Raw genomic sequence first — 72,089 nt, 5'->3', positions numbered from 1 at the left:
CACATCATTCCTCCTGACTGCCTGATTTCCACTTCTCCAGCCTCCATCAGGCAAACTCCTCCAGGAAAGACCTTCGTCTCTCCACGCCAACGCCTCGGAATCCTCAAATGGGGTCACTCCTCCCATCTCGCAGGTCATGCAGGCATCAAGAAATCTGTGCAACTCATCTCTCGCTTCTATTGGTGGCCGACTCTGGAGACGGATGTCGTGGACTTTGTGCGAGCCTGCACTGTCTGTGCCCGGGATAAGACTCCTCGCCAGAAGCCCGCTGGTTTTCTTCATCCTCTGCCTGTCCCCGAACAGCCTTGGTCTCTGATTGGTATGGATTTTATTACTGACTTACCCCCATCCCGTGGCAACACTGTTATTTGGGTGGTCGTTGATCGATTCTCCAAAATGGCACATTTCATCCCTCTTCCTGGTCTTCCTTCAGCGCCTCAGTTGGCTAAACAATTTTTTGTACACATTTTTCGTCTTCACGGGTTGCCCACACAGATCGTCTCGGATAGAGGCGTCCAATTCGTGTCAAAATTCTGGAGGGCTCTCTGTAAACAACTCAAGATTAAATTAAACTTTTCTTCTGCATATCATCCTCAATCCAATGGACAAGTAGAAAGAATTAACCAGGTCTTGGGTGATTATTTACGACATTTTGTTTCCTCCCGCCAGGATGATTGGGCAGATCTTCTACCATGGGCCGAATTCTCGTATAACTTCAGAGTCTCTGAATCTTCCTCCAAATCCCCATTTTTCGTGGTGTACGGCCGTCACCCTCTTCCCCCCCTCCCTACCCCCTTGCCCTCTGGTCTGCCCGCTGTGGATGAAATTTCTCGTGATCTTTCCACCATATGGAGAGAGACCCAAAATTCTCTCTTACAGGCTTCATCACGCATGAAGAAGTTTGCGGATAAGAAAAGAAGAGCTCCTCCCATTTTTTCTCCTGGAGACAAGGTATGGCTCTCCGCTAAATATGTCCGCTTCCGTGTCCCTAGCTACAAGTTGGGACCACGCTATCTTGGTCCTTTCAAAATTTTGTGCCAGATTAATCCTGTCTCTTACAAACTTCTTCTTCCTCCTTCTCTTCGTATTCCTAATGCCTTTCACGTTTCTCTTCTTAAACCACTTATCATCAACCGTTTCTCTCCCAAACTTGTTTCCCCCACTCCTGTTTCCGGCTCCTCGGACATCTTCTCCGTCAAAGAGATTCTGGCATCCAAGAAGGTCAGAGGGAAAACTTTTTTTTTAGTTGATTGGGAGGGTTGTGGTCCAGAAGAGAGATCCTGGGAACCTGAGGACAATATTCTAGACAAAAGTCTGGTCCTCAGGTTCTCAGGCTCTAAGAAGAGGGGGAGACCCAAGGGGGGGGGGTACTGTTACGCCGAGCGCTCCGGGTCCCCGCTCCTCCCCGGAGCGCTCGCTACACTCTCCTCACTGCAGCGCTCCGGTCAGATCCACTGACCCGGGGCGCTGCGATACCGCCTCCAGCCGGGATGCGATTCGCGATGCGGGTGGCGCCCGCTCGCGATGCGCACCCCGGCTCCCGTACCTGACTCACTCTCCGTCGGTCCTGTCCCGGCGCGCGCGGCCCCGCTCCCTAGGGCGCGCGCGCGCCGGGTCTTTGCGATTTAAAGGGCCACTGCGCCGCTGATTGGCGCAGTGGTTCCAATTAGTATGTTCACCTGTGCACTCCTTATTTATACCTCACTCCCCCTGCACTCACTCGCCGGATCTTGTTGCCATTGTGCCAGTGAAAGTGTTTCCTTGTGTGTTCCTAGCCTGTGTTCCAGACCCCCTGCCGTTGCCCCTGACTACGATCCTTGCTGCCTGCCCCGACCTTCTGCTACGTCCGACCTTGCTTCTGTCTACTCCCTTGTACCGCGCCTATCTTCAGCAGTCAGAGAGGTTGAGCCGTTGCTAGTGGATACGACCTGGTCACTACCGCCGCAGCAAGACCATCCCGCTTTGCGGCGGGCTCTGGTGAAAACCAGTAGTGACTTAGAACCGATCCACTAGCACGGTCCACGCCAATCCCTCTCTGGCACAGAGGATCCACTACCTGCCAGCCGGCATCGTGACAATAACTTTGCAAATGAACATATAGACAAGTCTGATGCATTTTGGAAACAAGTTCTGTGGACTGATGAGGTTAAAATTGAACTTTTTGGCCCGAATGAGCAAAGGTACGTTTGGAGAAGAAGGGGAACAGAATTTAATGAAAAGAACCTCTGTCCAACTGTTAAGCATGGGGGTGGATCAATCATGCTTTGGGGTTGTATTGCAGCCAGTGGCACAGGGAACATCTCACGAGTAGAAGGAAAAATGGATTCAATAACATTTCAGCAAATTTTGGATGCCAACTTGATGCCATCTGTGAAAAAGCTGAAGATAAAGAGAGGATGTCTTCTACAAATGGATATTGATCCTAAACACACCTCGAAATCCACGGGGTATTACATCAAGAGGCGTAAACTGAAGGTTTTGCCATGGAATTCACAATCTCCTGACCTCAACATAATTGAAAATCTATGGATAGACCTTAAAAGAGCAGTGCGTGACAGACAGCCCAGAAATCTCAAAGAACTGGAAGACTTTTGTACAGAAGAATGGGCAAAGATACTTCAAACAAGAATTGAAAGACTCTTGGCTGGCTACAAAAAGCGTTTACAAGCTGTGATGCTTGCCAAAGGGGGCAGTAAAAGATATTAACTCTGCAGGGTGCCTAAACTTTTGCTGATGCCATTTTTTTGTTTTCTGTTATTTTGAAAGTGTAAATGATGGAAATAAAATCTAACTTTTGTTGACATATTATAAGAATGTCTGATCTGCAATTTGATGCCTTTTGGAGATTTTTCCATCTTTCCTTGGCTTCTTTATGAACATTAATGCAAATTTTACCTGGGGTGCCCAAACTTTTGATCCCCGCTGTATATATTTCTTAATTTTTTTTACCATTTCATTCCCCTAAATGTACTATCCCTTTTTTGTATGTTTTTTTTATTTATTTTTTTATTTCAGTTCAGTGTATGCAAAAAACTACTTCGGACTACGGTGACCAACATTTTTTTTGTTTAATATTAAAACAATGGTTAATGAGGGCTTGTGGAGGAGTGTTTTTTGGAATAAAATATATAGTGTGGCATTTTTTTTTTTTTTTTAAGTTTTCTTTACATGTTAGTAGTGGAAGCTGTCTAATAGAGGGATCAATTACTAAGTCGGGCTTAGCGATAGCCCCAAAAACAGCTAGCGCTAACCCCCAATTAATACCCCAGTACCCACCGCCAGGCCGGGTGCGTAAAAAATGGCACTCCTGGGCCTAGGTGGTAAAAGGCTGGCATTATTTAGGCTGGGTAGGGCCAGTAACAATGGTTCTAGCCCACCCTGGTAACGTCAGGCTGTTGCTGCTTGATATGAAAATACAGGGAACCACACACATTTTTTGCATAAATAATAATAAAAAAAGAATGCATAAGGTTCCCCATATACACGGATCTGAAATCAGAAGAAAAGAACACAATAAATATGTTAATACATTTATGGTGCCTCCAGCAGTTGCTAAACTACAACCCCCATCCCATGACGGGAGTTGTAATTTAGCAACAGCGAACCTCCTGTTTAACACCTTAAGGACCATGGACGTGTATACACATCCAGGCTGAATGCATGTTCAGCCATTAGGACGTGTATACTCGTCCATGGCTCTCGTGGGTGCTGCCCAGTGCACCCATGAGATCGCGGCGGGGACTCGGCTGTAACCGGGACCCTGCCGCAATGCCGGGACTGAAGTAAACAGTCCCGGCATTTTAACCCTTACAGCCGCAGTCGGAAGTGACCGCGGGCTGTAAGTGTTATGACAGAGGGAGGGAGCTCCCTCTGTCACACCTGCAGCACCCCGGAGCGCGATCGCGGAGTGCTGTGTGTAATCCCCGGCGGGCGGGGACCTGTGTTACTGCCGGGACAGAAGAAAACTTCAGTTCCGGCAGTTTAACCCTTACAGCCGTGGTCGGAAGGGACCGCGAGCTGTAAGGAGATTTGACAGAGGGAGGGGGCTCGCTCTGTCTCTCTCCTGTGGCACCCCACAACTATCGCAGGGGTGCTGTTGCTTACCTGGGCAGCTGGGGGTCTTTACTAGGACCCCCAGGTTTGCCCCGGTTATTGCCTGACAGGACGTGCCTGAGGCACGTCCTCATATGCTGCCTGCTAGTGTAACACTGGCAGACAGCATATAACTGCAATGCTTTGGAATACTAAGTATTCCAAAGCATTAAAAAAAAGTGTAAAAAAATATAAAATAAATAAAAGTGAAAAAAAGAAAGTGTTAAGACAATAAATGTAAAAAAAAATTGTAAAAAAAAGTGTAAAAAAATATTAAAATACATTTATTAAATAAATATAATGAAAAATAAAAATGCGTAATGTGTAGGATCACACGGCGCACATCCGCAGCATATTACATGCTGCGGATGCCCGCCAGCAGTCATGATAATGAGCTCCCTGCTCATTATCATTTGTGTGTCCACTCATAGCACCAGATTTCCCGCCGGCAGTCGTGAGCGGACACACTGAGCTACCCAGCCGCAGCAGTGATCTCGCCCCTTCTGACTGCTGCCGGGGGCATCCGCAGTGTGAAATAAGCCACTGATTTTGTATCCATTCCAGCCACACAAAAAGGACTCAAAGTACTCCCTTTTGGTCTAGATGAATACTTTAGGGGGTGTAGTTTCCAAAATTGGGTCACTTGAGGGGGTTTTATATGGTTCTGGCAGCTAAAACCCTTTGCAGGCATTGAAGTGCAGCCTACAATCCATTCGGCCTAAAATTATGCCCTGAAAGCCAAATGGCGCTCCTCTCCTTCTGGGTCCTACCACGCGGCCAAGGAACCAAATATGGCCTAAGTGGGGATATTTCCAAACACGGGCCGAGCAGCTTAATAAAATATAGGGTGCATTTCTTGCAATATCAGAAGTGATGTACAAAAAATATGTCCTACAAATGATGCATTTGTGAAAAAATGCAAATTTCGAATTTTTAACACTGACTTTGTAATAATTCCTGCCAAAAAACTATGGTGTTAAAATACTCACTGTACCCCCTAGGGAATACCTTGAAGGGTCTAGTTTTAAAAATGGGATCATTTGGGGGGTGTTCCTATGTTCTACCACCTTCACATTTCTGCAAACCTTGCATAGCACATAAAAAAGATGTACTTTTCAAATTTTCTAAATTTTCTAAATTTCAAGTTAAATTGTTAGGCTTCTAATTAATTAAAAATGTGAATTAAAAACAAAAAAATGCTGTCAAAATAAAGTAAACATCTGAAAGTATAAGTTTCATAAACTATTTGGTCAGTAAGTATAAATATATGCAACCTATTAGTGTTAAAATAGCAAAAAATCAATTTTTTTTTTTAAAATTTCATGATTTTTTGCATTGTAAAAAAAAACTACAAATGATATCGGCTTACTTTTACTATATACATGAAGGACAACTTATGACAAAAAAACAATGTCAGAATTATCATGATTGCAAAACGTTACCAGAGTTATTCTCTAATAAAGACAGACATCCCGATTTGAAAAAACAGGCCTGGTCTTTCAGGGGCGTACAGGATTACTTGTGTTGGTCCTTAAGGGGTTAACAACAGCTGGAGGCACCCTGTTACTAAACTACAACTACCATCATGGGAGTTGTAGTTTAGCAACAGCTGGAGGCACCCTGTTCCTAAGCTACAACTCCCATCATGGGAGTTGTAGTTTAGCAACAGCCAGGGAAGTCCTCTTATCTACCACCCGCCTGCATCACATGACTACAGCTTCAATCATGACCTCACTGTAAAGACATGCTGGGAGTTGTAGTTGTAAAGTTTGGGCCGGTGTGAAATGAGCATGCGGATGACAGGGAAGCTTGTCACCCACTCATACTCGCCTGTGCCGCATGACTACAACTTCCGGAATGCACTTACAGCAATGACATGCTGGAAATTGTAGTTGTGTGGTGCGGGTGCTGGTGGTATACTGCAGGTGGTGGGTGTATGCAGGGGGCAGCGGGTGATAGATAGTGGGTGGGGGGTGGGTAGCGGAGCCGGCTGGGAACCTTGAATATAATACTACAGCATTGCCATTTCATATTACCCGCCTGAAACTGTAATTGGCCGAAGGGTCTTGGCCAATAACAGCTTCAGGAGGAAAAAAAGAAACTACAGTGCTGTAGTTTCATATTCATGGTAGCTGGCCGGGGAGCGGAGCGCTTGTCACCTGAGCTGCATGACTACAAATCCCAGAATGCCCTTACAGTAAGAACATGATGGGAGTTGCAGTTGTGAGCTGCGGGCAGGTGACAAGCGCTCCACTCCCCAGCCGGGAACCATGAATATAATACTACGGCACTGTAATTTCATATTCCCCGCCCGGAGCTGTGATTGGCCGAGGGGTCTCGGCCAAGCACAGCTACAGGAGGGAAATGTAAAACTACAGTGCCGTAGTTTCATATTCCTGTGAGCCAGCCGGGTAGTGGAGCGCTTGTCACTTGCCCGCACCTCACAATTACAACTCCCAGCATGTCCTGTCCTTATTGTAAGGACATGCTGGGAGTTGTAGTCATGCGGCGCATGAAAAGCGATCCGCTCCCCGGATGGTGTAGTGAAGAAAACTGTTCACTGTAGAGAAATCTGTCCAAGCAGCTGATGAATTAAGCTGATTTAAGAAGTTGGAGGAGAAATAAATGCCTTCAGATACTGTGTAGAAAAAGAGATTCGAGACTTGAAACCCCAGAAAAAGCAATCAAATAATCTAACAAAGAAAGAGATTCTAGCAATAAAAGAACTACAAGAGAATAATAACATCATCATAAGACCAGCAGATAAGGGGGGAGTAATTATCATTTTGGATACCGAGAAGTATCTCATGGGATCAGTGGCGGATCCAGGGGGGGGGGAGCAACGGGGCAATTGCCCCCCCTCCCCCCGAGATTGCTGCCCCCCGCCCCCTAGAATGGTGGAGCCGAAGCTGTAAGCTCCCACTCCACCATTCACTAACCTTGGCTGTCACACGCTGTGAGTACACAGCGTGTGAGCTGCGGGGTCGCGATCCACTGTAGGCCGGCGCGATGACGTCACATCATCGCGCCGGCGCCCGGAAATCCCGTCCTCACGGCCAGCATACTGTAAGTACTAAGAATATGCTCAGGGCCCAGGGGATTTGGGGGACAGAATATGTGCCACTGTTAAGGGCACTATATCGTACAGGAGGAGGGGGAGGGGGATTTAAAAACTTGGGGGGGGGGGAGAGAAAGGGGAATTTTTAATGTGAGGGGCTGCAGGGCAAAGCACTGGGGGCACTATATGTGAAGAGCACATGACAGGGGGGCCCCCTGTGCTGTGCCCCTCACATATAATACCCCCTGTGCTGTGCCCCACACATATAATACCCCCTGTGCTGGGCCCCTCACATATAATGCCCCCTGCGCTGTGCCCACACATATAAATTATATGTGTGGGGGGCACAGCACAGGGGGTATTATATGTGAGGGGCACAGCACAGGGGGTATTATATGTGTGGGGCACAGCACAGGGGGCATTATATGTATGGGGCACAGCAAAGGGGGTATTATATGATATAATGCCCCCTGTGCTGTGCCACACACATATAATTCCCCCTGTGCTGTGCCCCACACATATAATGCCCCCTGTGCTGTGCCTCACACATATAATGCCCCCTGTGCTGTGCCCCACTCATAATGCCCCCTGTGCTGTTCCCCTCACAAATAATGCCCCTTGTTCTGTGCCCATCACATATAATGCCCCCTGTGCTGTGCCCCACACATATTGCCCCCTGTGCTGTTCCCCTCACATATAATGCCCCTTGTTCTGTGCCCATCACATATAATGCCCCTGTGCTGTGCCCCACACATATAATGTCCCCTGTGCTGTGCCCCTCACATATAATGTCCCCATCATGCGCCCCTCACATATAATGCCCCCTGTGCTGTGCCCCTCACATATAATGATCCTGTCATGTGCCCCAAACATATAATGCCCCCTGTGCTGTGCCCCTCACATATAATGCCCCCTGAGGGGACAGGACAGGGGGCATTATATGTGAGGGGCACATGATGGGGGCATTATATGTCAGGGGCAAAGAACGGGGACATTATATGTGAAGGGCACAGCACGGGGCATTATATGTTAGGGGCCCAGCACAAGGGGTATTATATGTGTGGGGCAAAGCACTGGGGGCACTATATGTGAAGAGCACATGACAGGGGGCCCCCTGTGCTGTGCCCCTCACATATAATACCCCCTGTGCTGTGTCCTACACATATAATACCCCCTGTGCTGGGCCCCTCACATATAATTCCCCCTGTGCTGTGCCCACACATATAAATTATATGTGTGGGGGGCACAGCACAGGCGGTATTATATGTGAGGGGCACAGCACAGGGGGTATTATATGTGTGGGGCACAGCACAGGGGGCCCCCCTGCCATGTGCTCTTCACATATAGTGCCCCCAGTGCTTTGCACCACACATATAATACCCCCTGTGCTGGGCCCCTCACATATAATGCCCCGTGCTGTGCCCTTCACATCTTTCTTTTTATATGCAGAGCGCAACAGCACAAGTTGCAATTGTATCCAACTTATAGTAGTTTGTATCAACTTTCAAGGTAAGTGTAAAGTGAGCTTTCATTCGTGCAAAAATCGATCTTGGCTCCTAGGCAGAGGGCCTGCTGCAGGAGACTCAGCCGTCTCACAGTGTAGCAGCGGTAAGTGTAATAGACAGTAGTCACGGATCGATGTGCAAATGTTTAAGATAGAATTTGTACCTTGATTAGATGTGTGCTGGTCTTGGTGCGATCCAATCTCTAGCACAGAGTGCCCACTCCTGGAGACTCGGCCGTCTCCGATTTGGCAGTGATGGTAGTGGGCTCATTTTGTGTGGACTGCAGCTGTTCTGTAGGTAATGACCAAATTGTGTCCTCGTGATAGGTGCTACGTGCCTGTCCAATGAAGGAAACAGGAGTAGTGATGATCGGTGGTATTTTGTCTATGAGAGGTAAAATTGGGTATTGTGGCACTTGTAGTGGTAGTTAAGGCTGGACGCGTTTCAGGTCCTCCTTAGGACCTTTCTTCAGCAGCTAAAATGTTTCTAAAAAAACAAGTAAAATAACTTCTATGAATTATATGACATGGTAAGATATAATACATTATAAACTAAATTATATTGTATAGTTCATGCTATGCAAAGATATTGTACTCTACATATGCATGATAAAGTAAACAGGCACTATAGCAGCATATAAAAGTTGTAAACAAATGTTATAGCAGCATGCTACAGCAGCATATATAAATAATATGGGGTGCAGGAATATTGCACTCTATGTATATATAATAGGGTAAACACATACTATAGCAGCATATATGTATTGCAAACAAATATTGTAAACAAACATCTATAGCAGCATATTATAGTAGCATAGGCAAATAGACATCATAGCAGCATAGATAAGAGTCTCAGCATTCATGAAATAAGCCTTACCAGACATATAACAACCCCAACATATGTTTCACTACCATAAACTTCCGCAGGAGCATGGCTAATCCGGTCCCTTCCTGGTTTATATACAAATTACTGGCCAATCATATGTGCTCACACAAATATTCCACCTTTCATACACCAACCATCACCTCTCTTGTCTGGGAGTACTCCTCCCCTCTTATTAACGCGATTCGGCGCAGCTGATAATTGCCTCTATGTGTAGTGTCATACCTCTTCTGCTTCCGGCCCCAGCATCTCGCTTCTCGCGAGGTTGTGGGATGTAAATATGTCCATGTGTGTGCACTGTCTTCACGCGATCAATTCTGGTCACGTGACACGGATCGCACCCGAATGCCGAGATCTCGGCATTCGCAACATATTATACCGACACATCAAGAGGTGCAGTTATCAGGCGCATGCGCCCCCATCTCCTCACCCTTGTATTTAGGTATTGGTGATTCCAAGAAGATTGAGGATACAGATCTTCCCCTCATATGGCGAAGAATATGATGAAATGTGTAACCGCTCGGAGGAGGTATGTAATAAATCCTCTACTACTTTCATCCAATTTATAATGGAACAAAATATGAAAATGCTGGAGAAATAAAAGTGTATAAAATTGAAGCTCAATTGAAAGAAAAACTTACAGAAGCCGAGATAGAGACATTCCTCAAAGAGGTGGAGGACCTTTATATTAAATGGTAGAAGGATATACAAGCACAGAAGGTGAAAAAAATTCCAATGCGACCTACAGGATATGCAAAATAATAGGATATATAAACAACTTCCGAGGAGTAGATCACCTTCAGTATCAACGGTAGCCTCAGGGGGTATGGAATCGGATACCTCCTCAGTCACCTCAGAATATATGAGAGGAAGACCAAATAGAAAAAGGAGGGGAAATCCAGGTCCAACTCCGCACTCGTGGCGCAGACAATTTGAACATCAGACACACAGTACCAGAAGTACAAACAATAAGGTAATCAACTTATCTGATAAGGAATTGACGAAAACACAATTGGAAGTTCTTAATCTAGGCCTCACTTTCTCTCCCACTTCTAACATTGATCATTTCGATACAATTAAGGACCTGCACCTCTTTGCTAGGAAACTGATTTTTAAAAAGATTTTTCACAATAAATCATCTGGAACATTCTGCACAACTAGGGAAGAAATGAAAGCATTACAGGCACTGGAAAGCCTACCTGATGAACAACGGAACCAAGATGGAGAATGGTTTCCAGAAAATCTTCAGATGAAATCTAGTAAGTTTCCGCCTATTTCTCTCTATTCTAACATTGACATGTTTGTACAGTTGTGTATTAGGGGGATTAAAAAGATTTTAAAATAAGAATTTTGATAATTGCTCTCATGCCCAACGTAAGGCCAGTGAAGATCTCAAGAATATGACTGATATAGTCATCAAACCATCAGATACAGGTGGTAACATGGTAATCTAGCCAATGAAGGCATATGACAGGGAGGCATTTCGTCAGTTAAGGGATGAAACATGCTTTAAGCGATTACTTTTAACCCCCTATCTAAATTTTAGGGTGAACTGAATGCCATCTTATCATGAGCAGATACCTAGGGAATCATCACAGCAGATCAACTACAATGCCTTACAGTACAGAACCCAACGATTGCTACTTTCTGTCTCCTGCCTAAGGTACATAAACAGTTACACAATCCTCCAGGTCGACCAATTATTTCAGGGTGTAACAATTTGAGTGAACCCATCTGTAAATTATCTAATCTACCATATCCTTTGGAAGAGTGTTGAAACTCTGCACTCTTTCTAACAGGATACAAATGATGTCCTCAGATGCCTGGAACATGTTCATTTGGATGAAAATACCTGGATCGTCACCTGCGACGTAGAGGCATTTTACACTTCAATCAGGCATGAGGATGGATTGAGAGCAGTCAAGTACTTTCTATGACAGAATACAGCTCAGACTTTTTTCATGTTCTGTCAAATGTTCTACGTACAATTGCAAGGTACCTCGATGGGCGCGCCTTGTGTGCCCGCCTACGCTTATTTGTTTTTGGGATTTTGGGAGAGGAACATCTTCCTCATCAACCCACACCCATTGATAGATTATGTACAATGTTGGGCCCGCTACATAGATGACATCATATTTGTGTGGCAGGGCCCAACTGATGAACTCCAACAATTTATGACCATACTCAATGAGAATGATATGAACATAAAGCTAACATACAAATATGGTCGCAAAGATATGGATTTCTTAGATGTGACTTTTATGTGGATGAGAGGGGAAGTATACAATCTGATCTATTCAGAAAAGCAACAGCAGTCAACTCATTTTTACAGACTTACTCTTCTCATCCTAGAAAACCCATCCAGAGAGTACCAGTGGGACAATTCCTAAGAATAAGACGCATCTGCTCAACTGACCAGAAGTTTGAAGAACAAGCCCTGAAATTATTTACACGTTTCCGAGAACGAGGATATAGTGAAAGATCCATTAGACGGGCTTATCATCGAGCTAAATATTCAAGAAGAGATTCCCTGTTACAATCCAGAAGGAACAAGGATAATAACACCCAGGTGAGGTTTATTACTAAATTTCACGCACAAGCCAATGATGTTTGTCAGGTATTAGCCAAACATTGGGACCTATTACTAATGGACCCAATGTTGAAGCTATATATTCAAGAATTCCCATCCATTACCTATAAGAGATCAACAAATTTCTGTAATGCCTTAGTGCGGAGTCATACAGGCATCCAACCTGAAAAGATGTGCAACACTAAGAGCCAAAGATGGGGATGTAGATAATGCGGGAAATGTATTGCCTGTTCTAATATTGAGACAACTAAGGAATTCACAGATTCAAATGGCAAAAAATACATGATTACCCATAGCATTACCTGCAACACCATTGGTGTGGTTTACAATGCTACCTGCCCGTGTAATTTCATCTCTTTAGGTCTTAACTCAAGGGAACTGCGACAACATGTTCGGGAACATGTGCTGGGGATACTAGCTGCGGCAGAGGTGGAAGATACTTCCAATTTGACGACAATTCCGAAACACTTTAACCCCTTAAGGAATCAGGGTTTTTCAGTTTTTGCACTTTCGTTTTTTCCTCCTTACCTTTTAAAAATCATAACCCTTTCAATTTTCCACGTAAAAATCCATATTATGGCTTATTTTATGCGTCACCAATTCTACTTTGCAGTGACATTAGTCATTTTACCCAAAACTTCACGGCGAAACGGAAAATAATAATAATTGTGCGACAAAATCGAAGAAAAAACATCATTTTGTAACTTCTGGGGGCTTCCGTTTCTACGCAGTGCATATTTCGGTAAAAATTACACCTTATCATTATTCTGTAGGTCCATACGGTTAAAATGATACCCTAATTATATAGGTTTGATTTTGTCATACTTCTGGAAAAAATCATAACTACATGCAGGAAGATTTATACGTTTAAAAATGTCATATTCTGACCACTATAACTTTTTTATTTTTCCACGTACAGGGCGGTATGAGGACTCATTTTTTTCACCGTGATCTGAAGTTTTTATCGGTATGATTTTTGTTTTGATTGGAATTTTTGATCACTTTTTATTCATTTTTTTAATGGTATAAAAAGTGACCAAAAATACGCTTTTTTGGACTTTGGAATTTTTTTGCGCGTACGCCATTGACCGTGCTGTTTAATTAATGATATATTTTTATAGTTCGGACATTTACGCATGCAGCGATACCCCATATGTTTATTTTTTTTAATTTCCACTGTTTTATTTTTTTATGGGAAAAGGGGGGTGATTGAAACTTTTATTAGGGAAGGGGTTAAATGACCTTTATTAACACTTTTTTTTAACCTTTTTTTTGCAGTGTTATAGGTCCCATAGGGACCTATAACACTGCACACACTGATCTCCTATGCTGATCACTGGCGTGTATTAACACGCCTGTGATCATTGTTATCGGCGCTTGACTGCTCCTGTCTGGATCTCAGGCACGGAGCAGTCATTCGTCGATCGAACACCGAGGAGGCAGGCAAGGGCCCTCCCGGTGTCCTGTATGCTGTTCGGGATGCCGCGATTTCACCGCGGCGGTCCCGAACAGCCCGACTGACTAGCCGGGATAGCTTCACTTTCACTTTAGAAGCGGCGGTCAGCTTTGACCGCTGCTTCTAAATGGTTAATACCGCACATTGCCGCGATCAGCGATTTGTGGTATTAGCCGCGGGCCGCGGCCGCTGATGAGTGCCGGGACAGACGCGATGTGATGCAGGGTCGCAGCACGACCCCGCTTCATATCGCGGGAGCCGGCGCAGGATGTAAATATACGTCCTGTGTCGTTAAGGGGTTAAAAAGCCCATTGAAGCGACCCCTCAGGATTTCGGGTAAGGGGCGTCAACCGGATCCTGTTTAGCCCCAGAGGGGGAGACTGGAAAACTTCTAGCAAAACGAGAAGTAAAATGGATATTTAAACTGAACACCATAGCTCCAAATGGACTTAACGAAGTGATGAACTTTGCGCCATTTTGATAAAGCAACACTTTAGAAAGGATGGATCAGAATTTCCTTTGCGTGATCTCTGGTACTATACTTAGGTATAGCCTTTCATCTGGTTTTAATTATGTTTTTAGGTATGATTGGTTTATCATAATAGGTGTTTACTAAAATTATTTTCTTTCTTTTTCCGTATCGTCCTCTTTTTTCTTTTCTTTTTTTTCTCCTTTATTGTTTGATTATAGATTATCTACGATGGATTGGATCAGACTCCCCTCACCTACGGAAAAATGTCTCTTGTTGATTATTGTCATATGGGTCTCAGCATTCGTGACATAATAAGTTTTATGTGATACAAATTTGTCTATATATATATAAAACTCAACGTGTATGTGTGTATGTGTGTATGTTCCAGCATCACGTCCAAACGGCTAAAGATATTAACATGAAACTTGGCACACATGTCAACAACAAACATAGGATGGGCAATTTAACCCTTACCCACCCCATTTGCCAGGGTCGGGGTTTTTGTTTAAAGTCCCATGCAAGTCGATGGGAAATATATGTAACTGCATAACTTCCAAACGGCTGGAGATATTTCCATAATACTTGGTCACATTTTACTTATATGTCCACTTAAAATATAGGATAGTTCATTTAAACCTTAACTACCCCCATTTGTGAGGGTCGGGGTTTTTGTTTAAAGTCCCATGCAAATCAATGGGAAATGTATGTTCCCACATAACCAGTACGGCTGGATATATTTCAATACCTGGTACACATATTACGGGATAGGAGGTCGAGATAGGAGGTCGAGATAGGAGGACGGGAAAGGAGGACGGGATAGAGGACTGGATAAGAGGTCGGGATAGGAGGTCGAGATATGAGGACGGGATAGGAGGTCAGGATAGGAGGTCGGGATAGGAGGTCGGGATATGAGGTTGAGATAGAAGGACGGGATAGGAGGTCAGGATAGGAAGTCGAGATAGGAGGATGGCAAAGGAGGACGGGATAGGAGGATGGAATAGGAGGATGGGATAGGAAGATGGGATAGGAGGATGGGATAGGAGGTCGGGATATGGGGTTGGGATATGAAGCCCTGGGTAAAAAAAAAAACTAGATATACAACCCCTAAAAGGTAACTTTTAATAGTTTCATATAAAATGTGTCCCCAAAGGGATAATTAAAACTGACACTAGACCAGGGTTGTAACGGCTGGGAAAGGTGGATCCACTGACCTGTGGAGATGATGGCATGGGCCGTACCAGGGAGTGGAGTCTAAGGTGCTGCTGGTCTTCAGCAGAGCCCACGCAAAGCGGGATGGTCTTGCTGCGGCAGGCGGCACCCCAGGTTACCCAGGCTACCCCTAGTATGACTCGTCCCCACAAGCATCCGAGGAATAACGTGGCACAGGAAGGTAGAGGCACAGACGTAGTCAGGGCTGGCAGGAGGTCTGGTCATGTAGCAAGAGGTCAGAAGGCAGGCGGCACAGGAGCAAGGTCAGAGTACGAAGCAAGGGTCAGGTACATGGTGAGGTAAAACACAGGAATAATGCTTTCTATAAGGCAACAAGGTAACAAAGATCCAGCAGGGATCAAGGGAAAGTGAGAATTACTTATAGGGCCAGCACCCAATTATTGGTGCGCTGGCCCTTTAAATCGCAGAGAGCCGGCATGTCGGCGCGGCTGAGAGAGAACACAGAGGAGCGTGGAACACGGCCGGAGACAGCATAGGGCGGTGAGATAGAAGTGTGCCCGTGGCCACCATGTCTGGCCGCGGAGCCACAAGTAACAGTACCCCCCCTTAAGTCTCCCCCACTTTTTGGGCCGCAGGAACCGATGAATCAGACCTTGGTCCAGTTCCCCATGTTCTCCTCAGGTTCCCAAGATCTATCTTCAGGCCCGAACTCTTTCCAATCCACCAAGAAGAAGCGTTTTCCTTTGACAATCTTGGTGAACAATATCTCCTTGATTTCAAAGATGTCAGAGGAATCAGAGACAGGAGTGGCAGAGACATCTCCATTAGAAAAACGATTAAGAATAATGGGTTTGAGGAGAGAGAGATGTGAAATGAGTTCTAAATGCGTAGAGAAGGAGGCAGATGGAGTTTGTAAGATACAGGATTGATGCGTTGCTTGACCTTGAAAGGGACCAGAAAGCGGGGACCCAATTTATAGCTGGGGACCTTTAACCCCTTAAGGACACATGACGTTCTCATACGTCTCCATTTCCGAGTCCTTAAGGACACATGACGTATGAGAACGTCATGTGTTTTACCGGCCCCCCGCAACCATCTGGAGCGGAGCCGGTGCCCGATGCCTGCTGAAATCGTTCAGCAGGCATCGGGGCATATCGCCCAGGGGGGTCATGATGACCCCCCATGTCGGCGATGGCCGCAGATCGCTGGACAATTCAGTCCAGAGATCTGCGGCGGATTCCGGGTCAATCGGGTCTCCAGTGACCCGGTGACCCGGAATTATTGGCTGAGACGGCCCCGAACAGCCAGAGCCAGCAGGGGTGAGGTGGCACTGGTGCCACCTCACGATCGCCCTGATTCGTCGGCCGGATTACCGGCCAACCAATCAGGGCGCCTACTCTTCCGGAGGACGTGAGCGGGTGCGGGACGTGCACCCCGGGTGCTGGGGACCCCGATCCCCGGCGTCCCTGTTGGGATCGGGGCCCCAGGAGCAGCGGCGTCGGCGACGACGAGGGACTGACCTGTGCGGCGAGGATCGTTGGAGGTGAGTGACAGCCTTCTGCTGTTGCTTAGCAACAGCTCCCAGCATGCAAAAAGGGCATGCTGGGAGCTGTAGTTATGCAACAGCAGGAGGCAGACCACCACAACTTCCAGCATTCCCTTATGGGCATGCTGGGACTTGTAGTTTTGCAACAGCTGGAGGCACATTCTTTCTATGGAAAAGTGTACCTTCAGCTGTTGTATAACTACAACTCCCAGCTTGCACAATCAGCTAAAGTGCATGCTGGGAGTTGTAGTGGTGCATCTGGTGGTTGCATAACTACAACTCCCAGCATTCCCGTTGGCTGTCGGTGACTGCTGAGAGTTGTAGTTTTGCAACAGCTGAAGGCACACTGAGTTAAGTAGCAAACCAGTGTGTCTCCAGCTGTTGCATAACTACAATCCCCAGCATCCCCAGCCAAAGTAGTATGCCTCCAGCTGTTGCATAACTACAAGACCCAGCATGCCCTTCCGCTGTCCGTACATGCTGGGGGTTGTAGCTTTTGCAACAGCTGAAGGCACACTGGTTGCAAAACACTGAGTTTGTTACCAAACTCGGTGTTTCACAACCAGTGTGCCTCCAGCTGTTGCAAAACTACAACTCCCAGCATGCACTGATAGACCGTACATGCTGGGAGTTGTAGTTTTGCAACAGCTGGATGTCCCCCCCCCCCCAATGTGAATGTACAGGGTACACTCACATGGGCGGAGGATTACAGTAAGTATCCGGCTGCAAGTTTGAGGTGCGGCAAAATTTCTGCCGCAGCTCAAACTGCCAGCGAGAAACTACTGTGAACCCCCGCCCGTGCGACTGTACCCTAAAAACACTACACTACACTAACACACAATAAAAGAAAAAGTAAAAAAACACTACGTATACACATACCCCTACACAGCCCCCCTCCCCAATAAAAATGAAAAACGTCTGGTACGCCACTGTTTCCAAAACGGAGCTTCCAGCTGTTGCAAAACAACTACTCCCAGTATTGCCAGATAGCCGTTGACTGTCTAGGCATGCTGGGAGTTTTACAACAGCTGGAGGCACCCTGTTTGGGAATCACTGGCGTGGAATACCCCTATGTCCACCCCTATGCAAGTCCCTAATTTAGGCCTCAAATGCGCATGGCGCTCTCACTTTGGAGCCCTGTCGTATTTCAAGGCAACAGTTTAGGGCCACATATGGGGTATCGCCGTACTCGGGAGAAATTGCCTAACAAATTTTGGGGGGTATTATCTGCTATTACCCTTTTTAAAAATGTAAAATTTTTGGGAAAACAAGCATTTTAGGTAAAAAAATATATATATTTTTTTTACATATGCAAAAGTCGTGAAACACCTGTAGGGCATTAAGGGTCACGTTACCCCTTGTTATGTTCCCCGAGGGGTCTAGTTTCCAAAATGGTATGCCATGTGGTTTTTTTTTGCTGTTCTGGCACCATAGGGGCTTCCTAAATGCGGCATACCCCCAGAGCAAAATTTGCTTTCAAAAAGCCAAATGTGACTCCTTCTCTTCTGAGACCTGTAGTGCGCCAGCAGAGCACTTTTCACCCCCATGTGAGGTGTTTTCTGTATCGGGAGAAATTGGGCTTCAAATTTAGGGGGGTATTTTCTGCTATTACCCTTTTTAAAAATGTAAACTTTTTGGGAAACCAAGCATTTTAGGTAAAAAATATATATTTTCTTTTTTTACATATGAAAAAGTCGTGAATCACCTGTAGGGTATTAAGGTTCACTTTACCCCTTGTTACGTTCCCCGAGGGGTCTAGTTTCCAAAATGGTATGCCATGTGTTTTTTTTTTTGCTGTCCTGGCACCATAGGGGCTTCCTAAATGCGGCATGCCCCCCAAAAACCATTTGTCGCTCCTTCCCTTCTGAGCCCTCTACTGCGCCCGCTGAACAATTAACATAGACATATGAGGTATGTGCTCACTCGAGAGAAATTGCGTTTCAAATACAAGTAAAAATTTTCTCCTTTTTACCCCTTGCAAAAATTCAAAAATTGGGTCTACAAGAACATGCGAGTGTAAAAAATGAAGATTTTGAATTTTCTCCTTCACTTTGCTGCTATTCCTGTGAAACACCTAAAGGGTTAATACACATACTGAATGTCATTTTGAATACTTTGTGGGTGTAGTTTTTATAATGGGGTCTTTTATGGGGTATTTCTAATATGAAGACCCTTCAAATCCACTTCAAAACTGAACTGGTCCATGAAAAATAGTGAGTTTGAAAATTTTGTGAAAAATTTCAAAATTGCTGCTGAACTTTGAAGCCCTCTGGTGTCTTCCAAAAGTAAAAACTCATAAATTTTATGATGCAAACATAAAGTTAACATATTGTATATGTGAACCCAAAAAATATATATTTTGAATATCCATTTTCCTTACAAGCAGAGAGCTTCAAAGTTAGAAAAATGCTAAATTTTCATTTTTTTCATCAAATTTGGGGATTTTTCACCAAGAAAGGATGCAAGTTACCATAAAATTTTACCACTAAGTTAAAGTAGAATATGTCACAAAAAAACAATCTCGGAATCAGAATGATAACTAAAAGCATTCCAGAGTTATTAATGTTTAAAGTGACAGTGGTCAGAATTGCAAAAAACGCTCCGGTCCTTAAGGTGTAAAATGGCCTGGTCCTTAAGGGGTTAAATGAATATACTTCATGGACAACCAGACTTTGTGACCAGGTGAAAAGATCGGAGGAGGTCTTCTATTCTTGTCAGCCTGTGATTTCATATGAGAGAATGCAAGAATTGAAGAGCGCCGAGTCTCTTGCCAAATAGAAGAAAAGTCCCGTAACAGAATATCCACCACAGGAACTTCAGAAGGAACTGGTAGAGGAAGAGAGGGACGAGGGTGACGGCCGTAGACGGGAAAGTTTTAGTGGCTTCACAGTCCCGGAGGCTTGAGCCGAGGAGTCTTATCACAGGCACAGGTCATGCAGGAACGTATAAAATCTGTGACTTCACGCTCCAGATTTGGCCATCAGTAATGTTGGATGATCAATTGTATGGACTTCCGAACCCCAGTATGACCGCCAAGTAATGAAAAATGGCCCCAAAATAACACTTTGCATTTCAGAGGAGGAGGCACAAAAGACTTCCCAGGAGGAACCTGCTGAAGAACAACAGGCGCCACAGTAATCATTCATTCAGGAGGAACAATATGCTGGGGAGAAGAGTCCAGACTTTTTACATCAGAAGCTCTAGAGAGAGCATTAGCTCTAACATTCTTGTCCGCAGGTTGAAAATGAATAAAGTAGTTAAACCGGGAAAAGAAAACAGACCATCTGGCCTGCTGGAGGTTAAGATGCTGTGCAGACTGGAGATATAAAAGATCTCATGGTCCAAGAAGATACTGACAGGATGAGTAGATCCTTCCTTTAAGTGACGCCACTCTTCTAAGGCAAATTTAATGGCCAAGAGTTCCCAGTCTCCAATTGAATAGTTCCTCTCAGCAGGCGAGAACAATTTAGAAAAGAAATCACAAGTCACCAACTTACCCCTAGAGGACTTAAGATGGCGCCAGCTCCTACAGATGAGGCATCTACCTCAAGCTTTTCTGGGTCGGATCTACACAGAACTGGTGCAGAAGCGAAAGAAATCTTCTTTTTCAGTGGACCAAGATTTGGAATTACTGTTTTTCTTGGTGAGAGCCACAATCGGAGCCATCAAGGAGGAGAAATGTGGAATCAATTGTCTATAATAATTGGCGAATCCAAGAAAACATTGTATGGCCCGAAGGCCAGAAGGTCGTGGCCAATTGAGTACCACAGACAACTTGACTGGATCCATCTGGAGGCCTTGGCAGGACACAATGTAACCCAAGAATGGAAGACTGGTCTTTTCAAAAAGACATTTCTCAAGTTTGGCATAAAGATGATTATTCCGCAGGTGACATAAAACCTGGCTCACATAAGTGCGATGCGCCTCCAAGTTGGGAGAGAAGATCAAGATGTCATCAAGATAAATCACCACAAACGTGTAAAGAAGATCCCGGAAGATATCGTTCACAAATTCCTGGAAGACAGCCGGGGCATTACAGAGTCCAAACGGCATCACTAAGTACTCAAAGTGGACATCACGTGTATTAAAAGCTGTCCACTCGTCTCCCTATCGAATCCTGATTAAATTATATGCTCCTCGTAGATCCAATTTGGTGAAGAGCTTGGCACCCCACAGACGGTCAAGGAGCTCTGAAATGAGAGGTAAAGGATACCGATTCTTGATTGTAATTATATTGAGACCACAGTAGTCAATGTAATGGCAAAGAGACCTGCCCTTCTTCTCCACGAAAAAGAATCCAGCTCCAGCAGGAGAGGAGGATTTCCAGATAAAACCTCTCTGGAGGTTCTCCTTAATATACAGAGACATAGCTTGAGTTTCTGGCACAGAGAGAGGGTAGATCCTTCCCCGGGGAGGTGTGGTGCCTGGCAGAAGCTCAATAGGACAATCATAGGGTCGATGAGGAGGAAGAATGGCCTGTTTCTCGCAAAATACATCTGCAAAGTCTTGATAAGGAGAGGGCAGACCCGGCAGAGAAGAAGGTGCAGGAAGAGAGCGCTTCAGTAGAGATGCCAACAGGTAGTGTTTCTGACAGCCTTGTCCCCAGAGAGAAATTTCCACTGTTTGGCAATTGAGAACCTATGCGTGAAGTTGCAACCAAGGTAAACTCAAGAGGATTGCTGAAGTACAGAAAGAAAGCACATAGAACATGACCTTCTCCCTGTGAAAAAAAAACCCACGTGCATGGTCAGAGGATCCATGTGGTATTGTACCACGAAATTCAAACTTTCACCGTTGATGGAGGAAAGGTATAGGGGTTTGCTGAGTCGAGACACTAAGTCTGAGTCGTTGATGAAATTCCCTGCAGAACCAAGAAAGCAGAGGCTTGAAATGAAGTCCCAGAAGAGGTATGGATTTGGACCGGCATAGATAAACGAGTAGAGGAGATATTCACACCTAGGGACGCCTCTCCAATGTACCCTAGGTGCGTGCATTTCCCGGACGAAGAGGACAGTCTTTGAGGATATGTTCCGGATTGGCACAATAAAGGCAAAGATTTGCTTCACATCGGCGGGACCTCTCATGCTGCGACAGATGCACGGAGTCCACTTGCATTGCTTGTTCAGCAGGTGGTACGGCAGGAGACAGAGGAGTCTACTGGAATACCCGTGCCAGTCGAGGGAAACGATGAGTTTGAACAGGATGACGCACAGGATGACGCCATTGCCGACGCCGATAGCCAGGGGGAGAGAAGGAGTCAGTGCGCCGCGCCGTGCATAGCAACGACGCAGGGGACGCACGCCGGAGGCCTGAAGCAGCGTGGACCCGACCCCGGCAACAGGTAATTATGCAACCGGGGATGGGGGGAGGCAACGGGGCAGCGGCGCCGGCAATGGGTGCCGCTGCCCCTTCTCTCCCCCTAGCTATCGGCGCCGGCACCGATAGTCAGGGGGAGAGAACGGGCAGCAGCGCCGATAGCCAGGGGGAGAGAAGGGCCGGCAGCAGGGCTCTAGACCCCAGGGCAGGCAGGGGCAGAGAAGCCGGCAGCGCTGGCTGTCTCTGCACCTGCAAAGCCGCTGCAGTTCATTGATTTAAAGCGCCCGCTTTAAATCATTGAACTGCATCGGCTTATCGGCGTATAACACGCACATAGACTTTAGGCAAAAAATTTTAGCCTAAAAAGTGCGTGTTATACACCGATAAATACGGTATTTTTTGTACATACCTACCATCATCATTTCTATGGGTAGAGCCCAATATTAAATATATGTTATATTGCTCACCTTTTCAGAAGAGCATATAAGAGCAATAATTGTGGCTTTGGCCCCTAACTACCCTGAGGATCATTTTGTTACGTAATAGCGGACATCCACGCAAACGCGGATGTCAACCATTCCCGCCCGGCCACCTGCTACTATCAGCAGTCGGGATCTACCGTACTTGACCCGAGCATCGCTCCGATGCTCGCGGTCATGTACAGGATGTAAATGTATGTCCTGGTTCACGAAGTACCGCTGCACCAGGATGTACATTTACATCCTTGGTCATTAAGGGGTTAAAGCACTACACGACTTTTCTTCCCAAAACTTAGCTGTAATAAGTATCTAAAAAATAATAAATTGGAACACTGAGTCCAATCATGTTGTTGTTACATTACTGCCCATTTTAGAGAAATATAAACTGGCCACTTGGTAATACAAATAGTTAACTAGCCAATCACAGAGTAGCATCTTGAAGGATTTAGGCATGTAGACATGGTTAAGACAACTTGTTGAAGGTCAAGCCGATAATCAGAATTGAGAAGAGAGGGTATTTAAATGACTTTGAACGTGGAATGGTTGTTGGTGAGAGACAGGCTGATCTGAGTGTTTCAGAAACTGCTGATCTACTGGGATTTTCATACACAACCATCTCCAGGGTTTGCATGGACTTAAAGGGGTATTCCAGGTTTTATTTTATTTTTTATTTGACTATGCTACAGGGGCTGTAAAGTTAGTGTAGTTCATAATATAGTGTCTGTACCTGTGTGTGACGGTTTTCTCACAATTCTTATATGATTTTCACCCCAATATTTATTTTGAACAGCTTACAAAATGACTGTTGTCTCAGATTTTACCCAGCTTGCAATGCGGCCGAGACCTGACTCACTAGTCAGCTGATGACAGGGAGCCTGTCTGCTTCAATGGGTGGAGCGATCGCTTGGTGGGAGAGACATCAATCTGAAACTATTGCAACAGCTGTAAACACACTGATTGAAAACCACAGGTTTTTTGAATGGATGCATCTCATTTATGTTTCAATGGGTGGGGTGGCTGATGTGTGGGAGGGAGGAAAATGTAATTATGGGATTTGTAGGCAAAAGAAGAAAACTCAAAAAGGAAATACCAGTTCACAAAAAGCTAGCAACAGCATTATGGTAATCCCACAGCACAGCCATTTAGCCCCAAGACAAGTGTAGATCCTTCCTAAGCATGTCCATTTCTGTCTGCCAGGTACGTATTAAAATCACCTTATGGTGGATAACCCCTTTAAATGCCTTGCTGATGGCAGTGGAGAATGGGCAGACTGGTTCAAGATGAAATAAAGTCATCAGTAACTCAAATAACCACTTGCTTCATATTTTTAGCAGGGGTTTCCCAGGAATGCAAGATTGAACCACTTCATTGACCTGCATGGGGAGCCAGCTTTGGGCCTAGGCCCAGCTTCATCATCTGTGCTGCAGCATACCATATGGAACTTGTATGCATCTATGTTTCCCAACTGTATCTCATCTTGTATCCATGGTAGAGGGGGCCCCACATGGTATTTAGAGCCTCCATGAATATTTACACATAAAGGGGGGAATTTATCAAGGGATTTGCATAGTTTTTTTATATATTTGTTGGGAAAATGTTGCATGTGCGACTTTTTTGTGGTACGCCGGTGATGTGCAGTATTTTCCAATCTGTGAAAAACGCCATACGCATGCGCGAGTCTACGCTATTTGCATAGCCCTAATGTACACTAAGCTAATCGCGCATGCGTATGTCGATTTCCACAGATTGTAAAAAACTTTATGATGTTTTTCACAGATTGGAAAATACTTTAGATCTATTGTGGAAAAGTCCAATCTCCCACATGCGCAGTAGCATTTAGGCTGCACTAACTGCGTAGTTACGCTTTATGCAACCCACAGAAGTAAAAAATACAATTAACCCACAGTGCAGTGTGCATATATTAACCCACAGAAGTAAAAAATACAATTAACCCACAGTGCAGTGTGCATATATTAACACAGAAGTTAAAACTGAAATTAACCCACAGTGTAGTGTGTATGTGCGATATGAAAAATCCACGGGTGATCCAATAAACTACATCTACGCTGATAACAAGCAATTAACGCATTGCGCAGGCGCGGTTCTATATGCAGTGCGCATGTGCGATATGAAAAATCCACGGATGATCCAAGAAACTGCACCTACGCTGATAACAAGCAAGTAATGCACTGCGCAGGTGCGATCCTATGCTAGAACCACTGCGCATGCGCGACATTACGCAATTTGCGTAGCGTACGCTAATAGCGTAAACTCGCGCATGCACATGTAGTTTTTCATAGATTGGACAATACTTTACATCACCGGCCTGCACAATTTCTCACTCAACAGATGTTTTACACGAGATCTGCTTTTTACTTTGCAGTGGTCAGTGATTTCCGACATGCGACTTTTCTAAAAAAAAGTCGCCGATTTGTCACACAGCCTTCAATTAAACAAAACACCTACACCAGAACAGATCTGGCTTACAAAACTGGCTTTTACAAAGTTGCACAAAAGTTGCACAGGTGGAAAAAGTGTCAGAGAAGGGGGTCATACAAAGTGGTGTTCTGAAGTGAAATTTCACATAAATGTGTACTAACCCCATATTTATCAAATGCCCTGCACCATTTAATACATTCGATGCATGTACTCTCCAACTACACCATCAAAACCTGTGTATAAAATCAGTGCACCTACACTGACTTTGATAAATCTCCCGCATGAAGTTTTCATTTGATTCCAAGAACTCCTTAGGCTTCTTTCACACTAAAAAATTACTCAGTTTTAAAGATCCGTACGAAGTTCCGTCTGAAAATCAGCTGAAAACGGCAGTAACAAAATCCTATACGGCTGTTAGAAAATCCCATTATAGTCTATGGGACTTTTCTAGTAGCCGTTATAGCCCATTATTAAAGGGGTAGTCCAGTGGTGAAAAAGTTATCCCCTATCCTGAGGATAGGGGATAAGTTTGAGATTGCGGGGGGTCCGACCGCTGGGGCCCCCTGCGATCTCTCTGTACGGGGCCCCGGCTCTCCGGCCAGATAGCGGGTGTCGACCCCCGCACGAAGCGGCGGCCGACACGCCCCCCTCAATACATCTCTATGGCAGAGCCGGAGATTGCCGAAGGCAGCGCTTCGGCTCTGCCATAGAGTTGTATTGAGGGGGCGTGTCGGCCGCCGCTTCATGCGGAGGTTGACACGCCCCCTTCCCGCGGGCTGTCGGGGCTCCGTACAGGAGATCGCAGGGGGCCCCAGCAGTCGGACCCCCGCGATCTGCAACTTATCCCCTATCCTTAAGATAGGGGATAAGTTGTTCACCACTGAGTTGACCACTGGACTACTCCTTTAATAATAGCCGTTATTTTGTGACGGAAGATAGTAACGGGAGAAATAGTGGGTGTTGGTAGTTACTTGGCTCTCTATGGATACTAGTCTATGGTAATATGTGTCATGGTGAAGGTAAAGTTGTGGCCAGAGAGACCTTTTAACCAAAGATGAACACGAGACACTAAACTTACGGTGAAGTGTTTCCCAACCTGCGCCTCTACAGATGTTGAAAATTTACAACTCCCAGCATGGCCAGACAGACTGTGGCTGAATGGGAATTGGAGTTTTGCTCCAAATTATGACCCTCCAGGTCAGTGTTTCCCAACCAGCATGCCCCCAGCTGGTGCAAAACTACAACTTACAGCATGCTGGGAGTTGCAGTTTCACAACATCTGGAGTCAGCCTGGTTGGGAAATGCTGCATCAGGTGTTGCACATCTGCGACTCCCAGCAAGCCCACCGGGAGTTATAGTTTAGCAATATCTAGAGGGCCACAGTTTGGAGACCACTGTTTTATTACATTGTTTCCCAACCAGTGTGCCTCCAGCTGTTGCAAATCTCCAACTCCCAGCATGCTGTAAGTTGTAGTTTTTCAACAGCTGGATGCATGCAGGCTGGGAAACAATGTCGGTATTTCTTGGAGTGTTCCTCTTATTTCAACACTTCCCGCTGAGTAGTCTGGTCATGAAGTGGTCTACAGACATTTACACTTTTATATATACATTATATATACATAGACCACTTCATGAACAGACTATATATATATATATATATATATATATATATGTGTGTGTGTGTATATGTGTGCGTCAGAGCATGCAGCAGATAACGCACACGCGTGTCATAGAAAGATCCCGGCAGTAACTCTCCCGCCCTACCAAGAGCAATATGCCGTGAAAACGTCACGTGGTGAGTGGGAGGAGCCGCTGTGCTCAAGCAACGACTGACACTTATCCCGACCAATGAAAACCTCAGGAGCGCTTGACTGGCGCTCCTTACAGCCTATCAGAAAAAGGAGGTCAGACAATCTGGAGCGCGGCTTATGTGAGGTGGGTAGGACTGACTACTAAGAAAAAAGAAGAGGAGGAGGAGGCTGCGGAGAAGGGCGGAAGCGGTGCAGGGAATTACGGGTGGAAGACCCAAAAACGGACGCCCAGGCTCGGTAAGGCTGCGCAGAGGGGCGGGCGGAGGCGCCGCTTGGCCCCGAGGCCGCGGAAGGCTCCTTACACAAAGCAGGGTCAGGTCGGGATAAAATCCCGCCTTGCAAAGCATTATGGGAGCGGAAACATGAGCTGCCGGGCGCCGCTGTGCGGGGGGTTTCCTGTGCACCCTGTCACGGGAAGTGTCTGATCTGGCCCGTGCACACTACAGTCTGCAGATACCGCACTAGGGCTGTCATAGCTGGGGCCTGTAGTTCTACAGCATGTGAGACAATATGGTGAGCTCTGCCTACTGTGCAGTGCGACCTAGTGCTCCCTGGTGTCTGCCGGTGGAGGAGGAGACACAGTCAGGACCCCCCCCCCCCTCATACCGCCAGTCACTTACCTGCATGAACTGTAAACATTCTGATATGAAGCCCTGGTGGGTATTGTTGCTTTTTTTTTTGTAAATTTTTTTCATGGGGAAATTCCCATGTTATAAAGTGATGGGGTCTGATCTGGGACCTACTGTGATCTACAATACACATACAATTGTGCTGCACAGCCTGCTGGCCAGGGGAGGTGCTGTGCAGGCAAAAACTGTTTAGGGTCTCAGGTCTGTGGGACCCCCACCAATCATAAATGGGGTGGGATATTATAGTGATAGTTACATAGTTTGTAAGGTTAAAAAAAATAAAGTTCAACCTATATCCCTATTGTGTCACTACTGTGTTTATCCAGAGGAAGGTAATAAACCCTTATGTGGCTGATGCCAATAGCCCAATGACAAAGGAAAAAATTCCTTCCTAACTCCAATAAATGCATCCAGGTGGCTTTTTAAATTCTTAAATTCACTATGACCACTTCCTCTGGCAGAGAGTTCCATAGTCTCACTGCTCTTACAGTAAAGAACCCCTGTCTGTGCTGGTGTAGAAACCTTTTTTCCTCAGGACGTAGAGGATGCCCCCTTGTGATATATATTTATAGTCCTGGGTTAGATCTCTGTACTGCCCCCTTATTTGCTTATACATAGTTATTAGGTTGCCCCCATAGCTGTCCAACTAGTGATTTGTACAGTGGTAGAATTATTTCCTTGTCGTGGGCATCTATGCCCCTATTGATGCCCCCCATGATTTTATTTGCTTTGGGCAGCAGCTGCCTGACACTGGTCACTACAAGTGAATATACTGTCAACTAAAGCTATGTCCTTTTCCTCGTCAGTCGTCCCCAGTGTTCTCCCATTTAATACATAATCCCAGTCTGGATTTTCCTCCCCATGTGCATAACATCAGATCTATCTGTGTTGAACCTCGTGCCCTGTTGGCTAAGTGGCACAGCACTGGACCTATGGACCATCGGGCACAGGGGTGTGGACATTTTTTTAAAAACTACTTGTACAAGGGACTAAAATGGAGCAGAATCTACTTGTCCCTCATAACAATCCACTTGTCCTGGTACAAAATAATTGTAACCCAAATAGTATGTAAATAAGGTATTTTCTTAATAAAAACTTGATAGGCAGACCAGTATGTCACCCCATTAGGTGGATAGGGTCCCTGATAAGTAAGTCTGCTCCATTAATGGAATACTGCAGTGCAAAATTACTGATCCTGACCACTGGGAAACCCCTCCCCCGATCTCTTGCAAGGGGCCCCGGCAGGAATATGGGGCTTGTCCGCATGACGCAGCGACCTACACGCCCCCACATGTATCCCATAGATACATGGAGAGGGCATTTCAGCAGCTGTGTCATGTAGGGAGGGAACATTCCCTTCATGCCGTCTGCTGGGGCCTCATACAAGAGATGGGGGGTTGTCTGGTCAGATCCCCACGATCTATGACTTATGGGGATAAGTTATTTTGCACTACAGTATTCCTTTAAGTAGGTAGTCCCCCTTCAGGTAGGTATGTCCCTTTTTATCAGGTAGGGATCAAGTAGGGCCCCTGCGCCATTAGATTTCCCCCCTCTGATGACCCCTGTGTCATTATAAGTTTTGCCCCTGGTGATCAGGCAGGTCCTCATATTAGGCAAGTTTATCTCACTCACTCTGAATTCACACAGGTCCGCTCACACTGTTACTGTACTTACATCTCCCTGCAGCAGTCTATAACGAGACTTCCTTGCGGGGATGCGAGCGATAGGTGACGTCATCACAGGCGCCGCACGGGACGTCAGCGTCCCGATGTCCTGAGCTGCGTATGTGATGACGTCACCAAACGCGCGCATCCCCGCAAGGAAGTCTCGTTATAGACTGCTGCAGGGAGATGTAAGTACAGTAACAGTGTGAGCAGACCTGTGTGAATTCTTCCGGCATTTAACGCTGCTTGCCCGGAGCAGGGCTAAATACCTGGAGAAATCACCTGACCGGCGTCCGGAACTGCTTGTCCCGGGCGTCGGGCGATAGGAATTCCACATCCTTGGGGCATATTTGCCATCTGACATGGATGCATTGGATAGAGTAACCTGCATGCAACACTGTGATCCAGTGCCTGCAATCTGAAGGGTAAATGTGCTGGATAGATGAGAACAAGGCTTTACAGCAGTGTAGCCAAATAAATGTTCCCTATCCTAGAGAACCCTTAAAAGTGTAAGAGTTCTCCCTTATACACTTGTTGCTGTGTTCTGGGTACCTTGGGCTGTGCTATGGCTACTGTTAAGCAGCAACAATGAACACTACCTGACCTGTGGGTGCAACACTGAATCTCCAACTTGTCACATTAGGGTGGGTTCACACTACGTTTGTAGTGTACGGTTGCTGGATCCGGTTGGGAGGGGCGAAAACCGGCCTCTCCTGTATCCCAGCCGGATCCAGCCCGAACCCTATTCATTTCATTGAGCCGACTGGAGTCAAACGCTGACTCCTGTTGTCTCATTTTTGCCCCTTATACGGTTTTCTGACCGGACCTTAAACCGTGGTATACCATGGTTTTTGGAGTCGGTCAGAAAACCGTATACAGGGAAAAATGACATATCAAATAAAATATATATTGATTCACATATACAATATGTCTACTTTATGTTTGCATCATAAAGTTGATATGTTTTTACTTTTGGAAGACATCAGAGGGCTTCAAAGTTCAGCAGCAATTTTTCACAAAACTTTCAAAATCAGAATTTTTCAGGGACTATTTCAGTTTTGTAGTTGATTTGTAACCCGATTTCTCTCAAGCAAGGAAATGCCTCATGTGTGTGTAAACTGTTCGGCGGGAGCAGAAGAGTGCTCAGAAGGGAAGAAGCGACAATGGGATTTTGGAGAGTGAGTTTTTCTAAAATGGTTTTGTCACATTTAGGAAGCCTCTATGGTCCAGAACAGTAACCCCCCACATGGGATACTATTTTAGAAACTACACCCCTATGGGAACGTAACAAGGGGTACAGTGAGCCTTAACACCCCACAGGTGTTTGACAACTTTTCGTTAAAGTTGAATGTGTAAATAAAAAAAAATTTTTTTTTTCACTGAAATGCTGGTTTTCCCTCAAACTTGTAACCCCATTTCTTGAGTATGGAAATACCCCATATGTGGACGTTAAGTGCACTGCAGGCGCACTACAATGCTCAGAAGAGAAGGGGTCACATTTGGATTTTGGAAAGCAAATTTTGCTGAAATGGTTTTTGGGGGGCATGTCCCATTTAGGAAGCCCCTATGGTGCCAGGACAGCAAAAAAAAAAACCACATGGCATGCTATTTTGGAAACTACACCCCTAAAGGAACGTAACAAGGGGTCCAGTGAGCCTTAACACCCCACAGGTGTTTGATAAATGGTTCCTTAAAGTGGAATGTGAAAAGAAAAACTTAACATTTTTTTATACTAGAATGTTGGGGTTGCCCCAAATTTTTCATTTTCACAAGTGGTAATAGGAGAAAATGTCACCGTAAATTTGTAAATACATCTCTTTGGAGTGAGGGCATACCTCATATATTCAAGTAAACTGCTCTGTGGGTGCACACCAGGTCTGCAGAAGAGCAGGAGCGCAGTCGGGCCATGAGCATTTACTGAGCTACTATGGAGCCAGAACAGCGGGACCCCCCCCCCCCCCTCAAGGAACCTTACATAGGTTCAGAACCTTACATGACAAAATAGGTTATGCTCCCAGAATGAAGACCCAGAGCATAGCCGAAACTAAAAAATATGCCCGCCCCAAACCCTATGCTCTGAATCATCATTCTGAGAATGTGATGTGTGTGGCCGTCCGTAACCTGTTGCCTCAAATGCGCACCCCGCTCAGGTGGAGAGAGAGCGCTGCACATTTGAGGCAACATAAAAAGTCCCCGATGATAGTGACTCAGTGACCCATGACCCACTTTTGGAAAAATACCCCCAGAGGTCCTATTTTGAGTTTTTTGGACAATTTAGTGGCTTATGGGGTTGGTACATTGGGGTCAAATTATGGGAAATTAAAATGAAGAAAAGGGAAAATGTAGTGCTCCACGGAAGTGTTACTCCCTGAAGAAGTTTTTAATGCAGAGGCTCGGAGCAAGTGTCTTATTGAGTGGTGGTATCCTTCTGTATCCCCCCTTTTGTGACATTTTTTTTTCTGGGATTGTCCCTTCTTTTCATTGTCCCTTCTTTTACTGGCAGAAGAGAAGTCTCCCCTTAAAACTGATAAGAGACTCCTCTACTGAGAGCTCCCAGAGGGGTACGTAGGCCTCCCAAAATTTGGCCCCAAGGTGATCTATGACCGGCCTCACTTTGTAAAGCCGGTCATAGGCGGGGACATGCCGCATTATCAGTGTAATGCAGGCATTTCCGAATATCCTTGAACCACCTCCGTGCCATGGCCATACTGTAAAACGGGGTCTGGTAGAGGACGTCCCTGCTCCAGTACTGCCTGACACTTGGGTTTTTGACTAGGCCCATATGCAGCATGAGGCCCCAAAATGTCCTCATTTCGGCTGCATTAACGGCGTACCATTGGACGTTCATTGGAACTAGCCAAAAGCGAATCAGGGTGGTGGGCATACAACAACAGGGTGTGTGTGTGTGTGTGGGAGGGGGGTAAGTGTGTATGTGCTTGGTGTATACTATATAATGGTGTGTGATTAGAAATCACACATCGTTATAATAAAAAAAGCTGTGGCAAATCTCAGCACCCTGAAACACTAATAGGGCCCTATTTTATATTATTTCTTTTCTACACCTCTACCTTTCCCCAACAGAAAAAAATCACCCTGACTACTGGTGGCAGCAGGCCACTTCTTCTGCCCTGAGATCTTGACAGAGGTGGGGGGGTGGGTCCCTGGCTTCTCTCAATAGCAGCGCTCCTGGGGGGGGGGGGGGTTGTGACAGGATCGCCACCTCCCCCCAGTTCACTAAAGGGAACCAATCATCAAATTTTACCCTATATAATGCTTGGCAAAGCGTTATATAGGGTAAAATCTTTATTTTCACTATTCCCAGGGGGATGCTCCTGCCCCCAGGGATGGTGAAGATATGAAGTTATAAACGTCACCGCCGCCACCGTAAGTAGTCACCTGGACGGGGAGCTCTTCTCACCACGTTCTTCGGCCGGGAGCGACGCCCCCTGCTCCCCTGTTCACTCTGCTCCATCTGTTTAGTGAGCGGAACAATGACGCTGCCCATCAATCAAGCGGAGGGGGCGTCGCTGCCGGCCGAAGAACGGGAGTAGATGAGAAGAGCTCCCCGCCCAGGTGACTACTTACGGTGGCGGCGGTGACTAGTTTATAACTTCATATCTTCACCATCCCTGGGGGCAGGAGCATCCCCCGGTAATGGTGAAAATAAAGATTTTACCCTATATAACGCTTTGCCAAGCGTTATATAGGGTAAAATCTGATGATTGGTTCCCTTTAAGTACCAGTGTGTCAGGGCGTACCCATACGCCCGTGGTCCTTAAGGGGTTAATATGTATGGGGTGAGCAGGAGGGGTTGCCATCGAAAGATAATGAAGACATGTGGCCAATTTAGTTGGACAGTCTGCTTTCTAGTTTTTCATTCCATCTTTTCAGTCAGAAGTGGATTGACTGTGAAATATATAGGACGGACTTGTACTTCTTCCACAGCACACTGTGTGTGAAACCCATTATATTGAGTCTATGGACAGCCTTTCTCCTATCATAGTGTTAGGAGTATTCACTGACATGATGGGAACAGTTTCTCTGTGGTGTCACATAGATGCCCCCCTTAGTTAGAAACTTGAACTGTGCGGCGCTAGGTGAGATGGCATAAGCGGTGCCCACACTGTGAAGCTGACGTCTGCGGCTCTAATCTCTGACTGCTGAGGTAATTCTATATACTGGATACAGGCAGAACTAGGCACAGTACAAGGGGGAGATTAAAAGCCTTCTAGGGATTGTTGGATGTTGGGATTACTGAGGGGAAAAGGTCAGAAGTCACTAATCTCCTTTCTGCCTATTTTGTGGCAAATGTATCAATAATTTTGCAAGACGCAGGTTTGGCGTTATTTTAAAGAGTACCTGTCATCAAACCATATTTTCTAAACTAACTTATATTCCCTAAATACTTAACACCCTTCCTGCCCATTAAAATATTTTTTGAGCTTTAAAATGCTTTGTATCATACCTTTTCCCCTTACACACATTGGGGGAGATTTATGAAAACTTGTCCAGAGGAAATGTTGCCTAGTTGCCCATAGCAACCAATCAGCTTGCTTCTTTCATTTTGCAGAGGCCTTGTTAAAAATGAAAGCGATCTGATTGGTTGCAATAGGCAACTCGGCAACTTTTCCTCTGGACAGATTTTGATAAATCTCACCCAATGTGTGAGCTCCCGGCAGGAGGAAGTGGGCGTTTCCCAGCAGGCGCGACATCACTGAAGCCTGCGAGAGCTGTGCCTTACCATTCCCTGCATGTGCTTCCTGAGTTTGGTCTCCTCCCGGCCTGGCAGGAGACCAAACTATCTGACTTGCGGCAGGGGAACAGAACAGAGCCACCTAGTGACCATTTTATTCATTCACATTAAAAACAAATGAAGGTTGAAAATTTTAACGGCAAGTAAATAGCAAAGTGTCTTATAATTACATAAGGAACAATATATTAAAAGTTTAGTTTGGTGACAGGTACTCTTTAAGGATTAACCTGTCTGGGACGGAGGGCGTACCTGTACGCCCTCCGCCCACTCCCTGTCTATAACGGCGTGGCCCCGCGTCATAGCGAGTCGGGCCTAGCAACGGCCGGGACCCATGACAAATAGCGTGCGGCACTGATCGCGGTGCCGCGCTATTAACCCTTTAGATGCGGCATTCAAATTTGAACGCCGCGTCTAAAGTGAAAGTAAACCATTGCCGGTTATCTCAGGGGGCTGTTTGGGATGGCCGCAATGAAATTGCGGCATCCAGAACAGCTTACAGGACAGCAGGAGGGTCCCTTACCTTGCCTCCTGTGTGTCCGATTGCCAAATGACTGCTCAGTGCCTGAGATCCAGGCATGAGCAGTCAAGCGGCAGAATCATTGATCAATGGTTTCCTATGAGAAACCATTGATCAATGTAAAAGAGCAATTATTAAAAGCCCCCTATGGGAGCTATAACATTGCAAAAAAAGTGAATAAATATAATTTAACTACTTCCCTAATAAGTTTGAATCACCTCCCCCCCCCCCCTTTTCACATTTAAAAAAAAAAACTTTCTAAATAAAAATAAACATGTGGTATCGCGGTGTGCGAAAATGTCCGAATTATAAAAAATATATCATTAATTATACCGCACGGTCAATGACGTACGCGAAAAATAATTCAAAAGTCCAAAATAGTGTATTTTTGGTCACTTTTTATATCATGTAAAAATGAATAAAACGTGATCAAAAAGTCCGATCAAAAATATGGTACCACTAAAAACTTCAGATCACGGCGCAAAAAATGAGCCCTCATACTGGCCCATACGCGGAAAAATAAGAGTTATAGGGGTCAGAAGATGACCATTTTAAACATATAAATTTTCCTGCATGTAGTTATTTTTTTCCACAAGTCCGACAAAATCAAACCTATATAAGTAGGGTATCATTTTAATCATATGGACCTACAGAATAGAGAAAAGGTGTCATTTTTACCGAAAAATGTACTGTGTAGAAACGGAAGCCCCAAAAATGTACAAAATGGCATTTTTTTTTCTTCAATTTTGTCGCACAATGATTTTTTTTATTTTTATTTATTTACATGGCATAATAAAGGCAGACATTCTGTGTGTGGCAGCGCTAGGTCCGCTTGGAAATGTGCAGTCTCCAATTTTAATTTCGGCCATGGAAAATCTGCAATGTGCACTATGCAGCGGAATAGCATGAAAGCAAGGAGTCTTCTGCCTTAGAATATCTGTGTAGAACAGTGTTTCCCAACCAGGGTGCCTCTAGCTGTTGCAAAACTACAACTCCCAGCATGCCCGGACAGCCAAAGGCTGTCCGGGCATGCTGGGAGTTGTAGTTTTGCAACAGCTGGAGGCACCCTGGTTGGGAAACATTGGTGCAGAAGTTTAGTTGGATTCTCCTTGGAAATCCTGCCATATGAATGGGTCCATTACATGCAGCATTACATTTTTAACAGCACATTTTGCATCTTGCATGCTTCATCCATTTTAATAGAGGAGAAATCTGCTATGTTCACATGGGCAGCTTTTGCAGCAGATTTAGTTGCAGACTTTCTGCAGCTTATTTTGCTATCCATTGAACTTCTGTGAGTTCACAGCAAATCTGGAGATATTCCACTATTGTGAATTTGCTGCAGGCCCATTAAAGTCAATGGGTGGCAATATCTGCCTGTGTGAACCTTACCTTAAGCTGGCAGCCTTTATTTATTTACTACTAAACCTACAGGATTGTTTACACGAGTACCCTTGGGATATCCACTGGTTGTTTCTTTTTCTGTATTATTTTTTGCAGAAGACAGCAATGCATCCCAGTGGAAGGAATACAATTCTTTAGGGGAATGGCTTTAATTCCCTCTACTGGGATCCAGTCCCATTTTTAGTATAGAATATACTCTCTGCACCTGGTCTGGCCTGATTTACACGGGCAAAATTCTGTCTAGACATCAAGAAATAAGTGTCTTCTGCTCTGTTCACACTTGGCTTTTGTTTCCTTCTTGCACCCACAGTAACTGCTGCTGTACAATCGGATCATTTAATGATGTGGCCATATCTCGAATATTCTGTTCTTTCTGTTGTCATTGTATTTGTGACAGGTAATTTCTTATGAAAGGTCTGTGTGTACTATTGCACTATATATAGATATATAGTACAGTGCAGTAAATCCTACAGCAATTACACCTGTCGGCACCTGTCAATGTATTCATTTAACCCATTGTAGAGCTGCTCTAATGAGCTGGACTTAATGAGAAGCGCTGGGTGTGAGATGTAATGAAAACCCTATGGACCAAAGGGGGGGTAGTTTTGAAATTGTCCTTTGAAATTGATGTTGTTGCTGCTTCTAGCAGTGCTCTGTTATTATTTTCTGGATGAGGAGACTTCAGCACAGATGTTGTCTCCTAAGCATGTGAGTGGGGATGCATTTAATTATATATAGCAGTAAAGGGTGTAGGATTATTATTTGCCGCTGCTTTACCATTAGCTTCTCATCATTTTGTTTTCCAGATATTTACAGTATGATCCAAAGCTCAATAATACCATGGGTTCTTACAGACTGACAGCAAGGGAGCTCTGTGAAAATGATGACTTGGCGACTAGCTTGGTGCTTGATCCATACCTAGGATTCAGGACACACAAAATGAACGTAAGGTGCGTTGTCTGCTCTCATATCTTCTTGTCATGCCTGCTCTCACTGATATGTTATTGGGTTGAACCTTTACCTAAAGCCACATTCCAGAGACCTTTTTTACGAATGGTGAGGGTTAAACAGCTGCCCTGTGCCCCTTTTTTATAAGGAGGTTTGGCTTTCCTGATAAGACACTGGTTTCATTCCTGTTGCTCTCCAGAGTGATCAGCAGTTGCTGATTAAATCACTTTCTTTATGTAACTCTGAGTCCTTATTGTGACATCTGTGCCCTCTGTGGTGGAGATTTATTAAAACCTGTCTAGAGGAAAAGTTGCTCATAGCAACCATTCGGATCGCTGCTTTCATTTTTGAAAAGGCATTGTTAAAAATTAAAGAAGCGATCTGATTGGTTGCTATGGGCAACGCAGTAACTTTTCCTCTGGACAGGTTTTGATAAATCTCCCCTGTGAATCAGCTGGTCACTCTAGAGCACTCTACGTCCCTAAGAAAAATTGAAAAACCAAAATACAAAAGTGAAAATTGGCTGTGTCCGCTAGGCCAAAACTAGGCTATGTCCTTTAAAGGGCCCCAGCACCTTTCATTCTCTATAGTAGTGGGATCTTTTTTTTACTGTTTGATAGGAATGATCAGGCAGGCTAACAAGTTGTGGGACATGGGTAAAATGCAATGGTGTTTTAGAGCTTTCTGTGTTTTGCAGTCCTTTGCCTTTTATAAGGAGACAGCATCACTTGCGGGAGGCACTACATACATTCCGGAAGAAGAGAGACCTGGAGGCAGCATTCCATTCATTTATATCTGGGGCTAACAATTTTGTCAAAAACAGGAACCCGCAGCAGGAAGCCTTGCTAAAGACTCATGTGAGTGTTGTGTTCTTACACTGTCTGGATTTGACAGTATGTCTTTATTTGAGTATTGATAAGGACCTACTACCTGTTGGTTTCCAATTTCTAGCATTAGACTTGTGCAGCGGTTGGTGGCATTTAAAAAAAAAACTTCCCTCCCGCAGCTCCCTAAGTGCTTTCAGTTTTTTTTTATTTATTTATTTTTTGTTTAAATGCCGGCAGCCTTGGCATGATTGTGGATAATAAGATTTATGCCGGAGTACCACTTTAAGTCTAGCTTTCTATTACTTTGCATTTCAATTGGTTCATAAATTACTGTGAGATTTAAAGGGGGTTATCTATGGTTTTCCATGTTCAAAGGGGCCCCAAATGCATTAAAATACCAAACTAACACTTGCTTAGGCTTATGCTCCTGTTGACATCCCAGTCGTCTTTTTGGAGCAGATGTTATGTGACTGCTGCAGCCAACCAGTGATCACAAACATACTCTGGGCATCATGGGTCACATCACTGAGCAGTGATGCCGGGAGTATGGCCTAAGGTTATGGCTAAGGTCTCTGGCTGTGTCAGGTCACGTGGTGTCCATTCCAAAAAGGAGGCCAGGGTGTAATACGAACCTGAACGGAGGATCAGCGTGGGATCAGAGAGATTAGTACCTGTTTGTTTTAATGCATTTAGGACCCATAAAAATAAAAACAAAAAAATGGAAATATACTATAAATGTTTTCTGCTATCTTTATCAGGGTATTGTGTACTTATGGATTTTTGCCTTGCTACTAGATATTCCGATATCTGCGAATGTTCCTGCCAGAAAGTGGCTTCATGGTCCTACCTTGCAATCGGTACTCCTTGGAGACTAATGGAGCTAAAGTGGTTGCTACAAAACCTTGGTATGTAAATTGTGAATTAATAATTTAACTCTCATTGAAGAGAAGAGGAAAAAAACATATGACCTGCATCACATGAAACCTTGTGTTGAGCTTCAGCCCTTTTACAGAACAGAGGATTTTACATCCTGGGTAACTGAAAGATTGAACACCCTAAGGGTATGGTCACACATGCATAATTTACTGCATATTTTGCTGCAGATTTCCTGCAATTGATTTTGCTACCCATTGAAGTCAATAGGTTTCAAAATATGCATGTGTATACATTCCTTAACCTCTTAATGACGCAAGACTTATATGTACGGGCCACTCCCACTATATGAAGCGTGCTCGGTAGCTAAGGAGGCTTCATAACCACTGGGTCCCGATTGCTATCAGCAAGCAAGACCCACGGCTAATGCCAGACATCGCCAATCGAGCAGATGTCCGGCATTTATCCCTTTAGACTTCACAATCACGATTAATTGTGGCATCTAAAATGGGAAAAATCACTCTGCAGTAGGTCAGTGGTGCTAATCGCGCTCCAATGCTCCAGGAACCCATGGCAGCCTGGAGCAATGGAGCACCAATAACAATGATCAATGCTGTTCTATGGAGCAAATGTTTAAAAAAAAAAAAAAGTCCATTATTGCGTATTTTTGGTCACTTCGTATACGAGGGGAAAAAAGTTTATAAAGCATGAGCCTGTCCCTTCCGAACTCTGAAAACCCACTGCAAGTTTAAAAAAAATAAAAAATAATAATAAATCAAGTGAACAAGCCCTAAGGCTGCATTCACACATGCTGCTTTTGAATCAGTTTGGAGTGCAGTTTAGGCCCCTTTGACACTGACATGTGCTCCTTAATGGACAGCTGGTCCCGACAGATCCCATTTTTACTATTATGGGGTCTGTCAGACGCCATTGTTTTTTCACAGGAGTAGTGGTAATAAGGAAAAAAAATGTTGCTTGATTTATTTTTCCTCTCGCTATTCTACCCGGGTTCCCTGCCATGTCGCAACGGCAGTGTGAAAGAAGCCTAACTTTTTTTTTTTTTTTTTTTTTTTAAATCCACTCCTTACTTTGGCTCAAAACCTTCATGTGTGATTCCAGCTTTAGTGTCCTTTGAACCATAACTTCATACACTGATAAATTAGCAATTCTTTTGTGTGTATAGTAAAATAAATGAGAGAGAAAATATATAAGTGAGTGAGTTAGAGAGGTTTATCTCCTAGTATTGTAACTTTTTCTATTTCTTGTATTATTTCTCCAGGGTAAAGAATGAAAAAATTGCCTTGCTTGTAGGCTGCATAGCTGAGCTTACCAAATCTGATGAGAGCCTTCTTCACTTTGGTGAAAATGACTTTAGTGTTATGTACTCTACCAGAAAGAAGTGTGCTCAGCTTTGGCTTGGTCCTGCAGCTTTCATTAATCATGGTATGTGGTCATACTTCCATCTCCATGCATAACAATGCAAATTACACAGGGACTTGTGATTCTCCACCAATGTACACCTGTCTTCTTGATAAGCACATGCACTATCTTTAAGGCCCTTAGCTACGGAGCTAAAGCCATATACAACAGTTCTTTGGTTCAAATGCTGTTGCTGCTGTCCAAGATAGGGGTACCCATAAATAAATCATATTGAAAAACAATGTTTATTTCTTTATAGTTGATTATGGTGCTAAACAAACACATTTTCCGTAGGTCTTCATCAGAACTTTTGCTCAGCCTCTACTATGTGATGTATGAGCTCTGTTTTATCTCTCAACTTGTACAAAGGCCATGTGATTCTCTCAGCAAACTAACTTGCATAGTCCCTCTTTCTAGCCTGTGTAAGCTTTCCTCCTTGTCATTGTTTTTCTTTTATATACCTTTTAGCTGGTCTATACCACCAGCCCCCTGCTGTTATCTTACTAATGCTGAGATTTACTGTATATACTTGAGCAGAGTATAAGCACAATTTTTCAGCACTATTTTTCGTGCTGAAAACTCCCCCCTGATTTAGGGGGTGATTTTTTTTTTTTTTTTTTTTTTTTTTTTTTTTTTTATTTATTTTTTATTTTTTTTGTAAATGGGTTATATGAAAAATGTTTTAATGTAATATGTTCTTTACATTCTTTTGCATGTGCCTAAGACTGCAGACCTAACTGCAAGGTATGTGTCTTGTTTGTTTTACACATCTTTACTGTGTAGTGTTTTATCATTTTGAAATCTTCCTTTTGCATAACATAATAACATAACATCTCTGAAAGGATACAGTTTCAACATCATTGCCAGTTTGGTTGGGGATGTCTGCGGTTAACCAATCCCATTTGTTAAAAAGCCTCTTAGATCTGCTTCACATCTTCACCTCACACCGGCGCTAGCAAACCCATGTGATATCCGGCATTAGAGGGGTACTCCACCCCTAGACATCTTATCCCCTATCCAAAGGATAAGGGATAAGATGTCTGATCGCCCCCTCCCATAGACTTGCATTGAGGGGACGGGGTGTGACGTCACACGGTGGCGGAGTTGTGACGTCACAAACTTCCGTTCCCGAGGTCGGGACCCAGACCCTCCAGCGCTTCCAGACCAGAAACAGGTGGGTGCCGCATGCTATATTGCGGGGGTCCCCAGCGGCATGACCCCCGCGATCAGACATCTTATCCCCTATCCTTCGGATAGGGGATAAGATGTCTAGGGGTGGAGTACCCTTTTAACCCTTTAGACGCCGCAATCAAAGTTGATTGCGGCATCTAAAATGCCGAAAACCATCTGCGGAAACTCAGTGTAGCTGAACTACTAAAATATAAGGTTAATGAAACCACATGGTCAATGAATTAATTGTAAATAAAAAACGGCCAGAATCGCTGATTTATGTTCACTTAATGTAGCAGAAAAAAAGTAATCCAAAAAGTCACCATCAAAATAACAATGGTACGGATAAAAAATACAGATCACAAAAACATAGAGTGAAAAATTAGCCCCTATACAACTCCATATATGGGAAAAATAAATTTATAGGGGCCAGAAGAGAACATTTTAATCATACTGGTCGACATTAATCATTGTCTTTAGACAGTTGTTTGTGTCTACAAAGGGTGCAAAAAAGGCACAAGCAGGGTTAATTTGCGCCCCTTTTGCGCCTTTTGGGTTACACATTTCTGCTACTTTTTATGGTTGCAATACACATGATATGGGAGAATTTTATGAACTGCACCTTTTTGTAAAAAGGCGCAAAGCCACTGAAAAGTCTCTAAAACTACACCAGCCCAGACTTAGCTTAGCTTTTTGGTGTATGTAAAGAGAGAAATTTCAGAAAATGTGACCTGTACAAAATTTATCAAATGCTCTGCGACCATTTAATAAATCTGGTGCTCCTACACATTATCAGCACACACAAAAAGGAGTAAAAAATGCTTCACTTACACCTACAATGATAAATGCCGGCCACATTTTCTTTTTTCTTTTTACAAAAATAGTTATCCTCACCATCCCCGGGGGACGTTTGTGCCCCCTCCAAGGATAGTGAAGATAATAAGGCATAATGTTCCCCCCTGGCCGCCCCGGCATGTAGTCTCCTGGACGGGGACTTCCACTTACCAACACCGTTCGCTGTGGCCCCGCCCCAACGGCTCCCTAAGCAGACGGAGCAGAGCGATGACGTGAGCCATCATTTAAGCCGTCGGGGCGGGGCCACAGCTGCAGCGAACGGAGCTGGTAAGTGTAAGTCACTGACCAGGGGACTACTTGCCTGGTGGCCCCGGGGGGACTTTATACCTTAATATCTGCACCATCCCTGGGGGGGGGGGGGGGGCACATTCCCCATGGATGGGAAGGATAATGATTTTATCATATATAATGCATTGCCAAGCATTATATATGTTAAAATCTGCTGATTGGTTCCCTTCAAACCCGCTCTGTACCCAGAAGCTTTCATGATAGATGGCATAAAGGAACAAAAAATACAAAATGCCAGAAATGTGAATAGTTTCACTATCCCTCTTAATATTCTAGTTGTCAGGGCAGGACATACTTTAAAGGGGTACTCCGCCCCTAGACCTCTTATCCCCTATCCAAAGGATAGGGTATAAGATGTCAGATCGCCGCGGTCCCGCTGCTGGGGAGCCCCGCTGCGGCACTGCGCTATCATTACAGCACAGAGCGAGTTCGCTCTGCACGTAATGACGCGCAATACAGGGGCCGGAGCATCGTTATGTCACGGCTCCACCCCTCGTGACGTCACGGCCCACCCCTTTCAATACAAATCTATGGGAGGGGGCGTGACGCCCCCTCCCATAGACTTGCATTAAGGGGACGGGCCGTGATGTCACGAGGGGCGGGGCCATGACGTCACGCTGCTCCGTCCCCTGTATCTCCCGTCATTACGCAAAGAGCGTACTCGCTCTGTGCTGTAATGATAGCGCAGTGCCCCAGCGGGGCTCCCCAGCAGCGGGACCGCGGCGATCTGACATCTTATACCCTATCCTTTGGATAGGGGATAAGAGGTCTAGGGGCGGAGTACCCCTTTAAGAACCTGTGACTCTCAAGAAGTGTGTCTTAGTAAATATTTGTATTTCCTGTGAATTGTTTTAGAGCTCTGCATTGTACCAGTCCTGTTCTTCCTAGAACTTTATAAATAAATTGGCTACTAGTGGATTCATACGCAGTATATTTTGTTGCAGATATTTTATCCATCTGAATTGAACATGAAGAAATATATATGCTTGCTTCATAAACATTCCCATTGAGTTAACCTTGCGTCAAAGAAATCCTGTTACTAAATGTGCTGCATGTAAATCCTTACTCTTTTATGGTCTTATTACGGCTGCAAGTTTTGGCCTGACCTTAGGCTTGGACTTGCAGCCATAATGTAAAAGGAATGTAAGAAAGGATGTTAAAATAAATCTGTATTAAGCTTGTGTGAACCCACCCTTATGTAACTAGCTTGTCTTCTAGAATAATGGTATTTAGACAGTCAGTTCACCTAATCTAAACTGTATTTTGGTTGGGATCACAGTGTTATTTCTGCCCTCTGCTGTCACATAGCAATAGGGTATGTTGATTTGTGCAAGGGACAAAATTTCATATGGAATTTATGGGTCATAAATTGTACCTGATTTTTATAGTTTGGGTTTAATGGAATTGTGAGGTTTCTATGTTGTTTGTAATAAAAACATACGCAACTTATTTATTAACGTGTGTAACTTAGGCCCCTGATTTAGCTGTATGGTGGCATATATCAGAGCCTTCTTTCAGCGGCATACGTCAAAGTATACTTGGCCTGAAGACTCAGACATGATGTGAGCAGAGCCTTAAAGAGCTGTGTGCATCAGTGACCATAATCGGGACTGATTTTTATCTGCAAGGATTTAGTCTATTTATTGACAGGAAACTCACTATATGTTACAATACATAGGGGAAGATTTACTTAGCATAAAGTAGGCAGACAGATTTGCGTGTGCTCCTGCAGGATAGAGGGTTTGATTTTGAGGATAATATTGAAGCTTGATGACAAGTGAATAACCATTTATAATATTGTATAATAATCCCTGTAATATGTCCACTGTTTAGTTTGTTCCTACTGAAGGAAACACTGCTTGTGTAAAAGTTCTCAGGGATATCAAACCAGAAGAAGAAATCACGTGCTTCTACGGAGACAGTTTTTTTGGGGAGAAAAATGAGATGTGTGAGTGCTGCACTTGTGAAAGGTGGGTGTTCTTATTTTGCTAACATGAAGGGAACAAGGGGTTTGGTTTAAGTATACTAAAAGGTTGACCTGTTGGTTGTTTCTGTGGTCAGCTTAGTTAAGTTAACATGCAGCTGAATTGTTGCACAAACCTTTGTAAAGGATAAATCTTCCATACATCTTATGTAAATAAATGCCAGAGACTTCTCGTATCTAGTTGTAAACACATTCCATACACAAAGCAATTATATTCCTAGAAATATTTTTTTCTCTTCCTCCCCCCCTTAGAAAAGGAGAGGGTGCTTTTAGGATGAAAAAACTAGAAACTTCTGCATCTACCTCATTGGAGAAATACCAGCTCAGAGAGACAGATGGCCGTTTGCAAAGGCTGATACGTCAAAGTTACAAACAAAACCAGAACAGTTCTCCCAGGAAGAAAAAGCGGATCTCCGGTAAGTAGGGTTTTCATTGCCTAAAAAGTTGTCTTATAATCGTTTTTACTTACAATTACATTAAGCCTGCTGTTGAAGCTTTCTTAACCCCTTAAGGACTGAGCCCTTTTTCACCTTAAGGACTCGGCCATTTTTTGCAAATCTGACCACTGTCACTTTAAACATTAATAACTCTGGAATGCTTTTAGTTATCATTCTGATTCCGAGATTGTTTTTTCGTGACATATTCTACTTTAACGTAGTGGTAAAAATTTTTGGTAACTTGCATCCTTTCTTGGTGAAAAATCCCAAAATTTGATGAAAAATTTGAAAATTTTGCATTTTTCTAACTTTGAAGCTCTCTGCTTGTAAGGGAAATGGATATTCAAAATAATTTTTTTTTTATTCACATATACAATCTGTCTACTTTATATTTGCATCATAAAATTGATGAGTTTTTACTTTTGGAAGACATCAGAGGGCTTCAAACTTCCGCAGCAATTTTCCAATTTTTCACAAAATTTTGAAACTCTTTTTTTCAGGGACCAGTTCAGGTTTGAAGTGGATTTGAAGGGTCTTCATATTAGAAATACCCCATAAATGACCCCATTATAAAAACTGCACCCCCGAAAGTATTCAAAATGACATTCAGTAAGCGTTTTAACCCTTTACGGGTTTCACAGGAATAGCAGCAAAGTGAAGGAGAAAATACACAATCTTCATTTTTTACACTCGCTTGTTCTTGTAGACCCAATTTTTGAATTTTTGCAAGGGGTAAAAAGGAGAAAATTTTTACTTGTATTTGAAACCCAATTTCTCTCGAGTAAGCACATACCTCATATGTCTATGTAAATTGTTCAGCGGGCGCAGTAGAGGGCTCAGAAGGGAAGGAGCGTCAAATGGTTTTTGGGGGGCATGTCACTTTTAGGAAGCCCCTATGGTGCCAGAACTGCAAAAAAAAACACATGGCATACCATTTTGGAAACTAGACCCCTCGGGGAACGTAACAAGGGGTAATGTGAACCTTAATACCCCACAGGTGATTCACGACTTTTGCATATGTAAAAAAAAAAAAAAATGTTTTTTACCTAAAATGCTTGGTTTCCCTAAAGTTTTACAATTTCTCCCGATTCAGAAAACACCCCATATGGGGGTGAAAAGTGCTCTGCTGGCGCACTACAGGTCTCAGAAGAGAAGGAGTCACATTTGGCTTTTTTGAAGGAAATTTTGCTCTGGGGGCATGCCGCATTTAGGAAGCCCCTATGGTGCCAGGACAGCAAAAAAAAACACATGGCATACCATTATGGAAACTAGACCCCTCGGGGAACGTAACAAGGGGTAAAGTGAACCTTAATACCCTACAGGTGTTTCACGACTTTTGCATATGTAAAAAAAAAAAATTTTACCTAAAATGCTTGGTTTCCCAAACAATTTACATTTATACAAAGGGTTAAAGCAGAAAATACCCCCCAAAATTTGAAGCCCAATTTCTCCCGATTCAGAAAACACCCCATATGGGGGTGAAAAGTGCTCTGGCGCACTACAGGTCTCAGAAGAGGAGTCACATTTGGCTTTTTGAAAGCAAATTTTGCTCTGGGGCATGCCTTCATTTAGGAAGCCCCTATGGTGCCAGGACCGCAAAAAATACCCACATGGCATACCATTTTGGAAACTAGACCCCTCGGGGAACGTAACAAGGGGTTAAGTGAACCTTAATACCCCACAGGCGTTTCACGACTATTGCATATGTAAAAAAAATAAAAAAAATTTTACCTAAAATGCTTCTTTTCCCAAAAACTTTACATTTTTAAAAAGGGTAAAAGCAGAAAATACCCCCAAAAATTTGAAGCCCAATTTCTCCCGAGTACGGCGATACCCCATATGTGACCCTTAACTGTTGCCTTGAAATACGACAGGGCTCCAAAGTGAGAGCGCCATGCGCATTTGAGGCCTAAATTAGGGATTGCATAGGGGTGGACATAGGGGTATTCTACGCCAGCGATTCCCAAACCGGGTGCCTCCAGCTGTTGCAAAACTCCCAGCATGCCTGGACAGTCAACGGCTGTCCGACAATACTGGGAGTTGTTGTTTTGCAACAGCTGGAGGCTCCGTTTTGGAAACCATGGCGTACCAGATGTTTTTCATTTTTATTGGGGAGGGGGGCTGTGTAGGGGTATGTGTATATGTAGTGTTTTTTACTTTTTATTTTATTTTTTGTGGTAGTGTAGTGTAGTGTTTTTAGGGTACAGTCGCACGGGCGGGGGGTTCACAGTAGTTTCTCGCTGGCAGTTTGAGCTGTTGCAGAAAATTTGCTGCAGCTCAAACTTGCAGCCCGATACCTACTGTAAGCCTCCGCCCATGTGAGTGTACCCTGTACATTCACATTGGGGGGGGGACGGACGGACATCCAGCTGTTGCAAAACTAAAACTCCCAGCATGCGCTGACAGACTGTACATGCTGAGAGTTTTAGTTTTGCAACAGCTGTAGGCACACTGGTTATGTATCACGGAGTTTGTGACCTTACTCAGTGTTTCACAACCAGTGTGCCTTCAGCTGTTGCAAAACTACAACTCTCAGCAGTCACCGACAGCCAACGGGCATGCTGGGAGTTGTAGTTATGCAACCAGCAGATGCACCACTACAACTTCCAGCATGCACTTTAGCTGTTTGTGCAAGCTGGGAGTTGTAGTTATACAACAGCTGAAGGTACACTTTTCCATAGAAAGAATGTGCCTCCAGCTGTTGCAAAACCATAAGTCCCAGCATGCCCATAAGGGAATGCTGGGAGTTGTGGGGGTCTGCCTCCTGCTGTTGCATAACTACAGCTCCCAGCATGCCCTTTTTTGCATGCTGGGAGCTGTTGCTAAGCAACAGCAGGAGGCTGTAACTCACCTTCTGCTGTTGCTTCATCACAGGACTGTCCCTCGACGCCGCCGTTGCTCCTGGGGCCCTGATCCCAACATTGACGCCGGGGATCGGGGTCCCCAGCACCCGGGGTCGTCTTCCCGCACCCGCTCACGCCCTCCGGAAGAGGGGCGGAGCGGGTGCGGGAGTGACGCCCGCAGCAGGCGCCCTGATTGGTCGGTCGGTAATCCGGCCGACGAATCAGGGCGATCGTGAGGTGGCACCAGTGCCACCTCACCCCTGCAGGCTCTGGCTGTTCGGGGCCGTCAGAGACGGCCCCGAACAGCCAGTAATTCCGGGTCACTGGAGACCCGATTGACCCGGAATCGCCGCAGATCGCTGGACTGAATTGTCCAGCGATCTGCGGCGATCGCCGACATGGGGGGGCATAATGACCCCCCTGAGCGATATGCCGGGATGCCTGCTGAACGATTTCAGCAGGCATCCGGCTCCGGTCCCCAACCGGCTAGCGGTGGGGGCCGGATTTCCCACGGGCGTATGGATACGCCCTGCGTCCTTAAGGACTCGGGATGCAGGGGCGTATCCATACGCCCTGCGTCCTTAAGAGGTTAAAGCGTACCCGTCAGATCCAACAAAAACATTTTTTATTTTTTTTTTTAAATATATCACTCAGTACCTAATCCTGACCATGGACATCTAATTTTTGTGTCTAGCACCTTTTTAGTTTTTTAATTACACTTTAAATTTAGCTCACTTGTCTGAATTCCTCTCAAAGGCAGGGGGCGTGGCCTCACTGTGCAGGTCTCCGCCCCCTCCCTCAGTATGCTGTCTGCTCACATCTCCCCTAGCATTAGCAAAACTACCACTTCCAGCTTGTCCTCACTGACAGTAGCGGGACACAAGCTGACAGTGGGAGGATTTTTTTCCTCCAGCTGTGAGCCCTGCACTCACAGCTGTCAATCAAGGAAGTGTGTCCATGACATAGGTGATGATGCATGGACACAGCAGGACTAGTATGTGTCTAAGCAAGCTGCCCCGTCGTTTGACTGGCTTTTTCAGTATGAAATACAGAAAATTGTCTAATTAAAGCAATTGCAAAACCTATCAAATGTTGCATCTGACAGTGCCCATTTAACTTTACCATTGACACGTTGTGATGTAACAGCATTGTATAACAGGAACAGGTCCATCATCCTGGCATAAAAAGATATCATGCCCAGCTCTCACCACTTCCTAGGCCCTGTCCCAACACAGGGATGTATCTGCTCAGTGGGCGCTACCTTGAATGGAGACTGGGACCAAGAAGTGGTTAGCTGTGAGAACTGAACAATGGGAAGAAATGTACAACTTAACCCCTCTTAAAACCCCTTAAAGGCATGAAATATAAATGTTTAGTGGTGAGGTACTTGGTGCACAGCTCTGTACAGTTATGGCATGGCTATAAAGTGAGAGGACACTAGCAATCATGCTGAATTCGTCATTGACCCTTTAGGTGCCGGCATCTATAGGGAAAATGGAGGTGTCTGTGGGTTCCGTGGGGGTCATCAGACCTCTGCAGTGCAATCCCAGGAGTGTGATTAGGGCACATGGTGGCCGGAGGTCTTTTGCCTTCCTTCAGTGTGCAAGTTCACCAATCTTTTTATTAAAAAAAAAAGTGACCTGAAAACAATTTTAATGTACGTACTGGGGCATCCATAACTGCTGAAAGTTACCGTGTGTCATGTGACCTCACCCCACCCCCTTGGCACTGTTCCATGTGTATATAGTTTAGAACATAGAACCTGATGCTTTTTTATCGGAAATCAGTTAGTTTTTCAACATCATATCGGTTCAAAGCCTGGAGACCACCAGCATAGCTGATGCTGCCCTATATTTCATTGAAAGCATTTGTGTGCTGCCAACATTAAAGTGTGAATGATCATTTACTCTTTTTGTGTTTCCCTTCCCTCAAAAGTGTGTATATGTGTGCATATGCTTTCTTTAAAGAGTTTGGCAAGTCAAAAACTTCTTCTCCCCTATCCACAGAACTGACTGAGCATGGGTGGAACCTCTTAGCCCCCTGCGATCTTAGGAATTATGCCCTGGCTCATCCTGGAGCTACATATACCATGACATCCATCCATTTATATGGCTAATTGATGCCAAAGTTGTTTTTCCCCCTAGACAACCCCTTTTAACAATTACTGATTGCCTCCACTGGTGCTTATATCAGGGAGAGTCTGGCATTCGCTGTGTTATAGGCCATGATTTCTATAAAAAGGAAAAAAAAATTCTCATAAAGTATTTTAGAAATGTTAATGTTTTGCCAAGATGTACAACATATAAAAAGTTTTTGAATCTGACAGTGCCCATTTAAGTGTATAAAATGTTAACCCCTTCCCGCAGAATGTCATATATAAACGCCGGGTTGTGCAGTGCGTTCGCGCATCCCAGCGTTTATAAATGACATTCAGTTAACCCGGCGATGCGCAGCATCGCACGGGTTAACTGGCAGAAGTCCCGCTGTTTCCAGCAGGGGACAACTTCTGCTTCACCCCCAGGACCATCCATTGATGGTCCTGGTCAGCGATCACTGTGATTGGTCCCTGTGGACCAATCACAGTGATCTAGGGTGAACGTTCAGATCCCCCGCACTGCCCGCCCCTGGAAGTCGGGTAGAACGGGGGACGATGGCTGCGGGAGCTCGCGGCATAGGTGGGGGAACACGTGGGGACCGGCAGCCTTACCCGAACCAGCGGCAGGACCGAGGAGCAGCGCGGGACCGGCCACGTGGACGAGCAGCGACGGGACCAGCAGGTGAGTATATGGTCCTCAGAAGCAGCAGTGAAGAACTTCACTGCTGCTTCTAGCAGTCTGAAAACTACAACTCCCAGCATGCCTAGACAGCCTTTTGCTGTCTGGGCATGCTGGGAGTTGTAGTTTTGCAACATCTGGAGGGCCCCAGTTTGGAGACCATTGTATAATGGTCTCCAATCTGTGCTCTTCCAGCTGTTGCAAAACTACAACTCCCAGCATGCACTGACTGTCCAGGCATGCTGGGAGTTTTAGTTCAGCAACATCTGGCCCTTCAGATATTGCCGAACTACAACTCCCAGCATGCCCTTCAGCTGTCTGGGCATGTTGGGAGTTGTAGTTTTGCAACAACTGGAGACACACTGGTTGGGAAACATTGTTTCTAACTCAGTGTTTCCTAACCTGTTTGCCTTCAGCTGTTGCAAAACTATAACTCCCAGCATGCACTAACAGACCATGCATGCTGGGAGTTGTGGTTTTGCAACAGCTGGTGCACCCCCCCCCCCCCCCCCCCCTGTGAATGTACAGGGTACATTCACATGGGTGAGGCTTTTACAGTGGGTTTCTCGCTGCAAGTTTGAGATGCAGAAAATTTTGCGCTGGGAAACTCACTGTAATCCCCCGCCCATGTGACTGTACCCTAAAAACACTACACTACACCTACACAAAATGAAATAAAAAGTTAAAAACACTACATATACACATACCCCTACACAGCCCCCCTCCCCCAATAAGAACGTCCGGTACACCACTGTTTCCAAAGCAGAGCCTCCAGCTGTTGAAAAACAACAACTCCCAGTATTGCCGGACAGCCGTTGACTGTCCACGCATGCTGGGAGTTTTGCAACAGCTGGAGGCACCCTATTTGGGAATCACTGGCGTAGAATACCCCTATGTCCACCCCTATGCAAATCCCTAATTTAGGCCTCAAATGCACATGGCGCTCTCACTTTGGAGCCCTGTCGTATTTCAAGGCAACAGTTTAGGGTCACATATGGGGTATCGCCGTACTCGGGAGAAATTGCCTTACAAATTTTGGGGGGTATTTTCTTCTTTAACCCTTCATGAAAAGGAAATGTTGGGGTCTACACCAGAATGTTAGTGTAAAAAATTTAAATTTTTTACACTAACATGCTGATGTTGCCCTATACTTTACATTTTCACAAGAGGTAAAAGGGAAAAAATCCCCCCAAAATTTGTAACACAATTTCTCCCGACTACGGAGATACTCCATATGTGGGCGCAAAGTGCTCTGGGGGCGCACAACAAGGCCCAGAAGGGAGAGCGCACCATGTACATTTGAGGTGATTTGCACAGGGGTGGCTGATTGTTACAGCGGTTTTGACAAACGCAAAAAAAAAACCCACATTGGACCCCATTTCGGAAACGACACCCCTCACGGAATGTAATAAGGGGTGCAGTGAGAATTTGCCCCCCACAGGTGTCTGATTGATCTTTGGAACAGTGGTCCGTGAAAATGAAAACTTGTACAGCCCACTGTTCCAAAGATCTGTCAGACACCAGTGGGGGGGCAAATGCTCACTTTACCCCTTGTTACGTTCCTCAAGGGGTCTAGTTTCCAAAATGGTATGCCATGTGTTTTTTTTTTTTTTTTTTGCTGTTCTGGCACCATAGGGGCTTCCTAAATGCGACATGCCCCCCGAGCAAAATTTGCTCTCAAAAAGCCAAATATGACTCCTTCTCTTCTGAGCATTGTAGTTCGCCCGTAGTGCACTTCAGGTCAACTTATGGGGTACCTCCATACTCAGAAGAGAAGGGGTTACAAATATTGGGGGGTATTTCCTGCTATTAACCCTTGGAAAAATGTGAAATTTGGGGGGAAACACACATTTTAGTGAAAATAAAAAAAATTTTTTTACATATGCAAAAGTCGTGAAACACCTGTGGGGTATTAAGGCTCACTTTATTCCTTATGTTCCTCAAGGGGTCTAGTTTCCAAAATGGTATGCCATGTGAGGGTTTTTTGCTGTTCTGGCACCATAGGGGCTTCCTAAATGCAACATGCCCCCCAAAAACCATTTCAGAAAAACGTACTCTCCAAAATCCCCTTGTCGCTCTTTCCCTTCTGAGCTCTCTACTGCGCCCGCCGAACACTTTACATAGACATATGAGGTATGTGCTTACTCAAGAGAAATTGGGCTACAAATATAAGTATACATTTTCTCCTTATACCCCTTGTAAAAATTCAAAAATTGTGTCTACAAGAACATGCGAGTGTAAAAAATGAAGATTGTGAATTTTCTCCTTCACTTTGCTTCTATTCCTGTGAAACACCTAAAGGGTTAAATTGATGACTGAATGTCATTTTGAATACTTTGGGGGGTGCAGTTTTTATAATGGGGTCTTTTGTGGGGTATTTCTAATATGAAGACCCTTCAAATCCACTTCAAACCTGAACTGGTGCCTGAAAAATAGTGAGTTTGAAAATTTTGTGAAAAATTGGAAAATTGCTGCTGAACTTTGAAGCCCTCTGGTGTCTTCCAAAAGTAAAAACTCGTCACTTTTATGATGCAAACATAAAGTAGACATATTGTATATGTGAATAAATTTTTTATTTGTATTATCCATTTTCCTTACAAGCAGAGAGCTTCAAAGTTAGAAAAATGCAAAATTTTCTAATTTTTCATCAAATTTTAGGATTTTTCACAAGGAAAGGATGCAAGTTACCACAAAATTTTACCACCATGTTAAAGTAGTATATGTCACGAAAAAACAATCTCGGAATCAGAAGGATAACTAAAAGCATTCCAGAGTTATTAATGTTTAAAGTGACAGTGGTCAGATGTGCAAAAAACGCTCTGGTCCTTAAGGCCAAAATGGGCTTGGTCCTGAAGGGGTTAAAGGGAAAAATAAAGATGAACGATCAGTGTGTATTTATTTTTGTTACAGGAAAGCAAAACTGCTACTTTTCTAGAAATTAGTAATAGATTTAAAGTATAGTGTACAGAAACAGTTATCTTTCCTGTAAGAAGCCCCAACAGCACTATGCAGCTGCTTAAAGGGAACCAATCACCACATTTGAGCTCCTGTAACTATTAGAAACACTTCCTAGAACATTAAACACACGTTCCTACCATGTTTTTATAGTTCTTTCCGATGACTGTAATCTTCAGAAAATTAGGTTATAAAATGTCCCGTGCTGTATGCAAATGCAGCTCAAGTAGTCCCATGGGTGGTATGGAGTTTGCAAGTAGTTACTGTGCCCAGGGCTGTAATCACTCCCCTCCTGTCCTAAACACGCCTACATGAGTGTGATTAACAGCCTGGGCACAGAGGAATAATCTTCGGCTCTGCTTCATGTCTCTTGCAGGCCCAGAATCATAACTCTGCATAGGAAGCCCTTGTGTTTGCAGACTGCTGCACTGCCTCGGGGTCCTAGCGCCGACAGATGCTTCCCCTCCTCTGCTCCCCAGCAGTGAATGTAGCCACGGACTGTATACAGCTGATCAGCAGGGACAGACAGTGCTGAACAGCTTTTCCTTTCACTCTAGGTAGATTGTTTAATGTTAGCTAGGGGTTCCTTCCTACCACCTTCATCATTCCATATCCCATACAGTGCGCATCCAGCTGTTGTAAAATTACAACTCCCAGTATTGGCATGCTGAGAGTTGTAGTTTTGCAACAGCTGGAGGCACTCTGTATGGGAAACACTAGCTTATTCGATTACCCAGTGTTTGCAGTTTTGCAGCAATGATTCCATAGCAAACCAAACACTGGGTAATCGAATAAGCTAGTGTTTCCCATACAGAGTGCCTCCAGCTGTTGCAAAACTACAACTCTCAGCATGCCAATACTGGGAGTTGTAATTTTACAATACCTGGAGGCGCACTGTATGGGAAACGCTGACATGGAAAATGGGATGATAAAGGTGGTAGGAAGGAACCCCTAGCTAGCGTTTTATTAAATAATCTACCTAACATGAAAGGAAAAGCTGTTCAGCACTGTCTGTCCCTGCTGATCATCTGTATACAGTCCCGCGGCTACATTCACTGCTGGGGAGCAAAGGGGAAGAATCTGGCGGCGCTAGGACCCAGAGGCAGTGCAGCAGTCTGCAGACACAAGGGCTTCCTATGCAGAGCTTGTTAGCTGTTAATCACGCCCATCTAGGCAATAGGACAGGAGGGTAGTGATTACAACCCTGGGCATGGTAACTACTTGCAAACTCCACACCACCCATGGGACTACTTGAGCTGCATTTGCATATAGCACGGGACATTTTATAACCTCATTTTCTGAAGATTAGTCCTCAGAAACAACTATAAAAACATGGTAGGAACGTGTGTTAAATGCTCAAATGTGGTGATTGGTTCCCTTTAACTTGAGCATTTATGTTTGCTTAGACTGCTGTATTGCTCACAATTATGAGCTGGTTCTTGTGTCTGTTTAGCTTGGTGATGTTGTTGATCCTTGCTTATTCGTTGTCATTGTTCTGTATGGTGTGTATAAAATTATTCAGGCTCTATATAATATGTGCTTCTCTATTAAAGGTTCTAGGACATCTGTCAGCTGCAAAAATAGCACTTCTTCAAGCCTCAGGTCTCCTCCTTCATCTCCATATACCTGCTCTAGTTTTTGTAATAAATCAAAACTTCTTAAAACAGTGAAGCCGGTGTTGCCCCAAGGGACCATTTTGAAAGATGTTCGGATTCTCCTACATAACATCAGAAAGTGTCGTCAAGGTTACCCTGATTCACAGACACAGAGCGAGAGCCAGTGTTGTAAACTTGGAAAGGAAGTTACCGTAAGACTTAAAAGGCAAAAAATCAGTCCTGAAAAGCTGAGATTCGGTGCATCCTCTTACACCGCACAGCAACCGCAACACTGTTCATCTCCGTCATCTCAGCAAGCTAGAACAAATGCTTTGGTTAAAGATGCCAAAGAGAGTTCTCTGTACCATACAACTTGCAGTGAAAATAATTCGGAAGAGGAATTTTTAGTGGAATGTCGTAAAACCATCTCAGCCTGCAGTGGTGCACAATCTAGCAGGCAAATAACTAATGCTGTTGACTCCCAAATGGTGGAAAACATTGTATCAAGTACCTTAGCAAAGTCTGACTGGCAAAATGGACAAAACATTGATGCTGATCTCTCTATGGGCCATCCACAACCTAATGCTGTAGTGTCCCCTGTAGACTCTACTAAATCACATTCAGAAATGTTGTTACAAGTCCAGGAGGCTGAGGATTTGTCACTAGCTGCTTCTGTACCTGAGAACACAGCAAGTAATGGTACAGGCTCCTTCATATTAAAGTCTGATCTTTTTTCACCCCAAAAACTTGGACTGACTCGATATGTCACTGTAAATCTGAGCAAATCAAGAGTTATGGTACCTGAAAACACAAGTACTGTAAGTCCACATATTGCAAGGAATACTTACCACTTCAAGGGTACAAACAGCCCAGGTTCTGGACCTGCAAACGGTCACCTAAAAATAAAGACAACCACATTGGTTACCACTGCACACAGTGCTCCCACTGAGCAATCCAGTAAAAGTGGGTCACCAGAACCGCAAACTAGCTCATATGCAAGGAGTGTGTTCTCTTTAAGATCCAGACCAGCACAATTGAAGGATAAGAAAGGACTAGTAGGAAAGGAAGGAAAGGAAAGTCTGATCAAACCACAGAAGGGACATGTGGATTGTAATGGTCATATAAAAGCCACAAACGAAGCTGCAACTGTTAGACCTCAGAAGCGTCTTTCTGCTCCACACAAGCTGTTCAGTGTTGAAATGCAGTTAGACCCAAAGTTATCCTTAGAGCCATATGTAGAACTGGGTTTTAACAATAATCTCAAAAGGAGGCATTCTGTTACAGGAGCACACGAGTGCCTGGTGCCAGTAAGAGAGGAGGCTGTGAAGAACTTGTACACCTCACAGGAAACTGAATTACTGAGTGGTAAAGGCAAGAAGAAAAAAGTGTCTTTCAATCCATTCACACCCTCTAAAAGACTCCGTCTTGTAGTCACCAATGGATCCATTGATCTGGACATTGCGTCCACGTCAAGTGATGAATTCAACTGAGACTCCTTCTGTCTCCTACATCATTCCCTTGTTATGAATATATGATTCCAAGCATTGCTTAGATGGTGAAGTAGAGAGTTTGAGGGTATCATGGCCCCTTTTTTTTATTTTTAGTTTTATTTTTTAATAGTCACTCTTAAGCTGTCCTAAAAGATGATTTACACACCAGCTTGCCTTAGTCTCTATAGCAGGTGGAAATCTGAAATAGCATAAAATCAGGCTTTTCCCAGGATTCTAAACGGACACTTCCTGTTTATCATAAACTTTTTTTCCCAATCCTTTTTATGTATTATGCACTCTCATTGGTTTATATATTTGTTTTACTTTGCGTTAATAATAATAATGGTGCTAAGTTGGATCTGAAAGACCTATTTACTTTTTGGCAACAAAATTTGTATGTTGTTGCCTAAACATTTCTCTATTGTTGTACAAAATGAACAGAATACACAGAAAGTGTTGCTGTTTCTCATGGTCCTGTACAATGGTGCACTCTATAAGAAAGGAGACAATGGTTTGGTGCTACACTATGGTGTAGCTCTGATGCTCTGCCTCAGTCATACATACTCAGACCCACCCAAGTCTTTTTAAGCTTATACTACACCGGACTTTATTTTAAATAAAGGTTTCCAAACTCTTAAATGTGCTTTTACTTTGTAATATGCTGCTGGTTGAAATTTCAGGCCAGGCCAAATTCTTTAATATTCTTTACCTCCGCACCACTGTTCACAAGGGTTTTCTGTTATTACTTTATGATATGGTACAAGGTAACAGTAGCTGGAATGGTGACCACATTATAGAGACAGAGGCGTACTTCAGATTCTGGGCCACAGTCAAAATCTGTAATGGTGCTCCTCAACTATAATGCTTCATTTATAGTACTGACCTTTTTTTTTTTTTTTTTTTTTTTACAGCTTCTGCAGTGTCTTGAGACAGATTAAAAAGTATTGACATTGTAAACCCCAACAGCCATATTGACTGTTAATGGTCATTGATGTCTCAAACAACTTTCCTTCATTGAGTGTTTGATTTTGAACATATTTACTTTGTCCCAGAAAAACAGCTCTCAAGTCTTGGTCACTAGGTGTCTCACTTTTCTGCAGCCTGCTTTTCATTGCCTGTTAGGGGAAATCTGTCTTTAGTAAGACTTGCAAGATGGAGCCAGGAAATAAGAGTGAGCTCATCTACTGCTATGTGCAGGAGAATGGTGTCTGCTTTTGGTCTGTGAGCCATAGTACCCTACAAAACTAGTGTGTTAGTAAAACCCATGGTATGCAAACTAGAAGAAGCACTAGCAGCACTAGGGTATATGTATTACGAACAGGGGAAAGGACTTGGGGTCTCCCAAAATAAAGTTGGTCCCGGAGGTGCAACGTCCACAAAGAACTGTAACAACTTGGAAGTGAGAAAGAAATGAGTGCGCTCACCATCAAATGCTGTTTTATTGTGTCATATAAAGGTGCAGGTGGGTACGGAGGCAGGGGCAAACCAGAACAGGCTGTTTCACGCTAGTTTGCGCTTCTTCAAGCCGGTATGAAGTACCGGCTTGAAGCGCTGCCTAGCGTGAAACAGCCTGTTCCGGTTTGCCCCTGTCTCCGCTGCTGTACCCGGCTGCACCTTTATATGACCGAATAAAACAGTGTTGGGGGGTGAGTGCAGTCTAATTTTTTTTCTTACTTTTAGTAAAACCCTTTTTACCTATTGTCACATCAGCACCACCTGAGAGAGGGACTCTGCCCCAAGGGAAAGGAAACCTAAAGGATAAAAGGAAGAGCCCTACTCTCCAGCCTCGGTGGTTTCCTGTCCCTTGGAAGCATGACAGAGATGGGAGTCCCTGTCTCAGGTACATAATAAGCTAGAGGCATGGCATTTCCCCCCCCCCCCCCCCCTGGAGTTGCGGGTTGTCAGTGGCTCAATAGACCTCCCTAGTTGGGATAGGTCTCAGTCTGGCTCCACGTTAAATCCAAAACAAAGAGTGCATCTCACTCTCCCTTATACGACTGAGGTTACTGTAAAACTCCTATACCTCTGGAGTCAAACAAGAATAAAATGTAAAATAATCAAATAGACAAAGTCCTATAGTGCATTATTTAAAAAAAATAAAGATCACAGGACCCTTGTGAATCCAATTTTACCTTACATGTAGCCAATAAAAATTATAACAATCTATAAAAAAAAAAACACTTTTGTATCAAAAGATTATTCAGTAATAATCAGTATTGAAATAGTTTATCCACTCTCTCTGCAGTTCTTAAACAAAGACAGTTATGTCCTATATCTGGAGCTCTCTCTCATGTCAACCAATAGTGCAAACTACACCTATAGCATATATAGTTATATTTTGCTCCTAAAAATTTATTTTTAGTTGATAAATGGTGTTGGTGTAATCACTAGAGATGAGCGAAGTTGCAGTGATTCGATTCGTCACAAACTTCTCGGCTCGGCAGTTGCTGACTTTGGCCTGCATAAATTAGTTTAGCTTTAAGGTGCTCCGGTGGGCTGGAAAAGGTGGATACAGTCCTAGGAGAGAGTCTCCTAGGACTGTATCCACCTTTTACAGCCCATCGGAGCACCCGAAAGCTGAACTAATTTATGCAGGCTAAAGTCAGCAACTGCCGAGCAGAGAAGTTTGTGACAAATCAAATTACTGTAACTTTGCTCATCTCTAGTAATCACCCTTCTTACCCACTCCTGGTACGTATCTTCCAGTACCAGCGAGTGTAGGACGAGATCTACACTTCGGCAGGAGTAAAAGTTTAGGTCTGTCTGTGCAACAGCATTCTGTAGTTTAACTCTGTACAACAGCATTTTTAAATTTTTTTATTTTTTTTTTAAATATATAGTTTATGCCCGCACACAGTAGGTGGTGGTAGTTGTAGTCTGATGTGGAGTGGTGAGGTTTTGGTTCTGCTATCAGACAATACTGGCACACTGCAGTGGCTTGAATTTTAATAAATGTAAAACAGATGTCCCAAGTATGGTGCAACAGTCTAAACGTGTTTCAGGACTATTGTCATTTTCTTCAGTAGGGCAGGTATAAGATGCCTGGTGCCAGATCTGACGACAGGGGAGGGATGGTGCAGAGGACTGCCTAGTAGTATTGAGACAGCCCTCTGTGCTTCAGTCGGTCTCCATGTAGAGTACAGCCAGCTATCATGTTCCAGAAAAGAGGAACCGGAAGCCTCAGGAACATGAGTTCATCCAAGGAGGACCCCAGGCGGGGCTCCACCGAAGTTTCATCAAAGACCCTGGCAACGGTACTATTCTTCTACTCCTTAGTGAGTGTATGTTTTCTGCCTAGTTTGGTCTTGTCTTTTTCGTTTTAGGGTGCCTAAGAAGGGGACAAATAAAAACTAAACATTGAGTGCAATATTTGTAAATCTAAATTGCCTCCTTAATATGACAAGCAGTCATAGGCATCTTGTGTCACTAAGATAGTGTCCACTAAAGTACCATCTTTATTATCCTTCATACAGAAAATAAGGAAAGAGATCTGAAAGTGGCTAATAACTCATCACTGAGTGTTCCCATTCCTTCCCTGCCACTGACATCTGGACTACCTGTGTGTAAAATTATCCCGGCGGTAGCAATAGCAGAGGAGGAAGGAAGGAGGGAATGACTGGAGGTTCGGCAGAACCTAGTGAAGTTTCCTCTCTGTCAGATGATGAAGCATCAGACAAGCCTCTGTTTCCTGCGGAGAGTATGGGCAGTTTAATAAAAAGTATTTGCTTATCAATGAATATTGAAGATCTTAAAACTATTCAGGTCATTATGTTTGAGGATCTAGTGGGAAAAAAAAAAAAGTTTTTCCTGGACAGACGTGCATATCCTATGTAATGGAAACATTTGAGACTCCAGATTGGAAAGTGTGTATGTATATAAAATGTGTGTGTGTGTGTGTATGTATGTATGTATGTATCTATCTATCATATATATATATAAAATATAATTTTATAATTTTAGTTTTCTTTTAAAGTAAATACCCTTTTGATAACACAGACCTAAGTAGTTGGTAGTAAGTTCCAAAAATTGATTTTGCTATTTCCAAAGTATCCAGAAAAGGGGGTCTGCCTTTGGAGGATTTAATTTTCTCACAAAAAAAACTGAGGCCGACTATGGAATAAGTAACAAACTTTATTGAAATGGTTATTAAAAAAACATAGATTAAAATGTCAACACAGTTGAATAGGTGGTCAGAAATACACATACTGCAAAAAGTGGTAAGTACATCCCTAGTATAGAGGCAACATGGCACATGAACTAATTAATATCGCTCCAGGGTATTAAGTATTCAAGTATAGGAAAACAAACAAGATGAGGAAAAATGGCATTAATCCTAATGAGTAGGAACTGTATGGAAATAAGGGAAGCTATGGCAACACATACAGAACAATAGAATAAAGGTGCAATAGCCTAATCAGAAATAAATGATAGAGTGGTACATAATGCATATAGGTATAGTCCGGTCATACACCCTATCATGGGACGTCTCAACGCGTTTTCGCTTGCCGTTTCGTCAGGGGGCTTGTGTCTAGTCAGAACATGGTCAGTATAAATAAGTAAATTCAGCCAATAGGGAATGCCATCAGTGATACGCAACAGGGCACACCTGACGTAATAAACATGCGCCTGAAGATACAGGGTAATTATGATCAATGTACCTGGTGGAGATGGGGCCATGCCGCGCTCTATGTGGCGCATCAATGATGCGCACTTCCTCAATAAGTCACGTGAGTGATTCACATGTAAACTCCATGGCTGCGTCCTGCTACGTAATGGAATCTACTTTAATTAGAAATTTATTACATCGGAAAACAAAGATATGGTGGAATCGGGCCTCATTACAGCAATATTTGGCAAAAGGACTTGTCCCTCGCGGCTTAAGAATACAGACCTTTCCCTCCTACGGTCTTGATGATGTGGTATTTACTCAGCAGTGGGAGGATATTTGCCACAAAAGTTCTACAACCTTTATTCAGTTGATCTTAGAGCTAAATTCATGCAGTTTGGAAACTATCTCAGGTGAGATTGAGACTCAGCTCAAACAATTAACAGATCTATTAAACCCACTGGAGAACGAGAGCTTCTCTATTTCCTCTAATCTATCACAGGATGCTACATCCGACAATTCTTCCATTAGATCTGGCCCATTCAGGCAACGTTCACAGAAACGTACTCAGGAACCATATCGTGGGCCCACGACAAGGAGACGGATGGACAGATCCTATCAACATGATAACCAGTGCAGAACATTGAAGGTAATCAATCTTTCCAATATCACACTTACTGACATGCAGGTAGTACTAAGCCGTGGTCTCTCGTTTTCACCTACCTCTTGCGCGGACTGTTTCGAAATCATTAAGGACATACATCTTTTTGCCCGAAAGTTGAATTTAAAAAAAATCTTTCATAATCAAAGTGACGCATCATTCTGTACATCAAGGGACAAAATGGTGGCATTACAAGCTCTAGAAGACCTTACAGAAGAAAGCGATTCCATCACAAAATATTGGTTTCCAAAGTCGCTGCTCCCGAAATCATGTAAGTTCCCCCCAATTCCACTTCACCTAACGTTGATCTTTTTGTACAGTTAGTCTCGAATGATTTGGAAACAATCTCTTTTAAAGGCCATTATAACAACTGTTCTAAAGCAGAGAGATTGGCCATTGTGAGTAAATGAAGAAAGGTAGCCCAGCAGTCCCTTAAAACGTAGATCCTTTATTGCACTTTTCTTTAAAAATACAGAGCACACACCATGCACCTTCACCTGGTCAGCAAACTACTATTGACGCGTTTCGAACGCGCATGCGTTCGAAACGCGTCCATAGGAGTAGTTTGCTGACCAGGTGAAGGTGCATGGTGTGTGCTCTGTATTTTTAAAGAAAAGTGCAATAAAGGATCTACGTTTTAAGGGACTGCTGGACTACCTTTCTTCATTTACTCACAAGTATCAAGCCTGGCCGGGCTCAAGTCCTTGCAGACCGTGGAGGAGGTGAGCTGAGAGAACTTTATTTCTTATTCAGATTGGCCATTGAACAACTTAAAATTCTTAAGGATATTGTAATCAAGCCCTCCGATAAGGGGGCAATATTGTGGTTTGGCCAACCTCACTATATGAAACAGAAGCTTATAGACATCTTAGAGACATCAACTGTTACGTTTAATCCATTGATTAAGTTTAAGGGGGGACTTTCAACCTTACTTTTACAGGCTGTCTCTGATGGGATAATTTCAACCAAAAAAGAAAAATTGTCTAATAATTGAGAATCCCACTATTTCAACCTTCTACTTGCTTCCCAAAGTCCATAAGCAAGCCATTACACCACCGGGTAGGCCGATTATTTCAGGGTGCAACAGCCTCTCTGAGCCCATATGCAAATTATTAGACTTTAATCTGAAACCTATTGTTGAGACCTTGCCTTCCTTTTTGAAGGACACAATGGATGCTCTTCGCAGGATGGAACTGTTACAGCTAGATTCTGACGTGTGGATTGGGACCTGTGATGTCGAGTCATTATACACGTCCATTCGCCATGAAGACGGGCTCAGAGCTGTATAAGCATTTCTATTGATGTCCGGATTTGAAGAGAAGAAAAGTGAATTTCTCTGACCCATAACTTTTTCTTATTCGAAGAGAAATATTATTTACAAGTGCAAGGTACCGCTATGGGTACGACTTGTGCGCCCGCCTATGCAAACCTCTTTTTAGGAGCGTGGGAAAGGGAGAGATATCTCACGGATCCTCCCTCTCTCATCAATAGGGTCGAGATGTGGGAACGCTACATCGATGATGTGGTTTTCATCTGGAAGGGAACATTGGATGAGTTGTAAACATTTATGGATCAACTGAACTCAAACAATCTCAACATAAAGCTAACATACAGGGTGGGTCGCCAAGAAATAGATTTTTGGGATGTGTCTTTCTCCGTGGACAATAAGGGTTTTATACAGTCTAACCTCTTTAGGAAACCCACCACCACCAACTCTTTGTTACATGCACAATCCTCTCACCCATGTAGTCTTATCAGAGGTATCCCTATGGGACAGTTTTTAAGACTAAGGCAAATTTGTTCAACAGATGAGCGATTAGAGTCGAGCCTGTGAATTAAGGGAACGTTTCCGTGAACGGGGTTACCAAGAGAAATGGATCTGGAGGGCGTATCTAAGGGCAAAACATGCTAAACGAGAGAATTTGAGAATTTGTTGCAACCAAAATCCAGGAAAGACACCGACAACCAGGTGAGATTGATCACTGCCCACCATGGCCAGGTACCCCAAATTCATGATATCCTATCTACGTATTGGAAGATTATTACTATGGATCCGGTTCTTAAACTATATTTGTGGTCGGTGCTCATAAGTATAGCGAGCCTACCTTACTGAACCTCTTACTAATTCCTGTTCCCTACTAAACCATGTAACCTATCAATGCAGTTAGAGTTGTGCCATGTACTGCTGTGTACGAGTACACCTAATAAAATAGAGGGCATACCCTGATGTGTAATGATAATCATAGAGTAAATATAAAATTGAGGGAGGGTTGGGTGGGACGTGAAGAACCAGTGTCGTGAAGGTCAGGTACGGCCGGATGTTCTTATAGTGAATCCCCGCACCTCCCACAAATACAGGCTAATGTATTAGCCTTCTAACTTGTGGTCGGTGCTCATAAGTATAGCGAGCCTACCTTACTGAACCTCTTACTAACTCTTGTTCCCTACTAAACCATGTAACCTTACAAGGCAGTTAGAGTTGTGCGATGTACTACCGCGTATGAGTACGCCTAATAAAATAGAGGACAAAACTCATAAATCAGAACAAAAGCGCTATAACTGCGTGTAAAATAGCCACACCAATGACTGTAATGCATCGTGCATGTCTGAGTTTGTGTTGGCGATAGAACGTATATCCATACAGGATTTCGAGCGCCTCTATTTCTTAACCTTGTGTGCTGGCTCAACATGGTAGGAGACCAATGCAGCCGCCCCGATGTGTAGCGAGTGACCGGAGATAACTACCAGACCACTACCTTAGGATTTAATGCGAATATGTATATGGTGGACAAATGACGTAGTAGTGAGTGCCGCCCCACTAACAACAGCAGTGGCTGACCTCCATTAGATCCTTGACGTGCAAAAGGAAAGCTTGCAACACTCGATCTGGGCACCACTAGTGGGGCATAGGAAAATACCATACGAACAACCTGACCGGGTAATGATCTCTATTTTGATGCAAGATTATCTGTATCCCCACAAACCTCATGTGATTTCGACCATGCACCTGAATGTGAATTCCCCAGACCCTAAAAACCATAATCACCTGAGAATAGAGCGGCCTTTAATGTTAAGCTGCCCTGATATCCAAATCGGGAATTATGTGGCATCTGCTAACCATCTAACCAGGCCAGCTGTCAAGACCTGACGGCAAGAGGGCTTACTAACCTCCATTTTTTTTAATGCTTTCCAGAGCAGCGTTGCTGGCATGAGACGTATCCAAAGATGCCTTGTCTGGCAAGATAACGCAATATGATGCTGGAAGCCTCACAGATATACCTTGATAGTATGAGCTAAATGCAGCGAATAGTGGCCAAAACCCAACAAATGCAAGTAGTAAGAAAATGGTATCTAAACAGAACATACCATGGCCGTATGCACAATCCCTAGTGCTGAACATGTAAACACAAATAACTACCTATTAGTCAACCTAAAACCGTGTTAGGTTGTAACTGTAACCGACCTGTGGATGAGCCAATGAAACCACTTATGCAACAGGCATAGTCATAAACTCAACCAATATATAACCAATATCCTCGAGAACCTGAAGCTTAGAAAGACAAAACCTCAACAGAAACCTAGCTAAATAAACATTCGCAAACATATAATGTTGACAACGTTGTCAACCCAAAGTCGTGTCAGGTAGAGACTGAACCGACCTGTGGATGTACAGGTCTGGCCGAAACGGAAAAACTCCACTAAATATATAATAGTATCACTATCAACTTGAAGCCGTATTGAAGCTATATCTGTGTAGCCTAACCCAACTGCTAACTAAACGCAACGTATGTAATGACATTGTCGCCAACCTGAAGCCGTGACCGACCTGTAGACGTGACTAGTCAATCCGAAATTGAAATCTTCAACTAAAGTAACGTATGTACCGAACGAACATATGAACATGTACCGAGTATGAACGCTATAAGCGTATGCCTAGCATAACTCCTTGACATGTATGCTGAACATGACAATATGAACGTGGGCCCGGCATAACCAACCAGACCATGTGTACCTCACGACCACATGTCCAAAGCAGACCCTATGATCGTATACACTGACCAAACTATATGAGAGCCTGTACCGCACAAACAATATGAATGTGAGGCTAGAATAAACTGCATGAGCGAGCGTGTGCACGGAACACGTGCCCAGTATCACGCATAAGCCCAGTACAAACTGTATGATTGCGTGACGCGCTGATGCGTAACGTTATACATGAATTCCTACAAACGCTGTCTACCCCACTGCACCATATCTACGAAACACTAATTCTAACAAACCGAGCTGTCAGAGCGTGTTGTCAGAGCAGACTATCAACGCGTATGCCCAGGAGAAACGAAGACTGAATGCACTGGCCTCACAATCTGAATTAATTGCCAGAACATACTATGTAAATGTACACACCGACCAAACTATGTGGCTATGTACAGCACAAACTATATGGGCCTATGCACAGAACAAACTAAATGAGTGTATGACCAGAACATCTTATATGCGCGTGTGTCCAGAATAAACTATATGAGCAAGCGTACAGCACAAACTATGCACGTATGGCCAAAACCAAACACTGTATGCATGGAACCAAGCAACTAAATGCACAAAAAAACTACACCCGCGTATGCCCAGAACAAACTGACTAACTAACATATGCATTGAACAAATTATGTGAGCGTATAGCCAGACCGACTAAGACTGCAAGCATGAAACCAATTACTTGAGCTTTTTTTTTTTTATATCCATGGAACAGACTGAGTGTATACACAGTACTATATGAGCATGTGGACCCGACATCAATATGAGCGTATATCCAGGACCAAATATGAGCGCTTATGCCTAGGACTAACTAAGTATACATATGCCGAGAACAAACTATGTATGCAGAAAATACCTTTATGGCCGTATATACAGAATAAACTGTATGCACTTATGCACAAACAACTACATGAACGTGCCGAGAACAAATTATGCTCGTATGTGTAAAGAAACAATACAAATGTAAGCAACTAATAACTATGTGAGCGTATGCCCTGAACAAATTACATGCGCGTATGCGATGGATGAACTATCTGAGCGTGTCCAGAACAATTGAGAGCGTGAACAATGAACGAACTATATGCGCGATTGCCCAGAACAAGTTATATGAGCGTATGCACTAAACTATATGGCGTCTAACAAACCATATGAATGTATGAACTGAAACACTCTGAGCATGTGAACTATATGTGAGTATGCACAAATGAACTATGTGAATGTCTGCACAGAATAAACTAAATGCGCAACGCCTGGAACGCACTATGTGAGACAATGCAAAGAAACAAACTATATGAGCGAAAGCCCAGAATAAACTATATGCACATATAAAAAAATTACATGCCCATATGTACTGAACCAATAATGCGCATGAGTATGTAAACTATGATCGACTATACCAAACAAACTTAAAGGGGTACTCTGGTGGTCAACGTGTTTTTCCGTTTTTGACTTACCCTGTTTGTTCTGTTTCATTTCTATTCTTGTTGTTTAGCCTACTCTATTTCCGTTCTTTGTTGTCTTTTTATCCCCCACTTTGTTTTCCTATCTTTGCTTATATTTCCTGTTTCTTGCTGTGCTGAAAACTACAAATCCCAGCATGCCACATGCCTTGCTGGTTTGGGGCGGCTCCTTTTTTTTTGTTTGTTTGTTCCGCCCTTTACCCATCCTACTATTTTCCCGGGTCGGCCCCCTTATACACAGCACACTAATATAATCAGCCCTGGTTGGGATACACTGGCATACACACACAAAAGGGACTACAACTCCCAGCATGTGTCATTCAGGAGTCTTCAGTCTGTGGTATAACACCAGCATGCTGCCTCTGTAGTCTCCTGGGGGTTGTAGTTCACCACACCTCTGTAAGGCATACACCAGTGTTTCCCAGCCAGGGTGCCTCCAGGTGTTGCAAAACTACAACTCCCAGCATTCCCTGACAACCTTTGGGTATGCTAGGACTTTTAGTTTTGCAACAGCTTTAGGCACACTGGTTTGTAAACACTAGCATACACACACACAACAGGGACTACAACTCCCAGCATGTGTCATTCAGGAGTCCCCCCTCCCCCTTCACATATAGAGATCATTCTCAGTATGAGATTTATTCCCCTGCAGTCCATACATCCCCAGCCTGTGCACCCTGTCATCCTCCTCTTCAGATAACACATTTATCTTCTCTGTGTTCCTTCACCTGTGCAGACCTGCCTCCTCAGAAGACAGAGCAGGGGGGAGGGGAAGTGAGGAGCTGTGTACTCAGCTGGATGAGATGAGGGGGTGTGGCTTATTTATCTCATGCAGACAGAGAAAAAAATGAGCCCTCATACCGCCCTGTACGTGGAAAAATAAAAAAGTTATAGGGGTCATAAGATGACATTTTTAAACGTATAAATTTAGTTATGATTTTTTCCACAAGTACGACAAAATTAAACCTATATAAGTAGGGTATAATTTTAACCGTATGGACCTATAGAATAATGATAAGGTGTAATTTTTACAGAAATATGCGCTGCGTAGAAACGGAAGCCCCCAAAAGTTACAAAATGGCATTTTTTTCTTCGATTTTGTCGCACAATGATTTTTTTTCCATTTCACCGTGAATTTTTGGGTAAAATGAATGACGTCATAACAGAGTAGAATTGGTGACGCAAAAAATAAGCCATAATATGTTTAAATAAATATTTTTAGGTGGAAAATTGAAAAGGTTATGATTTTTAAAAGGTAAGGAGGAAAAACGAAAGTGCAAAAACTGAAAAACCCTGAGTCCTTAAGGGGTTAACCCCTTCATGACCACGGACGTAAATGAACATCCTGGCTTGGCTGGACTTCCCGCACCAGGACGTACATTTATGTCCTGTGTATGACCGCGAGCATCGGAACTGTGCTCGCGTCATTCCCAGCAGGTTCCGGCTGCTAGCAGCAGCCGTGGACCCGCCCGTAATGGCCAACATCTGCGATCGCGCGGATGTCCACCATTAACCCCTCAGATGCCGTGATCAATACAGATCACGGCATCTGCGGCATTGCGGTACTTTGATTGGGTGATCGGATCGCCCGCAGCGCTGCCGTGGCGATCCGATCCTCCAGAATGGTGGCCGGAGGTCCCCTCACCTGGCTCCGGTCGTCTCCCGGGGTCTTCTGCTCTGGTCTGCGATCGAGCAGACCAGAGCAGAAGATCACCGATAATACTGAGCAGTGCTGTGTCCTATACATAGCACTGCACAGTATTAGCAATCAAAAGATTGCTATAGATAGTCTCCTATGGGGACATAAAAAGTGTAAAAAAAAAGTTGAAAAATGTAAAAATAAAAAGTAAAAAAAAGTGAAAAATCCCCTCCCCCAATTAAAATGAAAATTGTCAGTTTTTCCCATTTTACCCCCAAAAAGCGTAAAATATAGTTTTTAATAAACATATTTGGTATTGCCGCGTGTGTAAATGTGCGAACTATCAAAATATAATGTTAATGATCCCGTACGGTGAATGGCGTAAACGTAAAAAATAAAAAAAATTCAAAAATGCAGCTTTTTTGTCACATTTTATTCCAAAAAAATTTATAAAAAATGATCTAAAAGTTTTATGTATGCAAATGTGGTATCTAAAAAAAGTACAGATGACGGCGCAAAATGAACCCTCATACCGCCCTATATACGGAAAAATGAAAAAGTTATAGGTGTTCAAAATAGGGCGATTTTAGATTACTGATTTCGTACAAAAAGTTTTAGATTTTTTTTTAAGCGGTTGCCATGGGTATCATTTTAATCGTATTGACCCACAGAATAAAGAACACATATCATTTTTACCGTAAATTGTACAGTGTGAAAACGAACCCCTCCAAAATGTGCAAAATTTTGGTTTTCATTGAAATTTCCTCCCTAAAATTCTTTTTTCTTGGGTTCGCCGTACATTTTATGGTAAAATGAGAGATTTCATTACAAAGTACAATTGGTCATGCAAAAAACAAGCCCTTATATGGGTCTGTAGATGGAAATATAAAAGAGTTATGGATTTTAGAAGGCGAGGAGGAAAAAACGAAAACGCAAAAATAAAATTGGCCTGGTCCTTAAGGTGAAAATGGGCTTGATCATTAAGGGGTTAATGAACATATACTCAGGACAACTATATGCTTGCATGCGCAAATCAAAGTGTATGTGCATATGCTCAGAACAAACTATATGAGCGTCCGCCCAAGACGAACTTGATAAACGTATTCACAGGACAAACTATATGCACGCATGAAGTAAATTATATGACCACGTACTCATGCACATAATACTCTCTACGCTGTACTAGCATGTGCGCAATAAATGCTACAAACGTGCGAACAGCACAACACCAAGCACATGTACAGCATAAATACTACCAGTGCATGAACAAACGCTACCAGTGCACGCACAGCATAGATGCTACGAGCATGCACACAGTACAAACACTACGAGCGCATGTACAGTACAAAACTACGAGCGTATGCACCGCATAGCGACTGCACAGCATAAATGCTATGACCGTATGTATATAGTATAATTGCTACAAGCAGATGCAGAGTATAAATAATATGATTACGTGTGCAATACTACCAGCGTGCCATGCAGTAACTCTGCTACTGCACAAAGGCTACAAGTACACGTGCAACGATAAACACATGACACGCCCCTCCTATCGACAGGAGGACCGCGTCGAAACCCAAATAAATAAAGAGCATATTTGTAGAATGTGACCGAATGCATAGAACAAATTATAGGAGCGTATGCACACAACAACTAAATGACCGTATGTGTGGAATAATTATAGGGGCATTGCCCCGAACAACTATATGATTGTATAAATAGAATGATTATAGGAGCATGTGCATCGAACAACTATATGACTATAAGCGTAAAATAAATTATAGGAATGTGTGCACAGAACAACTATATGATTGTAGGATAAATTGTGGGAGTGTGAGCATAGAACAACTATATGACTGTATGCATAGAACATATTATAGGAACATGTGCACAGAACAACTATATAATTGTTTGTGACTATATGATTGTATGCGTAGAATAAATTATAGAAACGTGTGCACAGAACAACTATAAGACCGTCTGCATTCACAAATTATAGGAGCATGTGCACAGAACAACTATATAACTACTTTTTTTCTCGTGTACAGTATAAATGCTACGAGTGTGTGTACAGTATAAAAGCTGTGAATGTGTGTACAGTATAAAAGCTGCGAGCATGTGTACAGTATAAAAGCTGCGAGCATGTGTACAGTATAAAAGCTGCGAGCGAATATACAGTATGAATGCTACGAGCGTATGTACAATATAAATGCTACGAGCGTGTGTACAGCAACTCCCACTGCGACCTAAGATTAACCAACAACTATAAATAATGCATCAGAGAGACTAGCAACATGCATAGGTAAATTTTTTTTTTTTTTTAAGCAGACTGAAGCTCACTACAAACCTGCAGGTCATGAATGTGACAACATGCGTGGACAGTGATAGTATCATTCGTACATCCAATTTAAATAAATAAACCTAATGTAACACTGACATCACAGGGCACCTTCTTCCTTAATACAATAAAACACCCATTATGTGGTTAAAACGTATATATGTATATAATGATTTTTGGCGACAGCACTAATGTATGAAAGAGAGGGATGAGGAGGGGGCGATGAACAAACATCCCTGTGGTGGCCATGCTGGGGTCCCCTGGACACCGTGCCATCTGAGATGCTGCCTGACAGCCCCCCCCCCCCATCACCAGGGAACACCATGCGTGCAGGGACCTTCCCCCCGAACTGCCAATCCGGCCGGACTGCTCATGGCCTGTAGAACTGAGAGGTGAAAGTGTATGCCAGAAGCTGAGCCGGAGCGTAGCCCCAGCAGCGACGGCACAGACCCTGCCTATCACCCTTGGAGTCTGCACCAGCTCTACCGGGAAACCGCTCGCCAGCTCTCCCATACTGACCACGCATTGCCAAGTATATTGCTGTACAGCGATAATCATCCCCTCCTGCAGCGGGGCGGCCGACCGCAGAGGGAGCGAACTGAGTGACATGCTTCTGGGAGAACCGACTCCTGTGGCCTCCCGGGTCCCTACGCTTACTTACCAGATCCCGGGATAGTCGCGCAGCACCGGAGCCGGGAGCCTAGCCTGTCTACTCACATGTGAGGACGCTTATAATCACCAGGGCTGGACTGACTGAGAATCCATCCCTTACATTTTGCAGATCCCCTAATCTGAAGGATATACTAGCGGACAGGCACTATAAGCAAAAAATCTAATCACCATTTAATGCCAAGAAACCCAAATGGGGTTGTTATCCTTGCGGTAATTGTGTAGCTTGCCCTAATATTTGCAGGGATACTGAGTTTAAAAACTCTGATGGGACAAGAAATTTTAAGATTACTCATAATATCTCATGCAGCACGATTGGTGTCATCTATCATGCTACCTGCCCATGTGGATCTATCTATATAGGTATGACCACAAGGGAACTGAAAAAAAAGAACAAGAGAACATGTACTTGGCATCCTGGCAGCCAGAGACGAACCGGATCT

At 43.9% G+C, this 72,089-nt stretch overlaps 1 protein-coding gene across 7 annotated transcripts; it reads left to right on the top strand.

The window, feature by feature from the left end:
* The first annotated feature begins 26,848 nt into the window (after positions 1-26,848).
* Positions 26,849-56,880, top strand: KMT5C (lysine methyltransferase 5C). Of its 7 annotated transcripts, none has more exons than XM_056542292.1 (9): positions 26,849-26,940; positions 36,590-36,733; positions 37,429-37,588; positions 38,354-38,463; positions 39,711-39,874; positions 40,575-40,594; positions 43,997-44,133; positions 44,400-44,563; positions 54,710-56,880. In XM_056542292.1, exons 2-9 carry the CDS (start codon positions 36,624-36,626, stop codon positions 56,239-56,241), a joined length of 2,397 nt encoding a protein of 798 aa, XP_056398267.1. In that variant the 5' UTR covers positions 26,849-26,940; positions 36,590-36,623; the 3' UTR covers positions 56,242-56,880. The 7 variants fall into 7 exon arrangements, with proteins under 7 accessions (XP_056398267.1, XP_056398264.1, XP_056398266.1 ...); XM_056542289.1 differs by having other exon boundaries at positions 26,905-27,053; XM_056542291.1 differs by lacking the exon at positions 26,849-26,940 and adding an exon at positions 27,216-27,329.
* The last annotated feature ends 15,209 nt before the right edge of the window (positions 56,881-72,089 follow it).

The sequence above is a fragment of the Hyla sarda genome, chromosome 10 (genome assembly GCF_029499605.1).
Source record: "Hyla sarda isolate aHylSar1 chromosome 10, aHylSar1.hap1, whole genome shotgun sequence".
Classification (NCBI taxonomy): Eukaryota; Metazoa; Chordata; class Amphibia; order Anura; family Hylidae; genus Hyla; species Hyla sarda.
Note: the sequence above shows the minus strand (reverse complement) of the source record. Positions and strands in the feature narration are given on the sequence as shown.

What these genes read in the sequence shown, in the direction of transcription:
- KMT5C (XM_056542292.1), top strand. Translation starts at nt 36,624, where the DNA reads ATGGGTTCTTACAGACTGACAGCAAGGGAGCTCTGTGAAAATGATGAC. An exon ending in ACTGCAGACCTAACTGCAAG is followed by an intron (nt 40,595 to 43,996) that starts GTATGTGTCTTG and finishes TCCACTGTTTAG; the next exon opens with TTTGTTCCTACTGAAGGAAA. An exon ending in GAGTGCTGCACTTGTGAAAG is followed by an intron (nt 44,134 to 44,399) that starts GTGGGTGTTCTT and finishes TCCCCCCCTTAG; the next exon opens with AAAAGGAGAGGGTGCTTTTA.